Source organism: Nicotiana tabacum, chromosome 12 (assembly GCF_000715075.1).
Source record: "Nicotiana tabacum cultivar K326 chromosome 12, ASM71507v2, whole genome shotgun sequence".
Lineage (NCBI taxonomy): Eukaryota > Viridiplantae > Streptophyta > Magnoliopsida > Solanales > Solanaceae > Nicotiana > Nicotiana tabacum.
Genome location: NC_134091.1, coordinates 14,480,629 through 14,552,717, shown reverse-complemented (window position 1 = coordinate 14,552,717; position 72,089 = coordinate 14,480,629). Strand labels below are relative to the sequence as shown.

At 39.2% G+C, this 72,089-nt stretch overlaps 1 pseudogene; it reads right to left on the bottom strand.

Annotated features, from left to right (window-relative positions):
* Positions 1 to 27,877: 27,877 nt before the first annotated feature.
* Positions 27,878 to 59,536, bottom strand: LOC107777909 (serpin-ZX-like; annotated as a pseudogene).
* Between the last annotated feature and the right edge of the window lie 12,553 nt (positions 59,537 to 72,089).

The following is a 72,089-nucleotide window of genomic DNA, read 5'->3' as shown; positions in this document are numbered from 1 at the left end:
CGTGGTTGTGGACATAGAGGAGGAAGAGGAGGTGGCTACTACCAAGAAAATAATAGACAAAGGTATTACAAATCCAAAATTGAGTGTTATAATTCTCATAAATTTGATCATTGCTCTTGGGAATGTCGTAGCAATATTGAAGAAAAAGCTAACCTTGTTGACGACAAGAAAGAAGAAGTTGAGTCAACGCTGTTGATGGCACTTAAGGAAAAAGACAGGGATGATTGCAGCTCGTGGTATTTGGACAATGGAGCAAGCAGTCATATGTATGGATGCAAAGAGAAGTTTGTGGAGATCAATAAAACGGTGAGAGGTAATGTGTCCTTTGGAGATATCTCAAAGATTCAAATTGAAGGGATAGGTACGATTCTGATCTCCTGTAAAGATGGTAGTCACAAGTTAATTCAAGATGTTTATTATGTTCCAAAATTAAAAAGTAATATTTTGAGTTTGGGCCAACTTCTTGAAAAGGAATATGACATCCATATGAAAAATATGCATTTTTGGCTTAGAGATTCAAGTGGAATTCTAATTGCTAAAGTGCATATGGCGAAGAATAGATTATTCTCTCTAAATCTGAAAACAATTGGTGCAATGTGTTTAAAGGCTAATGTGCAAGATGAATCATGGTGTTGGCACATGCGATTTGGGCACTTGAATTTTGAAGCGCTCAAATCAATGGGAGAAAAGAACAAGGTGCATGGGATACCATCAATAAGCCATCCCAATCAATTGTATGAAGCTTGTCTTCTTGAAAAACATGCAAGGAGGAGTTTTCCAAAGGAGGCCATGTCAAGATCAACCAAACCGCTTCAGCTTGTTCACACTGATGTGTGTGGACCAATCAATCCACCTTCCTTTGGTAAAAGTAAATACTTTCTACTCTTCATTGATGACTTTAGTAGAAAAACTTGGGTTTATTTCTTGAACCAAATATCTGAAGCTTTTGCTGCTTTTATAATTTTCAAAGTACTTGTAGAAAAAGAAAGTGGCTATGAAATAAAAGCTTTAAGGTCCGATAGAGGAGGTGAATTCACTTCAAAAGAATTTAATGACTTTTGTTATCATCGCCCTTTAACAGTACCTTATTGACCCCAACAAAATGGAGTTGCAGAGAGAAAGAATCGAACGATTCTTAATATGGCTAGATGTATGTTAAAAGCTAAACATATGCCCAAGGAATGTTGGGCAAAAGTTGTATCTTGTGCAGTTTATTTGAACAACAGGTTTCCAACAAAGAATGTTAGAGATCAAACCCCTCAAGAAGCATGGAGTGAAAGAAAGCCAAGTGTCAAGCACTTGAGAATCTTTGGGAGCATAGCATATGCTAATGTGCCACATCAAGGGAGAGCGAAGCTTGACAATCGAAGTATCAAGCATGTGTTTGTTGGCTATGATACGAGTTCAAAAGGCTACAAGCTATACAACCCAAGTAGCGGCAAGATGGTGGTAAGTCGCGATGTTGAATTTGATGACGAATTGGCATGGAACATGGAAGCTCAGGAAGAAACTTCATATGATTTTCTTCCATACTTTGGTGATGAATAAGAACCAGAGACCATGGAACCTATGCAGGATACAACTACATGTAACGACCCGGCCAGTCGTTTCAAGAGTTATAACCTCGTTTCCTCCATTTCTGCTTCCTTTTGTGTTTTTTAGCTATGTTATGATATACCGGGTTAGTTGATTCGGGTCCGGAGTGATTTCGGAACGGATTGAGACACTTAGTCTCTAAACTAGAAGCTTAAGTTAGAAACACGTCAACCGGATGTTGACCTATATGTAAACGATCTCGGAATTTAATTCTGGTGGTTCCATTAGCTTCGTTAGATGATTTTGGACTCAGGAGTGCGTCCGGAATGTGATTTAGAGGTCCGTAGTAGAATTAGGCTTGAATTGGCAAAAGTTGAAAATTTGGCAATTTTGGTCGGCAGTGGAAAATTTGATATCGGGGTCGGAATGGAATTCCAGAAGTTGGAGTAGGTTCGTAGTATCATTTTTTACGTGTGTGCAAAATTTGAGGTCATTCGGACGTGGTTTGGTTGGTTTCGGCATCGGTTGTCAAATTTGGAAATTTAGAAGTTCTTAGGCTTGAATCTGAGGGTAATTTGGTGATTTGATGTTGTTTTGAGTGATTCAAAGATTCGACTAAGTTTGTATGTTGATATATAACTTGTTGGTATTTTTAGTTGAGGTCCCGAGTGCCTCGGGATGATTCCGGGTGGTTAACGGATTATTTGAAGTTGGAAAATGCAGCTGAAGCTGCTGCTACTGATATTTCCGCACCTGCGGAGGTGGGAGCCTCAGGTGCGAGGTCGCAGGTGCACGTGGGGAGTTCGTAGGTGCGGGCAGTGCTGGGCTAGGTAGGATGCCCAGGTGCGAGATAGTGGTCGCATCTGCGAGCCCACATGTGCGAGACCTGGGGCGCAGATGCGGAGAAGGGGATTTTGAGATGCGCAGGTGCGCATCCGCAGGCGCGAGATTTGGAGCACAGATGCGGAAGGGCGGAGTTGGTCAGTTTTCGTAGAAACGGGGTGTAAGTGCGCAGGTGCGCGATCCGCAGGTGCGAGGTTTGTCCGCAGATGCGGAACCTGGGATCCTAAGTGAGTTATGCACCTGCGATGGATTTTTCGCAGGTGCGGTGGCACAGAAGCGAGAATTGGTCCGCAGGTGTGAAAGGCCTGGGCAGAAAATATAAAAAGGAGACTTTGCGGATTTTGGTCCATTGCTCACCATTTTCAGTCGGTTTTGAAGCTTTGGGAGTGATTTTGAAGAGGGATTCAAGGGGATATTAGTGAGGTAAGTTGCTTGAGCCCTAATACTCATATATATGGTGATTTTCCATTGTTTAATCACGTAATTAGTGGAAATTAGGGGTGAAAATTAGGGGTTAGGGCTTGGGATTTTGGAGAGGTTGATTTGGGAATTAGAGGGACCAAATGAGGTTAGATTTTGATAAATTTGGTATGGTTGGACTCGTGAGTGGATGAGCTTTCTAGTTTTGTAAATTTTGTCGGATTTTGAGACGTGGGCCCGGGGCCGGGTTTGAGTGAATTTCGGGTTTTTAGTCTAAATTGGTAGTTTTTCTTGTGGAATTCATTCCTTTAGCATAAATTGATGGTATTGTACTGATTGTGAATAGATTCGTTGCATTTGGAGGCCGAGTCGAGAGACAAGAGTATCACGGGGTAGAGATTTGATTGGATTGAGGTAAGTAACAATTGTAAATCTAGTCCTGAGGGTATGAAATCCCGAATTTCGTATCATTTTTACTATTTTGAGGTGACGCACATGCTAGGTAGCGGGCGTGTGGGCGTGTACCGTTGGGGATTGTGAATTGGTCAGTCCCATAGCAACTGTAAAGTTGCATATTTTGTTGAAACTATATGATACTTATGTGTTTTAGAAAGAGTTTCTGTAAATTGGGCTGAATGCCATGTTTGGGCCTTGTGCTAGTGCTATTTGGACCCTTAGGGGCCTTTTCTTACTATTCTCTCCCTATTTTGGATTGAAAATCTATACTCAGTAATGGTTATACCTGTTTACTGCATAACTCAGTTTTGATTACTCTATATTGATGCATATAAATGTTGTTTTGGGCTGAATACTCTGTTTTACTGAGAACCCGAGTGGCTTGAGAGGTTTATGACTGAGTGAGGCCGAGAGCTTGATTTGTGAGGATATTTATGGAATCGGGCTGCACGCCGCAACATATTTGATATAGGCCGAGGGCCTGAGTGATTTATGCCATGATTTGGCTTAATATAGCGCTTGGGTTGAAGGAGCCCCTCCGGAGTCTGTACACACCCCTAGTGAGCGCAGGTACGTGCTGAGTGCGAGTGCCAAGTGCTTTGTGACTAGGAGGCATGAGTGATGGTGAGGTATTCCCGAGGGGCCATTTACGATTGACTGTGAGGTTTGCCCGATGGGCTGTTCATGAGTGATGTTTTGCCCGAGGGGCTGTTTATGATTTCATCATTTTGCTCACCTTTGCATTGAGCCTCTATTTGAAACTCTTGAAAAATATCTTTAAATGATTTTTACTGGAACTGGGTTTAAACGAGATGATTTGATTCATACATTGATTTTTAAAGCATGTTGTATTTTACCGAGATTTCATGATATGAACTTTATATGCTTTATTGCTCATCACTATTGCTCAGTCTTTATTTACTGTTGTTACTTACTGAGTTAGCTGTCACGACCCAAAATCAACCGTCGTGATGGCGCCTATCGTGGAACTAGGCCAGTCTCAACTCAACAACCCACCACCAACAACAATAAGTTTGAAACGCTAACGGAAGCATTTAACATTTAAGAAAAAAAACTGTTTAAAACATATAAAAATCCCAAAGTGATACAATCCGGCCCAAATCCAGGGTGTCACTGAGTACATGAGCGTCTAGATCAGAAATACAGTCTACTACAGTGTCTAGAGATATAACTGAAAGTACGACAAAGATAAAGAAGGAGAGTCAAGGCCTGCGAATGCCGTGCAGCTACCTTGATAGTCTCCCAAAATTCTAGGATCCTCAATCAGCAACCGCCGCTACGACCGGTATCGCCTGGATCTGCACACGAGGTGCAGGGGGTAACGTGAGTACACCAACTCAGTAAGTAACAAGTCCAAACTTTGGACTGAAAGGTAGTGACAAACTCAACCGATACAGATAAAATAGAAATAACTGAACAGAAACGTAGGCATGCTTTCAAATTAAATGGGCAATTCAAACAGTAAAGTGAAGCAGAAACCAACAATGTAAAGAATATAACTCTGCTATCTCTACATGCCAATTCATATATTGTATGTGATGCACCATGTTGTCAGCCTCATGTGCCCACACTCTCAAATGCTAAACCACTTGGTACTTTATATGGCCCATACGGCCCAGGGAAGATCCATCCCAGAACATACACATCACTGACTATAAGTCACCCAGTACCGAAGAAGGACAATCCAGCCCTGTGGAGAAGATCCATCTCCAGGTATCAAGTAATTCAGACAAGATCCATGTCTAGGGAAGATCCATCCCTCAATAATATCAACCGCGCTCACTGGGGGTATGTTACAGACTCCGGAGGGGCTCCTACAGCCCAAACACTATCATAATCATCAATATAACCACTGCGGCATGCAGCCCGATCCCATAACTGTGACTCATAACCAGGCACTCGGCCTCACTCAGTCATCAACCTCTCCAGTCTTACCACGGGCTCACAATGTCATGGAAACAACCCGGAACAATGATATGATGAATCAATAATTAACCGAGACCGAGGCATGATATAAAAATGCATGATCATGACTGAGTATGAAATAGTAAATGGAAACTAGTGAGATGACAGTAAGAAACGACCGCTACGGGTCTAAACAATACTGGCACAAAGCCTAAACATGATATCTAGCATGATTTACAGTTCAACAACTTTATCAAATGATGCAAACATGGATATCAACAGGATAGAGTCACCAAACGGTGCCATGGAATCACCCAGGTCACAATTCTCACGGTGCACGCCCGCACGCTCACCACTTGGCATGTGCGTCACCTCAATACCAATCACATAACACATAACTTGGGGTTTCGAACCCTTAGAACCACGTTTGAAAGCATTACTTACCTCAATTCAAGCATAGTCCTACTCCGGAATGCCCTTGCCTCTCAATTCGGCCTCCAAATGCTACGAATCTATTCACGATCAGTACAATACAATCAATATACGCTAATGGAATAAATTCCACAAGAAAAACTACCAATTTAGACTAAAAACCCAAAATTGGCTCAACCCTCCCCCCTCCCCCCCGAGCCCACAACTCGGAATCGGGTAAAAGTCATAAATTACGAATACTCATTCACTTACGAGTCCAACCATACTAGTTTCACTCAAATCCAATCCCAAAAATTCATTTTATAAAGTTTCTACAATTTTTCCCAAATTTCCACCTCAAAGTACTAATCAGATGATGAAATCATTGATATATTTATGTATATTAACCAAATTCGAGTTAGAATCACTTATTCCGATGAATTTCTTGAAACACCCACGAAAATTGCCACAAATCAAACTCCCTAGGTCAAAAATGTGAAATAATACCCTAAACCCCATTTATATAGTGCACCCTCTAAACTCCCATTTCGCGGTCCGCGAAATTCCAAGCGCGGCCGCGAAATTCTGCTGCGGTCCTCCAAATGCACTGCCAGTTTTAGTATTTTGGTTATAACTTTCTCTACAGATATCCAAATGATGACTGCTTTACCTTTATGGAAACTAGACACAAAGGGCTACAACTTTTGTTTTTAAATCATCTCAAAATTCCCTGTAGAGCAAAAGATATAGGCTTCCGAAGTCGGACCGGCGAATCTGCAGAACTCCCTGGAGCGCGGCCGCGGATAGAATTATGCGGTCCACGAAATTCCAAGCGCGACCACGAAATTCTGCTGCGGTCCGCACTCTTATGTGCGGTACGCGCCCCTTCCTTTGCCTCAACACCCAAAAATGTGCGGTCTGCACCCCCAAAAGTGCCAGAACAATATTAGAGTGCCGAAATACCCGGACTCGCTCAAAACTCACCCCGAAACTCATCCGGAACCTCCCGGACACAAACCATATATGAATTTCAATCATAAAATACGCAACAGACCTTCTCGCGCACTAAAAACACTGAAAAGAGGTTGTATTGACCAGATATTGACCATGGCCATACTCCCAAATTACTTAACTTTATTAATCTCTCAACCAATGATCCAAAAATACACCCAAGCCCCTCGGGGCCTCAATCAAATATACCAACACGTTCTATAACATAACACGGACCTACTCGAGGCCTCAAATCATATCAAACAACATCCAAACGGTGAATCGTGCCTCAAATTAAAATCTATGAACCTTGAATTTTCAAATTCTATATCTTGTGCCGAAACATATCAAATCAATCCGGAATGACTTCAAATTTTGCACACAAGTCATAAATGACATAACGAAACTATTCAAATTTCCAGAATCAGATTTTGAGCCCGATATCAAAAAGTCAACTCCCCGGTCAAACTTCCAAACTTAACTTTCTATTTTAGCCATTTCAGTCCAAATTCTACTACAGACTTCCAAATAATTTTTCGGGTATTCTCCTAAGTCCAAAAATACCATACGGAGCTATTGGAATCATCAAAACTCTATTCCGGGGACTTTTACACATAAATCAACATCCGGTCAACTATTTCAACTTAAGCTTCCAATATGAAATTCATTCTTCTAAGCTAAATCTGAAATACCTTAAAACCAAAACCGACAATTCACACAAGTCATAATACCTCGTAGGAAGTTATTCAAGACATAAAATAGTTTAAAGGGGCGTAAATTCTCAAAACGACCGGTCGTGTCGTTACATTGGCGTACTCACGTTACTCCATGCACCTTGTGTGCAGATCCAAGTGTAGCTGAACATGATAGTGGTTGTTGACTATTCCGGTTGTAGATTTTCTCAGGGATAGCATGGCCTAGCAATCGCAGCCCTGCTCTTCTCCCTCTTATCTCCCTTTAGTTATATTTAGCTATTTTCCAGACTATGTTAGTCTCGATATTGTCAGACAAATGGTAGTAGATGCTCATGACTAGTGACATCCCGATATCAGGTTTTTCTTTTCCGCACTTTTGTTTTGATTTGAACTCCTTTAAAAAGGTTTTATGTAAATAGCCTTGAAATTTTCTTTGAAATAAAAAATATCAGTTTGTTTTGGAAATGAGTCGGCTTGCCTAGTTCCACGATACGCGCCATCACGACAGGGTTAGTTTGGGTCGTGACAAGTTGGTATCAGAGCATAGGTTACATAGGTATTAGGAGTCATGAGCGGGTTTAATAGAGTCTTGCGGATCGGTACGGAGATGTCTGTGCTTATCTTCGAGAGGCTACAGAACCCTTAGGAAACTCTACATTCTTGAATTCTTGTCGTGTAAATTTGTTGATTCTAGTAACTAAACATTTGTTGTTTCATTCTCTCACAGATGGTGAGGACTCGTGCTACCGGTCAGGAGGGCCAGTCACCAGTACCACCAGTCAGGGCCGCGAGAGGCAGAGGCGGCGGTAGAGGCCATGGTAGGGGCAGAGGTCCAGCCCGTACAACAGCTGGGCAGTACCTGCAGATCCACCAGTTGTCCTAGATCATAATCAGATTTCAGTTGTTGATGCACCAGCTCAGGCACCACCTGTGCCTATTGTGATTCCAGGCCTTCAGGAGGCCCTAGCTCAGATTCTGACAGCGTGTACAAACCTTGCCCAGGCGATCACTATCTCGATGGCTGCAGCCACTTCTCAGGCTGGGGGAGGCACAGGCACTTAGACTCTCGTCGCTCGCACACCCGAGCAGGTTGTTCAGGTACTCCAGACACCGAGGACACCACCATTCTAACCGGTTGTAGCTGCACAGGATTATGTGGTTCCTACTATGCCTGAGAATGATCTACGTAGGTTGGAGAGGTTTGGAAGACTCCAGCCGCCACCTTTTAGTGGCACAGAGAGGGAGGATGCTCAGGACTTCTTGGACAAGTGTCAGAGGATACTCCGTACTGCTGGTATTTTGGAGACTTTTGGGGTCTCATTCACTACTTTTCAGTTTTCTGGGACTGTACTCAGATGGTGGAAGACTTATGAGAGGCGTAGGCCTGTTGGCGCAGCACCCCTTACTTGGCAGCAATTCTCAGTGGTCGTTTTGGAGAAGTTCGTGCCTCAGTCCCACAGAGAGGAGCTGCACAGACAGTTTGATCAGCTTCGTCAGGGTGATATATCTTTGACACAGTATGAGATGCGGTTCTCCGAGTTGACCCGTCATGCGATCTAGGGAGTTTGGGCATATGTGGAGGTAGTGTCCTCATCATGATGGAGGTCTATCTCAGTAGAGGAGTCAGCCTTCGACTTCAGCACCAGTTACTTCACCACCCGCCCAATCAGCTTGGGGTGGAGGTCAGTCAGCTAAGGGTCTCCCTGGAGAGGGAGGCAGATCAGGGGGTGGCTAGGCCCGTTTCTATTCCCTCCCTGCCAGACCAGATGCTATTGCTTTAGATATTGTGATTACAGGTAGTTTCTCAGTTTGTCATAGAGATGCCTCTGTATTATTTGACCCTGGTTCCACCTATTCATATGTTTCCTCGTATTTTGCTTATTTTCTAGATATGCCCTATGAGTCTTTAGTTTCATCTGTTCATGTATCTACTCTTGTGGGTGATACTATTATTGTGGACCGCGTATATCGATCATGTGTGGTGACTATTGGGGGTCTGGAGCCCCGAGTACACCTTTTGCTGCTCAACATGATTGACTTTGATGTGATATTGGGTATGGATTGGTTATCTTCATGTCATGCTGTTCTAGATTGTCATGCTAAGACCGTGACGTTGGCGATGCCGAGATTTCCGAGGGTTGAGTGGAGCGGTTCTGTAGACAATGTACCTAGTAGGGTGATCTCATATTTGAAGGCTCAGTGGATGGTTGAGAAGGGTTGTCTATCCTATTTGGCTTTTTTGAGGGATGTTAGTGCAGAGACTCCTGCCATTGATTCTGTGTCGGTGGTATGTGATTTTCGGGATGTGGTTTCCTGCAGACCTGCCGGGAATGCCGCCTGACAGGGATATTGACTTTGGTATTGATTTGTTGTCGGGCACTCAGCCCATTTCTATTCCACCGTATCGTATGGCACCGACGGAGTTGAAGGAATTGAAAGAACAACTTTAGGAACTCCTTGATAAGGGGTTTATTCGGCCTAGTGTGTCACCTTGGGGTGCACCAGTTCTATTTGTGAAGAAGAAGGATGGTTCCATGAGAATATGTATTGATTACAAGCAGTTGAACAAGGTCACAGTCAATAACAAGTATCCTTTGCCTCGTATTGATGATTTATTTTACCAGCTTCAGGGAGCGAGGGTGTTCTCCAAGATAGATTTGAGGTCCGGGTATCACCAGTTGAAGATTCGGGATTCGAATATTCTTAAGACCACTTTCAGGACATGTTATGCCATTATGAGTTCTTGGTAATGTCTTTTGGGCTAACCAATGGCCTAGCAGCATTCATGCATTTGATGAACAATGTATTCTAGCCCTATTTGGACCCGTTCATTGTTGTATTCATTGATGACATCCTGGTGTACTCTCGTAGCCAGGAGGAGCATGCTTAGCATTTAAGGATTATATTACAGAGATTGAGGGAGGAGGAGCTTTATGTAAAGTTCTCCAAGTGTGAGTTTTGGCTCAGTTCAGTAGAATTCTTGGGACACGTGGGGTCCAGTGAGGGTATTCAGGTGGATCCGAAGAAGATAGAGGTGGTTCAGAGTTGGCCCAGACCGTCCTCAACTACGGAGATTTAGAGCTTTCTCAGTTTGGCTAGTTATTACCGTCGCTTTGTAGAGGGATTTTCATCTATTGTATTGCCCTTGACCAAATTGACCCAAAAGGGTGCTCCATTCAGGTGGTCGGATGAGTGTGAGGAGAGCTTTCAGAAGCTCAAGACTACCTTAACCACAGCTCTAGTGTTAGTTCTTCCATCAGCTTCAGGTTCTTACACCATGTATTGTGATGCCTCGAGGATAGGTATTGAATGTGTTCTGATGCAGGAGGGTAGGGTGATTGCCTATGCCTCGCGCCAGTTGAAGACCCATGAGAAGAACTATCCTGTCCATGATCTCGAGTTAGCAGCCATTGTTCACGCTTTGAAGATTTGGCGTCATTATTTGTATGGGGTTTATTGTGAGATCTATACTGATCACCAGAGTCTGCAGCATCTGTTTAAGCACAAGGATCCTAATTTGCGTCAGCGGAGATGGTTGGAGCTTCTTAAGAACTATGATATCACTATTCTATACCATCCGGGGAAGGCCAATGTGGTGGCCGATGCTTTGAGTCGCCGAGCAGAGAGTTTGGGGAGTTTAGCATATCTTCCAGCAGTAGAGAGACCTTTGGCATTGGATGTTCAGGCCTTAGCGGGCCAGCTTGTGAGATTGGATATTTCGGAGCCTAGTTGGGTATTGGCTTGCGTGGTCTCCGGATCTTCTCCTTATGACTGTATTAGGGAGCGTCAGTATGATGACCCTCACTTGCTCGTTATTCAGGACAGGGTCCGGTAAGGTGATGCTAGAGATGTGACTATTGGTAGTGACGGTGTGTTGAGGATGTAGGACCGGATATGTGTGCCTAATGTAGATGGGCTTCGGGATTTGATTCTTGAGGAGGCCCACAGCTCGCGGTATTCCATCCATCCGGGTGCCGCAAAGATGTACAAGGATTTGAGGCAGCACTATTGGTGGAGGCGGATGAAAAAGGATATAGTGGGGTTTGTAGCTCGGTGTCTCAACTGTCAGCAGGTTAAGTATGAACATCAGAGACCGGGTGGCTTGCTTCAGAAGTTATAGATCCCAGAGTGGAAGTGGGAGCAGATCACCATGGACTTCGTAGTTGGGCTCCCACAAACTTAGAGGAAGTTCGATGCTATTTGGGTTATTGTGGATCGGCTAACCAAGTCTGCGTACTTCATTCTAGTGGGCACTAATTACTCTTCAGAGCGGTTGGATGAGATTTACATCCGAGAGATTGTTCGCCTACATGGTGTCCCAGTTTCCATCATTTCAGATAGGGGGACTCAGTCTACTTTGCAGTTTTGGAGGGCCGTGCAGCGAGAGTTGGGTACCCAGGTGGAGTTAAGCACAACATTTCACCCTCAGACGGACGGGCAGTCCGAGCGCACTATTCAGATATTGAAGGACATGTTGCACGCTTGTTTCATTGACTTTGGGGTTCATGAGACCAGTTCTTGCCGCTCCCGGAGTTTTCATAGAACAACAATTATCAGTCGAGTATTCAGATGGCTCCGTACAAGGTTTTATATAGGAGGAGGTGTAGATCTTTGGTTGGATGGTTTGAGCCCGGTGAGGCTAGGCTCTTAGGTACAGACTTGGTCGAGGATGCATTAGATAAGGTGAAATTGATTCAGGAGCGGCTTCGCACGGCGTAGTCTAGGCAGAAGAGCTACGCGGATAGGAAGGTCTGTGATGTATCTTTTATGGTTGGGGAGAAAGTTTTGCTTAAGGTATCACCCATGAAGGGTGTTATGAAAGTTGAGCTCCCGGTTCATTGGGCCTTTTGAGGTGCTTTAGAGGATAGGGGAGGTGGCTTATAAGCTTGCCTTGCCACCCAGTTTGTCGAGTGTGCATCCAATATTTCATGTTTCCATGCTTCGGAAGTATGTTGGCGATCCATCCCATGTTTTGGACTTCAGCATGGTTCAGTTGGAGGGTGATATGACTTATGATGTGGAGCCGGTGGCCATTTTTGGATCGGCAGATTCAGAAGTTGAGGTCAAAGGATATAGCTTCAGTGAAGGTGCAGTGGAGAGGTTAGCCTATGGAGGAGGCAACTTGGGAGACCGAGCAGGAGATACAGAGCAAATATCCACGCTATTCGAGACTTCAGGTATATTTCTAGACCTGTTCGAGGATGAACGGCTATTTAAGAGGGGGAGGATGTAACGACCCGGGCAGTTGTTTCGAGAGTTATAGCCCCATTTCCCCCATTTCAGCTTCCTTTTGTGTTTTTCAGCTATGTTATGATATACCGGGTTAGTTGGTTCGGGTCCAGAGTAATTTCAGAGTGGATTGAGACACTTACTCTCTAAACTAGAAGCTTAAGTTGGAAAAACGTCAACCGGATGTTGACATATATGTAAACGATCTCGGAATTTAATTCTGATGGTTCCATTAGCTTCGTTAAGTGATTTTGGACTCATGAGTGCGTCTGGAATGTGATTTGAAGGTCCGTAGTAGAATTATGCTTGAATTGACGAAAGTTGGAAATTTGGCAATTTTGGTCGGCAGTGGAAAATTTGATATCGGGGTCGGAATGGAATTTCGGAAGTTGGAGTAGTTTCGTAGTGTCATTTGTGACGTGTCTGCAAAATTTGAGGTCATTCAGACGTGGTTTTGTTGGTTTCGACATCGGTTGTCGAATTTGGGAGTTTAGAGGTTCTTAGACTTGAATCCGAGTGTAATTTGGTAATTTGATATTGTTTTGAGTGATTCAAAGGTTCGACTAAGTTTGTATGTTGATATATAACTTGTTAGTATTTTTGGTTGAGGTCCCGAGGGCCTCGGGGTGATTCCGGGTGGTTAACAGATTGTTTGAAGTTGGAAAATGCAGCTGAAGCTGCTGCTACTGATATTTCCGCACCTGCGGATAGGGGAGCTGCAGGTGCGAGGTCGCAGGTGTGCGTGGGGAGTTTGCAGGTGCAGGAAGTGCTTGGCTAGGCGGGATGCGCAGGTGCGAGATAGTGGTCGCATCTGCGAGCCCGCAGGTGCGAGACCTGGGGCACCGATGCAGAGAAGGGGATTTTGGTAGGCTTTGCATAAGCGGAGGGAGATGTGCATTCGCAGGCGCGAGATTTGGAGCGCAGATGCGGAGGGGCGGAGTTGGTCAGTTTCAGCAGAAGCGGGGTGTGAGTGTGCAGGTGCGTGATCCGCAGGTGCGAGGTTTGTCCGCAGATGCGGAACCTGGGATCTTAAGTGAGTTCCGCACTTGCGATGGATTTTCCGCAGGTGCGGTGGCGCAGAAGCGAGAATTGGTCCGTAAGTGCGAAAGCCCTGGGCAGAAAATATAAAAAGGGGACTTTGCGGATTTTGGTCCATTTCTCACCATTTTCAGTCGGTTTTGAAGCTTTTGGGAGTGATTTTGAAGAGGAATTCAAGGGGATATCAGTGAGGTAAGTTGCTTGAGCCCTAATCCTCGTATATATGGTGATTTCCCGTTGTTTAATCAGGTAATTAGTGGAAATTATGGGTGAAAGTGAGGGGTTAGGGCTTGGGATTTTGGAGAGTTTGATTTGGGAATTAGATAGACCAAATGAGGTCGGATTTTGATTAATTTGGTATGGTTGGACTCGTGAGTGGATGAGCTTTCTAGTTTTGTAAATTTTGTCGGATTTTGAGACGTGGGCCCGGGGTCGGGTTTGAGTGAATTTTAGGTTTTTGGTCTAAATTGGTAGTTTTTCTTGTGGAATTCATTCCTTTAGCATAAATTGATAGTATTGTACTGATTGTGAATAGATTCGGAGCATTTGGACGATGAGTCGAGAGGAAAGAGCATAACAAGGTAGAGATTTGACCGGATTGAGGTAAGTAATGATTGTAAATCTAGTCCTGAGGGTATGAAACCCCAGATTTTGTATCATTTTTGCTATTTTAAAGTGACACACATGCTAGGTAACGGGCGTGTGGGCATGTACCGTTGGGGATTGTGACTTGGTTCGTCCCGTAGCAACTGTAAAGTTGCATATTTTGTTGAAACTTAATGATACTTATGTGTTTTAGAAAGAGTTTCTGTAAATTAGGCTGAATGCCATGTTTGGGCCTTGTGCCAGTGCTATTTGGACCCTTAGGGGCCTTTTCTTACTATTCTCTCCTTGTTTTCAATTGAAAATCTATACTCAGTAATGGTTATACCTGTTTACTGCATAACTCAGTTTTGATTACTCTATATTGATGCATATAAATGTTGTTTTGGGTTGAATACCCTGTTTTACTGAGAGCCCGAGTGGCTTGAGAGGTTTATGACTAAGTGAGGCTGAGAGCCTGATTTGTGAGGATATTTATGAGATCGGGCTGCACGCCGCAGCATTTTTGATATAGGCCGAGGGCCTGATTGATTTATGCCATGATTTAGCTTGATATAGCGCTTGGGCTGAAGGAGCCCCTCCGAAGACTGTAGACACCCCCAGTGAGCGTAGGTACCTACTGAGTGCGAGTGCCGAGTGCTGAGTGACTGGGAGGCATGAGTGATGGTGATGTATGCCCGAGGGGCTGTTTACGAGTGACTGTGAGGTTTGCCCGAGGGGCTGTTCATGAGTGATGTTTTTTCCCGATGGGCTATTCATGAGTGATATTTTGCCCGAGGGGCTGTTTATGATTTCATCATTTTTTCTCACCTTTGCATTGAGCCTCTGTTTGAAACTGTTGCAAAAATATCTTTAAATGCTTTTTACTGGAACTGGGTTTAAACGAGATGATTTGATTCAAACACTGATTTTTAAAGCATGTTGTATTTTACCGAGATTTCATGATATAAACTTTATATGCTTTATTGCTCGTCACTACTACTCAGTCTTTATTTACTGTTGTTACTTATTGAGTTGGCGTACTCACGTTACTCCTTGCACCTTGTGTGCAGATCCAGGTGTAGCTGGACATGGTAGTGGTTGTTGACTATTCCAGTTGCAGATTTTCTCGGGGATAGCATGGTAGCTGCCTGGCGATCGCAACCCTGATCTTCTCCCTCTTATCTCCCTTTAGTTATATTTAGCTATTTTCCAGACTATGTTAATCTCGATATTGTCAGACAAATGGTAGTAGATGCTCATGATTAGTGACATCCCGATATCAGGTTTTTCTTTTCCGCACTTTTGTTTTGATTTGAACTCCTTTACAAAGGTTTTATGTAAATAGCCTTAAAATTTTCTTTGAAATGAAAAATATCAGTTTGTTTTGGAAATGAGTCGGCTTGCCTAGTTCCACGATAGGTGCCATCACGACAGGGCTAGTTTGGGTCGTGACACTCCACCTCCTTCTCCAACAAATATCGCATCTCCCTCTTCTAATGAACTTTAATGCAGTTGTTGAAGACAAAAGGTAGAGACAAGCCATGCAAGAGGAGATCGAGTCAATAGAGAAGAACAACACTTGAGAGTTAATGACACTTCCCAAGGGTCATCGAGCAATTAGAGTTAAATGGGTATGCAAGGCAAAGAAGAATGCTGATGGAGATTTGGAGAGATACAAGGCACGACTTGTGGCTAAAGGCTACAAGCAAAGGCAAGGCATTGACTATGAAGAAGTCTATACACCTGTTGCCCGCATGGAGACGATTCGTTTGCTTATCTTTTTGGCGGTGCAAATGAAGTGGAAGATCTATCAACTAGATGTCAAGTCAGCCTTTTTGAATGGCTATCTTGAAGAAGAAGTCTATGTTGAACAACCATTGGGGCTTTGTGGTCAAAAACCATAAAGATAAAGTGTTGCGGTTGAAGAAAGCTTTATATGAGTTAAAGCAAGCCCCACGAGCATGGAATAGTTGCATCGACAAGTATTTTTAAGACAATGGGTTTACTCATTGTCTCCATGAATATGATCTTTACCTTAAAGTTCATACTAATGGAGATATCTTACTTGTAAGTCTTTATGTTGATGATCTTATTTTCACGGGTAATAACCCAAGTTTGTTTGAAGCTTTTAAGAAAGATATGTTTCGTGAGTTCGAGATGACGGATGTAGGGCTCATGTCATACTACTTGGGCCTAGAAGTGAAGCAGATTATCACGACCCAAAAATCCCACCACAGGCGTCGTGATGGCACCTAGTCTCTAAGGCTAGGTAAGACGATTTCAATTACATTTTTGAAGTAATTTTTCTTTAATTAAATAAGTAATCAAAACTAACAGCGGAACAAATATAAAAAAATACAACCTCCCAAGACTGGTAGTACTGAGTCACGAACTCTAACTAAATACATGGAATGATCACGAGGACCGAATATGCAATACTGTTTGATTACAAATTAACAGTACAATGAAATAAAAAGACCCCAAGGGACTGCGACGACCAAGCAGCTCTACTTTGAATCCTTACGATCCCGCTTTAACTCTGCTCAAGTCCGATATCTCCAATACTTGGCTCTGCCCAAAACAAAATGTGCAGAAGTGTAGCATGAGTACACCATAGTTGGTACCCAGTAAGTATCAAGACTAGCCTCAATGGAGTAGAGACGAGGTACAGTCAAGACCTCACTAGTCTAATAACATGTGCAATATAATATACAAAATAATATGAAACAAGTAACATCAAGGCAACATAAAACAACCAATGATATGCACAGTAAGACAATAAAATCACCATTAAATATCGCTCAACAATTAATAAATACAATTACACCCAGTTAAATCACGTTCTTCAATTAAATATCTTTCACATATAATTCTTACTAATAAAACTCTTTTTCAAATATAATTTCGTCGAATAAATATCTTTCAAATACAATTCTTTCATATAATTCTTATTCAATTAAAATCCTTTCAAATAAATATTTTGAATATAATTCTTTCGATTAAAGAGTCACCATGTGACACCTCGTTTCAAAATCATAAAAATACGGGTCTCAGCCCATTTTTATATTTTTCGTAAACAAGGGTCTCAGCCCATTTTCATATTTTTCGTAAATACGGGTCTCAACCCATTTTTCATATTTCCACGGCACCTCGTGCTCATAATTAAATCATCATATTTTCCCGCCACCTCGTGCCCTCATTTCATATCACAACTACACGGACAATTCACGTGCCAAATATCATTATCATTTCATCACAGCACCTCGTGCCACATTTCATATCACAACTGCACGGATAATTCACGTGCCAAATATCCTCATCATTTACTCACGGCACCTCGTGCCCACATTTCATTTTATAATCCGCCTGGCAATAACCACAGGCTCTCAATTTCAATACAAATCATATTGTTATCAATTTACCAACAACAAGACAAATTGCACAAGGTATAAAAATAAACACAAGAAAATCACAATATCATTTGAAAATCATCAACACCACAACCCCACGTCATCACATATCGTCCCTGACAATAGCCACCCTTATCGCTCCTATTGCCACCCTTATCACTCCTATATCCACCCTTATCGCTCCGCCCAGACAATATTAATAGCCACCCTTATCGCACTTATTGCCACCCTAATCTCACCTATAGCCACCCTTATCGCTCCGCACAGACAATATTCCAACAAACACAACAACAGTGAAATGCCACCCTTATACCCACATAATATTAACGATGAAATGTCACCCTTATCTCCCCAAAATAACAACTCACACAACACAATAATATACACGGAAAATTATCACGGCAACATAATAAAATCAATTCATATCACAATTTGCCCAATGGCCACAACTAAATTCCAAAGATATAACAAAATCAATTAATTTCATAACAAATAGCCCAAGGCTCGATACAATGTATATAACACCCAAAAACAATCAATAGAGATAGAAAATTACTCAGCATAAAGCAAAGCTTTCATTAATGTAAATTTAGATAATTATATTAACATTTCTTCCTAACCTTGCTTAATTAATTATTTGCAGAGAAACAATCCATAATGAAATTAAATTCCTAGAAATATTAACCATCAAACTCACGGAATTCACATAAATATACAAGTAATAATTTCATCAAATTGTCATATAAAAACAAATTCAATAACAAGAATTTAGGCATGTCAAACAGATGATTTAATAATTATCCACGATTACCCAATTACCTACACAATAATGCCTAAGACTTTAATCCAATAAAAGTTTGCACATATAATCACGAGTACGTACCCGTCACCTCGCGTACACGGCTTTTCACATTTCACAAATGGCACATAAGGCTCGATGCCTAAGGGGTAATTTCCCCCGCTCGAGGTTAAGCAAGACACTTACCTTTTTGAAGTTATGTTGATATTCCAAAATCGTCTTATTGCTTGAATTGACTTCCGGACCGCTCAAATCTAACCAAATTAATTGTATAACTTCATTAAAATTCATCGGAAACAATTCCGGATAATAATACGCCGACTTAAAAATTTATTCCAAAAAAGTCAACAAACGTCAACGCGGGGCCCGCCCCTCGGAACCCGACAAAATTTTCATGAAATCCGAATACTCATTCCGATACGAGTTCAACCATACCAATTTTATCGAATTGCAATAACAACTCGACCTCCAAATCTTAAATTTTCGTTTTCAAATCCCTAAGTTCAAACCCCAGATTTACACCTCAAAAACATGTAATCTAATCGGATTATTCGATGATAATTCAATATTATGGAGTAGAAATGCTCACAAGGGACTTACCTCAAGTTTTCCCGTGAAAACCTTGCTCAAATATCGCCCAACCCGAGCTTGAAATGCCCAAAAATGGCAAAAGCTCGGAACCCCTCTGTTTTTGTATTGCCCAGGGGTTTTCGCACCCGCGGTGATTTCTTCGCATCTGCGGCTTCGCACTCGCTGAAAATTTTTTTGCACCAGCGGTGCCTGGCCAGCCCATGCATTTTCCTCTTCCGCGACTAATTCCTCGCATCCGCGAGTTCGCACCTGCAGCCCCTTTTCGGCAGGTGCGATCATACCAGATGCCCAGCTGCTTCAGCTCCTCCTCCAAATCCAAATTCGATATGTTAGGCATTCGAACTCACCCGAGGCCCCCCGGGACCTCAACCAAATATAGCATCAAGTCCTAAAACATCATACAAACTTAGTTAAATTCTTAAATCATATCAGACAACATCAAAACGACGAATCGCACCTCAAATCAAAATCTATAAGCTTTGAACTTTCAAATTATATATCTTGTGCCGAAACATATCAAATCAATTCAGAATGACTTCAAATTTTGCACACAAGTCATAAATTACATAACAGACCTATTCAAATTTCCAGAATCGTATTCTGACCTCGATATCAAAAAGTCAACCCCCCGGTCAAACTTCCCAAAAATTCAACTTTCAGCATTTCAAGCTTAATTCCACTACGAACCTCCAAAAGATTTTCCGGACACGTACCTAAGTCCAAAATCACCATACGGAGCTATTGACATCATCAAAATTCCATTCCGGGGTCGTTTGCTCAAAAGTCAACTCTTCGGTCAACTCTTTCCATTAAGCTTCAAATTAAGGATTGTTCTTCTAATTTAATTCCGAATCTTCAGTAAATCAAACTCGACCACACCCGCGGGTCATAATACATATTGCGAAGCTGCTCGAGACCTTAAGTCATTGAACGGGGCGTAAATTCTTAAAACGATAAGTCGGGTCATTACATTCTCCACCTCTTAAACAAACATTTGTCCTTGAACTTTCTAAGAATTATTCTGCGGTTACCAAATTGATGATTTTACTTTTACACATATACTCACGGTTGATTCGAGGCTACGACATTTGAGATAAGAGTGACAACATCATCTTATTTGAGTTTATTTCTTTTATCCATATTTGTAAACTTTAAGATCAATTTCTTACACTCCAAATATTTCAAAAGGTCTGATTTTCACAATAACGCATGGTATTAGTCTCAAGTATCAACTGGCTATAGCAACTCGTGCCTACGCACACATCAATTTTCTCGATAGTGTTGAAGTACTTCAAAACTTTCTCTGGGGGGTTACATTCTTCCCCGCTTAGGATTATTCGCCCTCAAACACATAACATACTTATCTCTTCCTTTGCAAATACCAATCCTCCAAATTTTACTAACTCCCAAATTTTTCAGAAATTTCGGAAGAGTCTCCCCTGTAATTGGGATTATCCACCTGCCAGAGTAACACTAAAACAACTCCTAACAATACATCTACAACCCAACAAAATACAACAAGGTATATATTAATAACACTAATCTCGGCATCACAAGCACTGCATTATCATAATGATATCAGGACATGAAGCACATCATATGTATGTTCATCACCACATCTCTGGTCTTAAAAACTGTTCATAATTAATTCCAGCATCATCAATTAATCTCATATTAACTACCACCTCATTTCGAATATTCGTAATACTGACCACAGAATGTGAGGCATGAAGACCTCATGATTACTTACCCGGATTAATGAGTCACATTTAACGCCACCTGGGCACTCACCTCATAGGCTAAAACTCAATGTTTACAGCACGAATATGGCTGAAATGAACAGAAAATATACAAGAATTATCAAATACGCCTAACAGGCATGACTCCCTCTTAATAATATTGTACGAATTAAATTTCACAAAGGGAAAATTTTAAACTCATAAATATTTCACCACAAGGACCTCGTCCTTACATAACTTTCACCGCGGCTTGCAGCCCAATTTAAATATTTCACATCATGTAAAAATGCGAGGATCTCGTCCTCAACTCCGAATCACAAGTATGTTGCACATTGTGCCTACTAAAATTTTCAATTTCCTTTCTTTCTTCTTTTCAATATATTTTATTAACAATTTTTCACAACATATAATGAACCCTCATACCGGTAGGGCATATAATTCATAAAAGTTGGAATCAATTATTCTGAAACACATTAAACCCACTGTGATAAATAATAAAAAATTACTTTTGGACTTATAGCCCTCAATGGTGCACAAAATAAAAAAATAACAGACACGGGCTCGCATCCTCAATTCTCCCAATAGGGATAACATATAAGTGGGTCACAAAATTATGAAGCTTACCCATAAGCAGAGCATAATAGGAGGACTCACCTCAATATTCAGAACCGAATCAAATTAAGAAAAAATATCCTTTTATAACAAAATCAAGACTGTACCTGTAACGACACTATCTGCTGTATTGGCCTCAGCCAAATCATAGCGATTATATCAACGGGTCGGGTCTCCACCTCTTAGGCATCCACTACCCGCCCGTCCTCCACATTTAGCTGACTGTGCACATGGAGTATCAATTGGAATAAATCTTGTAGTTGGAGTGTTCTGATAAAATCCACCCCTCCCAAGTCTGGGACAATCTCTCATGATGTGCCTAGTATCACCACACTCAGAACAACCCCTCTGAGGTCGTGGCTTCTCGTACTGAGTTTGTACCAGATAACTAGAATAACTACTATAAGAATCTCGTGTCGGTGGTGCACTGTAAACTGGAGCACCCCGAGTAATCTGATGTGTGGACTGAGCTGACCCACTGCTCGAGCCTCCGCTATAATGGGTCCTAACTGAAGAGTAAAATCCACTGAACCCTCCAGATCTTCGAGACCTTTTGGCCTCCTTAGACTCCATTTCCTCGCCTAAAACACCCTCAATCTTCCTTGCAATATCCCCTACTTGTTGAAATGGAGTATCAGTTTGAAACTCTAGAGCCATGCATATTTTAATATCATAATCGAGACCCTAAATGAATCTGCAGACCCGTTCTCTGATTGTAGGAACTAGGATAGGTGCATGACGGGCTAACTCACTAAACCTAATAGCATATTCTGACACTGTCATAGTGTCCTGACACAACCGTTCAAACTCTATGCGCCACGCACCTCTAAAGGTCTGGGGAACAAACTCATTCAAGAACATTTCCGAAAATTGAGCCCAAGTTGGTGGTGTGGCATCGGCTGGTCTACCTTCTTCATAGATTTGCCACCACCGGTACACTGCGCCTGACAGTTGAAATGTAGTAAAGGAAACTCCGCTCACTAGTATGTGCGGATGCCTGCTCAGCTAACCCAGTAGCACGTGTCCTCACCATCTGTGAGAGAATGGAGATACAAAGGTTCAAATTCCAAATTCAACAAATTCTGCACGAGAGGAAAGAAAGAAATGGAAATTTCCTAACAGTTTTGTAGCCTATCGAAAAGACTCTACTAGACTCGTTGGTGACTCATAGAACCTGTGAACCTAGAGCTCTGATATCAACTTTTCACGACCCAAAAATCCTACCACAGGCGTCGTGTTGGCACCTAGTCTCTAAGGCTAGGTAAGCCGATTTCAGTTACGTTTTTGAAGCCATGTTTTTTTGAATTAAATAAGTAATCAAAACTAACAGCGGAACAAATATAAAAAAATAACCTCCCAAGACTGGTAGTACTGAGTCACGAACTCTAACTGAATACATGGAATGATCACAAGGACCGAATATGCAATACTGTTTGATTACAAATTAACAGTACAATGAAATGAAAAGACCCCAAGGGACTGCGACGACCAAGCACCTCTACCTTGAATCCTTACGATCTCGCTTTAACTCTGCTCAAGTCCGATATCTCCAATACCTAGCTCTGCACAAAAATATGCAGAAGTATAGTACGAGTACTCCGCGGTCGGTACCCAGTAAGTATCAAGACTAACCTCAATGGAGTAGAGACAAGGTACAGTCAAGACACTCACTAGTCTAATAACATGCGCAATATAATATACAAAATAATATGAAACAAATAACATCAAGGCAACATAAAACAACCAATGATATGTACAGTAAGACAATAAAATTACCATTTAATATCGCCCAACAATTAATAAATACAATGAAACCCAGTTAAATCAAGTTCTTCAATTAAATATCTTTCACATATAATTCTTACTAATAAAACTCTTTTTCAAATATAATTTCGTCGAATAAATATCTTTCAAATACAATTCTTTCATATAATTCTTCTTGAATAAAAATCCTTTCAAATAAATATTTTGAATATAATTCTTTCGATTAAAGAGTCACCATGTGACACCTCGTTTCAAAATCATAAAAATACGGGTCTCAGCCCATTTTTATATTTTTTGTAAACAAGGGTCTCAGCCCATTTTTTATATTTTTACGGCACCTCGTGCCCATAATTAAATCATCATATTACCCCTGCACCTCGTGCCCTCATTTTATATCATAACTGCACGGACAATTCACGTGCCAAATATCATTATCATTTCATCACAGCACCTCATGCCCACATTTCATATTACAACTATACGTACAATTCACGTGCCAAATATCCTCATCATTTACTCACGGCACCTCATGCCCACATTTCATTTTATAATCCGCCTGGCAATAACCACAGGCTCTCAATTTTAACATAAATCAGATTGTTATCAATTTACCAACAACAAGACAAATTGCATAAGGTATAAAAATAAACACAAGAAAATCACAACATCACATGAAAATCATCAACACCACAACCCCACGTCATCACATATCGTCCCTGACAATAGCCACCCTTATCACTCATATAGCCCTTATCGCTCCGCCCAGACAATATCAATAGCCAACCTTATCGCTCCTATTTCCACCCTTATCGCTCCTATAGCCACCCTTATCGCTCCGCCCAGACAATATTCTAACAAACACAACAACAGTGAAATGCCACCCTTATACCCACATAATATCAACGGTGAAATTCCACTCTTATCTCCCCAAAATAATAACTCACACAACACAATAATTTACATAGAAAATTATCACTGCAACATAATAAAATCAATTCATATCACAATTTACCCAATGGCCACAACCAACTTCCAAAGATATAACAAAATCAATTAATTTCACAACAAATAGCCCAAGGCTCCACAAAATGTATATAACACCCAAAAACAATCAATAAAGATAGAAAATTACTCAGCATAAAGCAAAGCCTTCATTAATGTAAATTTAGATAATTATATTAACATTTCTTCTTAACCTTGCTTAATTAGTTATTTGCAGAGAAACAATCCATAATGAAATTAAATTCCTAGAAATATTAACCATCAAACTCACGAAATTCACATAAATATACAAGTAATAATTTCATCAAATTGTCATATAAAAACAAATTCAATAACAAGGATTTAGGCATGGCAAACAGATGATATAATAATTATCCACGATTACCCAATTTACTACACAATAATACCTAAGACTTTAATTCAATAAAATTTTGCACTTATAAGCCCGAGTAGGTACTCGTCACCTCGCGTACACGGCTTTTCACATTTCACAAATGGCACGTAAGACTCGATGCCTAAGGTGTAATTCCCCCACTCGAGGTTAAGCAAGACACCTACCTTTTTGAAGTTATGCTGATATTTCAAAATCGTCTTCTTGCTTGAATTGACCTCCGGACCGCTCAAATCTAACCAAATTAATTGTATAACTTCATTAAAATTCATCGAAAATAATTCCGGATAATAATATGTCGACTTAAAAAATTATTCCAAAAAGTCAACAAAAGTCAACGCGGGACCCGCCCCTCGGAACCCGGCAAAATTTTCATGAAATCCGAACACCCATTCCGATACGAGTTCAACCATACCAATTTTATCGAATTCCAATAACAACTTGACTTCCAAATCTTAAATTTTCGTTTTTGGAAATCCCTAAGTTCAAACCTCTGATTTACACCTCAAAAACATGTAATCTAATCGGATTATTCGATGATAATTCAATATTATGGAGTTGAAATGATCACAAGGGACTTAACTCAAGTTTTCCCGTGAAAACCTTGCTCAAATATCGCCCAACCCGAGCTTGAAATGCCCAAAAAGGGCAAAAGCTCGGAACCCCTCTGTTTTTATATTGCCTAGGGGTTTTCGTACCCGCGATGATTTCTTCGCACTTGCAGCTTCGCACCCGCGGAAAAAGTTTTCGCACCCACGGTGCCTGGCCAGCCCATGCATTTTCCGCTTCCGATACTAATTCCTCGCATCCGCGAGCTCGCACCTGCGGCCCTTTTTCGCGCAGGTGCGATCATACCAGAAGCCCAGCTGCTTCAGCTCCTCCTCCAAATTCAAATTTGATCCGTTAGGCATCCGAACTCACCCGAGGCCTCCCGGGACCTAAACCAAATATACCATTAATTCCTAAAACATCATACGAACTTAGTCAAATTCTTAAATCACATCAGACAACATCAAAACGACGAATCGCACCTCAAATAAAAATCTACGAACTTTGAACTTTCAAATTCTATATCTTGTGCCGAAACACATCAAATCAATTCGGAATGACTTCAAATTTTGCACACAAGTCATAAATGACATAACAGACCTATTCAAATTTCCAAAATCGGATTCCGACCTCGGTATCAAAAAGTCAACCCCCCAGTCAAACTTCCCAAAAATTCAACTTTCGGCATTTCGAGCTTAATTCCACTACGGACCTCCAAATAATTTTTCAGACGCGCACCTAAGTCCAAAATCATCATACGGGGCTATTGACATCATCAAAATTTCATTTCTGAGTCGTTTGCTCAAAGGTCAACTCTCTGATCAACTCTTTTTATTTAAGCTTCAAATTAAGGATTGTTCTTTTAATTTAATTCTGAATCTTCAGTAAATCAAACTTGACCACAACCAGCGAGTCATAATATATATTGCAAAGCTGCTCGAGACTTTAAGTCACTAAACGAGACATAAATTCTTAAAACGACAAGTCGGGTCGTTATACAGATGGAGGATGAAATTTTCATCTCTCAAGAAAGCTATACGAAGGAGATCTTGAAGAAGTTCAACATGCTCGATTGCAATCCCGTGAACACACCGATGGAGAGTGGGACAAAATTGTCCAAGTTTGATGAAGGAGAAAATGTGAATCCCACATTTTTCAAAAGTCTTGTGGGAAGTTTGAGGTACTTGACTTGTACCAGGCCAGATATACTCTTTGCAGTTGGAGTAGTAAGCCGCTTCATGAAAGCTCCTACCTCCACTCACTTGAAGGTCACTATAAGAATTCTTCGTTGCCTAAAAGGTACGATCGACTTTGAGTTATTTTATTCTTCTTCTAATGATTTCCACCTTATGGGATTTTGTGATATTGGTTATACGGAAGATATTGATGATAGAAAAAGCATAACTGGCTTTGTGTTTTTCTTGGGTGATTCTGTTATTTTTTGGAGTTCAAAGAAACGATCCATAGTTACTCTCTCAACTTGTGAAGCCTAATATATAACAGCAACAGTATGTACCTGTCATGCTATTTGCCTAAGAAGATTATTGAAGGAGATCAATTTGGCACAAATTAAAGCTACAGAGATTTGTATTGATAACAAATCTGCACAGGCACTCGCCAAGAATCCGGTATATCATGATCGAAGCAAGCATATAGATACAAGATATCACTTCATCAGAGAGTGCATCGCCAAGAAGGAAGTCAAGCTCAAATATGTGAAGTCTCATGATCAGGCAGCAGAAATCTTTACAAAGCCTCTTAAGTTTAATGATTTTCAGAGATTGAGATCAAGTCTCGGAATATAACAACAACCCAGTATAATCCCACTAGTGGGGTCTGGGGAGGGTAGTGTGTACGCAGACCTTACCCCTACCCTGAGTAGAGAGGCTGTTTCCGATAGACTCTCGGCTCCCTTCCTCCAAGAACTCCCCACCTTGCTCTTGGGGTGACTTGAACTTACAACCTCTTGGTTAGAAGTGGGGGGTGCTCACCACTAGAACAACCCACTCTTGGAATAAAAAAGAAAAATCAAAATTGAGGGAGAGATTTGTGGGGCTCATATTAAAGAACAACAAAAAAGAAATGAAGAAAAATGGGATGAGAGATGCCTAACTTTGTTGAAGAAAATGGGAGGTGCCTAACTTTGTTGAAGAAAATGGAAGGTGTCTAACTTTGTTAAAAAGTTTTATGACTAAATCAATATTAAGTCATCTTCTTTGTAGTAGTTGGATGTCATCTCTTACCATAAATAGAGGCATCCATTCTTCATTTCAATTACACCAAAATAAGAGAGAAGCAATAGAAGTTAGAGAGAATTTCAATTACACCAAAATAAGAGAGAAGCAATAGAAGTTAGAGAGAGTAATCCACAGATTGTAGTTTGTGAGATAAATAGTGAGTGTGAGTAACATTGTAGTGAGGTGTTTTAAATAAATAGTGTTATTTCTTTCAAGATTGTAGTAGTCTCTTGACACTACTACATTGTAATATTATAGTGATTATATTGCTTTGTTCGGGTATTGTATTTTACCCATTAAAAGAGTTGGTGTCGTTATTATTCTCTTGTGTTATTATTATTTGTCGTGGATATTATTCCTGGGTAGATTATTATTTTTCCCAACAATAACAGCATCATAAAGACGAGAAAGTAATTAAATGAAAAGCAAAAGCAATAACCATGAAAAATCATAGGAATAATAATCACTAGCAGTCTAAGATAAAAATACTATCAGACTAGCCTCACATAGGTACGAAGTAGAATGATTATAACTGAGAACGAAACAGCATCTCTAATTAGAATAGTTTCAATCATACAAAAATAATTTACATTTAATGTAACTAAGAAAAATTGATGTGCTGAAATAGGAGAAAAAAAATTAATAATAGACGCAATGAAACTAAACCAAAATGTGCTAAACAGCGAGAGGATTCAACACAGTCCCTATGAACAAAATGACACCACTAACATCATCTTTCACAAGAAATAAGAAGGGATGATCAGCAATAAAGTCTATCTCCTCTTTAATCATCATACGTGAGCACCCACAAATCATTGTAGCGGCAGTAATTGCCGCAGTTTCTGTACCTTCCTCATTGACTTCAATAAACGACTTGTGAAAAACTTTTGTTACTATCAGAGGGTAAATATCGTCCAGTATCTCAGTGAGACCACGACCAGAGTATGGCGATATGAGACCATCGCCATCGCCAGTGAAAGGCAATGTGAGGCCAAGTTCTTTTAGAACCTTGGAAGCTTCAAAATTAAAAGTTATTACGAATTTGGGAATAAGAAGCCTGCGCACATCAGCTGTCTTAGATGGTAGATGACGATTTAAGAATTCAGGTTCTGAAATCATTTTCTCCCATATAGTTGATAAGCCGTCATTGGAATCAGGGAGAATAAAATACATGCAAAAGCTAGTATTGTGATAGCCATATTTATAAGGAAGTCCCAACACTTTAAAGCCATCATAGGCTGCTGCTACCGTGGAAAATGGGGGTGTAATATGGCCAAATTTTCAGGACATATGCCATGACATAATATTCATTATAATAAAATTTGTGGATCGTGACATTTGCCATGACATAATATCCATTATTAGGCCAAGAATTTTTTGTTATAAATAGAGGAGTTTCTCCTCATTTGCAAACACACAAATTCAAGAGTTTTTCACTCTTGTCTTTCTTTTTCCTCCTTTATTTCATTATAGAGTATTTTGTAAGAGAGTGAGTGTTGGGAAACACTTGTGTGAACCCTTTCTTTGGAGTGATCTTGTGAGGTTATTCTCTTTGGATATTTGGGATTAATTAGACTATTTACTCTAATTTTGTACTCTTGTTGGTATAGTGAAATTGCTCCTCTCCGCTTGTGGACGTAGGTCACCTTGACCGAACCACGTCAAATTTGTGTCTTCTTTATATTCTTTAATTGTCGTTATTATCAACTTCCATTGTCTTTGTTATTGTCATTATACCATTGTTTGGCTAAGTTCCGCACTATCCGGGTTCCCGATCCTAATAAATTGGTATCAGAGCCAGATCTAACCGGGTTAGTTTAAATAGTCAAAATGACTCTAACAAAGTCTTATGTTGAGAAATTTGACCGAAGTGCAAACTTCAGAATGTGGCAATTAAAGATGGAAGTTATCCTAATTCAGGATGGCTTAGATTTGGGACTGCAAGGAAAGGAGAAGATGCCGGATAAAATGACGGACGAGGAGTTTGCCGTCATAGACAAAAAGACAAAAGCAGGTATTATTTCAAATCTTTCAAATGAGGTTTTGCGTGAAGTTGCAGCAGAAAGCTCAGTCAAAGGCATATAAAAAAGCTTAAAACCCTATATATGAAAAGAACAGTAGAAAATAGGCTTTACCTAAAGCAAAAACTCTACACTTTCGTATGGCTGAAGGTACCTCTATACTTACTCATCTTGATATTTTTGATTCTCTTCTTATGGATTTAAGTAACATAGATGCTGAAATCAAAGACGAGGATCAAGTTGTGTTATTGCTTGTTTCCTTACCTCAGTCGTTTAAACATATAAGAGATACTATGCTTTATGGAAAGGATAATATCTCTTATAAAGATATCAAATCTATTTTGAAATCAAAAGAACAAATAGATAGAGATATTACTAGGGAAACTAGTGGGAACCAAGGGGAAGGCTTATTCATAAGAGGTAGATCCAATAAGAAAGATTCAAGTAGTGAGAAACCTAAATCAAGGTCAAAATCCAGATACAGAAATGTCATGTGCAAATATTGTCATAAGAAAGGTCACATTATTTCTGAATGCTTTAAATTGAAAAACAAAGAAAGGCATACAGAAAAGAAAAATGAGCACAAAAATACTAACACTGCCGAAGTAAGTGTAGCTGCTGATGAGACTGAGGGAACTATTTTTTTAGCAACTAATAATAGTTTCAAATCTAACAATGAGTGGATTTTAGATTCAGGTTGTTCTTATCATATGTGTCTCAGTCGTGATTTATTTACCACATATGAATCTATTGGAGGTGGAGTTGCAAAGTTATTGGAAAAGGTACAGTCCGAATCAAAATGCACGATGATGTGGTGAGAACTCTCACCGATGTTAGACATGTTCCTGAGTTGAAGAAAAATCTCATCTCTTTGGGCACTCTAGAATCTCTTGGGTACAAGTACACAGGTGAAAGTGGAGTTCTGAAAATTTCTCATGGTACTCTTATGATCATGAAAGCACGCAGATCAGGTACATTGTATACTCTTTTGGGATCTAGTGTTACAGGTGCTGCTGCAGTTTCAATATCAGATAAATCAGATTCTGACATCACCAAATTGTGGCATATGCAATTGGGGCATATGAGTGAAAAAGGTCTTTCCATCCTCAGAAAAAGAGGTCTCTTATGTGGCCAAAGTACTAGAAATATGGAGTTCTGTGAACATTGTGTGTTCGGGAAGCAGAAAAAAGCCAGCTTCAAATCTCCAGTGATTCATTGAATAAAAGGTACTTTGGATTACATTCATTCAGATCTTTGGGGTCCTTCACGTACCCCATCAAAAGGTGGTGCCAGGTATATGTTAACTTTCATTGATGATTATTCAAGGAAAGTTTGGGTTTATTTCCTGAAAAATAAAAGTGATGTTTTCTTAAATTTCAAAGAATGTAAAATTTTGATTGAGAAGCAAACATAAAAACAGGTTAGGCGGCTTAGAATAGATAATGGCTTAGAATTTTGTAATGATGAATTCAATAAATTTTGCAAAAATGAAGGAATTGCTCGATATCGTACTGTGAGAATGACACCTCAGTAAAATGGTATGGCAGAAAGGATGAATAGAACTCTTTTGTAAAGGGCTCATTGTATGATTTCAAATGCTGGGTTGACAAACGCCGGGCAGAAGCTATCTCTACAGCTTGTTATATTGTCAACCGAGCTCCTTCTGCACCTTTGAACTTTAAGACTCCAGAGGAAGTGTGGTCAGGTACTCCTGCTAATTATTCTGATTTAAAGATATTTGGTTGCCCTGCATATATGCATGTAAATGATGGAAAATTAGAGCCAAGGGCTAAAAAGTGCATTTTCCTTGGGTATGCATCTGGGGTGAAAGGATACCAACTATGGTATCCTGATCCCATGGCACCAAAATTTATAATTAGCAGAGATGTAACCTTTGATGAATCCTCTATGTTACATTCTAGAAAAGAGTCTTCCAGTTCTTGTGATACAGATAAAGGAAAGTGTATACAGAACCAAGTGGAGATTAAGATTGGCATTCCTTTTGAGCCAAACTCATTAACTTTGGAGCAAAATACAGTTGAAACTCCTGAAGTTGAGACTGAAGCTGAAATTCCTGAAGTTGAGACTCCTGAAGTTGAACCAGAAGAGGAGTATTCTATAGTCAAACATAGACCAAGAAGAGAAGGTAAACAACCATTAAGGTTTGGAGATTATGTTGCATTTGCATTTTCAGTTGCACAGGAAACTGAAGAAATTGGAGAACCATCAAAATATTCAGAAGCAGTTTCTGGTGCTGACTCAGCCGAGTGGCTGATTGCAATGAATGAAGAAATTGAGTCTCTCCACAAGAATGGTACTTGGTCTCTTGTGAAGCCGCCATCAGGAAAAAAAATTGTTGGTTGCAAATGGGTCTTCAAGAAAAAGGATGGCATTCCAGGGGTTGAGGATGCGAGGTATAAGGCACGATTAGTTGCAAAGGGCTATAGTCAGGTATAAGGAGTTGATTTTAATGATATTTTCTCACATGTTGTTAAATATAGCTTTATCCGTGTCTTGCTTACCTTCGTTGCCATGTATGATTTGGAATTAGAACAACTTGATGTTAAGACAGCTTACTTACATGGCGAACTTGAGGAACAAATATACATGCATCAACCCGAAGGATTTGAAATTGAAGGAAAAGAAGATCATATTTGCTTGTTGAAGAAATCCTTGTAAGGATTAAAACAGTCTCCAAGACAATGGTATAAAAGGTTTGATTCCTTTATATTGGGTCATGGTTATTCGAGGAGCATGTATGATAGTTGTGTTTACTTCCGGAAGTTAAATGATGGTTCATTTGTGTACCTATTATTATATGTTGATAACATGCTCATTGCTGCTAAGGATTTAACAGAAATTCACAATTTGAAAAGTCACCTGAAAAGTGAATTTGAGATGAAAGATTTGGGAGCAGCTAAGAAAATCCTTGGCTTGGAGATCAAAAGAGATCGAAAAGCCAACATGTTATTTCTGACCCAGAAGAAGTACTTGGAGAAAGTCTTGGAGAGGTTTGGCATGAAAGATGCTAAACCAGTTAGTGCCCCTCTTGCTGCTCATTTTAAGTTATCATCTGCTCAGTCCCCGCAGTCAGAGGAAGAAGAGAGGTACATGGCACATGTTCCTTATTTCAGTGCAGTCGGCAGTATTATGTATGCAATAGTTTGTACACGTCCAGACATTTCACAAGCAGTGAGCGTGGTAAGCCGGTATATGGATTGCCCTGGTAAAGCACATTGGCATGCTGTGAAATGGATTCTCAGATACTTGCGAGGTACTTCAAACACATGTTTGGAGTTTGGGAGAAATACTAACACTTTGGTTGGTTTTGTAGACTCAGATTATGCAGGTGATCTTGACAAAAGAAGATCACTGACAGGCTATGTACTTTGCATCGGTGGTTGCGCTATTAGTTGGAAAGCTACATTACAACGTGTAGTAGCTTTATCTACTTCCGAAGCAGAATATATGACAGTGACCGAGGCGATCAAAGAAGCTTTATGGTTGAAGGGTCTATTTGCGGAACTCAGTTTATACCAAGGTGGTATTACAATTTTCTGTGATAGTCAAAGTATCATTCACTTGACTAAAGATCAAATGTATCATGAGAGGACGAAGCACATTGATATAAAGTATCATTTCATCCGAGAAACCATTGTTGAAGGAAAAGTCTCTGTTCAGAAGATCAACACTATAGACAATCCTGCTAACATGTTTACAAAACCTCTTCCAGTATCCAAGTTCAAGCTTTGCCTGAACTTGATTGGTATTTACGAAGAATAATTTTGCCCATTGGGGTTTTTGCGGAGAACGTGAAGCAAATTTACTATATATAAGCTGAAATTAGGCCAAGGTGGAGATTTGTAATATGACCAAATTTTTATAACATTTGCCATGACGTAATATCCATTATAAAAAAATTTGTGGATCATGACATTTTCCATGACATAATATCCATTATTAGGCCAAGGATTTCTTGTTATAAATAGAGGAGTTTCTCCTCATTTGCAAACACACCAATTCAAGAGCTTTTCACTCTTGTCTTTCTTTCTCCTCCTTTATTTCACTATAGAGTATTTTGTAAGAGAGTGATTGTTGGGAAACACTTGTGTGAACCCTTTTTTTGGAGTGATCTTGTGAGGTTATTCTCTTGGGGTATCTGAGATTAATTAGAGTATTTACTCTAATTTTGTACTCTTTTTTGTACTCTTTTTTGTACTTTTGTTGGTATAGTGAAATTGCTCCTCTCCGCTTTGGACGTAGATCACCTTGACCGAATCACGTTAAATTTGTGTCTTCTTTATATTCTTTAATTGCCGTTATTATCAACTTCCATTGTCTTTGTTATTGTCATTATACCGTTGTTTGGCTAAATTCCGCACTACCCGAGTTCCCGATCTTAACTGGGTGCTTTAATAGATGTTCCATTGAGGAGATAGAACTCATAGTCTTTTGTTTCTGAAGCATTTGAACTTCTTTACCCATTCTCCTTTGAAATATAATATGAGCCTAGTCGTGTAGCCGACAGCACCAGGAGGAAGAATCTCTTTGATGAGACCATTAGTTTTCTCTTTAGCCCACTTATTGTCTTCGTTGGCAACTTCATCAGCCTTAAATTATAAGTTAAAACAAACAGGGAACATAACATCAGACCAGGCTACTAGACGGATTAGAAAAGATGCTTTATGTTGGTTCGTATCTTAAACTCCAGCCGTTCCCGATTTGAACCTCTTTTTTTTTCGAGTTTAAAACTATGTAAATTTTGACCGATATTTTGAAATGCATTTTTTCATCTTATGTATGAGAAGATTTACAACTTTGAATATCTAACTTTTAACTTTAAAATATTGAGTTAATCTAATCCAATATAGCTTTAAAGATCTCGAAAAGTAAAAAGCTCCACAAATGGAGCAGAGTGAGTAACATTACGTTGGAAAAGCACAATAAATAAAGTCCATTACTCAAATAGTTACTCAACTATCCGAAATCATATACCAAAGTCATCTTTTTTCCGTTTATAACAACAAACGGACTTAACAATGCTAATAGCACTCAGAAGGTCACTCAACTAAATTTCTCAAAAATTTTATCGCCAAATACCTATTTTACCCTTTAAATTATCAACTTCTATCTTCTTCTTTTTTTTATTTTTTTAGATTTTTAATATAATAATTTTTCTCTTTTTAATTTATATTATGGACTTACCTTAGAAAATATAAATTTTATTTATAGATTAAAAAAATTAAAATAGTATTTAAGCATATACAATGTTGGAATAATAAAATATTGAGCATAGTAGAAAGTTAATTAGAACAATTTATTCGTAATAATAATTTTGATATTAACAAAAAAAAGTCAAAAAATTATTTACACAATTGAGAATGAAAGAAAATAAAATTTTTAAAATATATATTCCATGCACGTACTATAGAAAATAATTATTTAAATAAAGGTATTTTTGTAATAGACATTACATATTCTTGAATATTATGCTCAATAATATTATTATTTCGACATTATATATGCATTAAAAGAAGAAAAAAATCATAATATTAAAAAAGCAAAAAATAAAAAAGAAGATAAAAGTTGATAATTTAAAGGGTAAAATAGGTATTTGGCGATCAAAAGTTTGATAGATTTGGTTGAGTGACCTTCTAAGTGCTATATGCATAGTTAAATGACTTTGCTTACAAAGTAAATAAAGATGACTTTGGTAGATAATTTCGGAAAGTTGATTGATGAGGTAAGTAATTGACTCCAATAAATATATCTATGTTCTTAATAATTTGAAAAGATTCAGCATGCCTCATAAATACTTTGTTAGCATATACTATATGCAAAATGGTTTATCATCTTTAGGATTTTTATAGCCAGCCAGATTCAATATTTATTTTTTCTAGCCGGTATACATAAATTATATATTTAATACACAAAAATGATACATATATATCATATATCCATGGGCTATTTTTAGTTTGATAGATTAGGTGGGTCGACTATTTTTAGTTTAACAGATTAAGTGGATGGCTATTTTGGTACATTCTCCTTTATGCTGAAGTTTGGTGATTGATCACCTGCAGAAACCCTAGCTAGAGGGAGAAGAGAAGAAGAGAAGAAGAAGAAGAAATATCTGAGAGAAAAATGAATGTATCAGTGGAAAAATTTCTATTCCACACACTCTGTATCTCTTACATGTACACATATATATACACGTGTGACTTCCCACTACTATAACAAACTAACTAACTATCTCATTAACTCACTAACTGACTTATCATACATAAATAAACTAAACCACCTCTCATTATTAGGTTACACCTTTCTCCTCAACACTCCCCCTCAAGCTAGGTGGTATGAAGATATCAAGTATCCCTAGCTTGGACAACAAATAGTCATGTTGAACTTTGGTTAAGCCCTTGGTTAGGATATCTGCTAGTTGTTCGTGAGTTGCTATATATTCAGTCCTCACCAGCCCATTCTATATCTTTTCTCTTATAAAATGACAGTCGATTTCGATGTGTTTAGTGCGTTCATGGAATACTGGATTGGCAGCTATTTGAATTGTTGCTTTGCTGTCTGTGAGTATGTTCACAGGAAGTTCAACAGCTACTCCAATATCCTTGAATAATCCAAATATCCAAACTAACTCTGCTACTGTTGATGCAATGCTCCTATACTCTGATTCTGCTGAGCTAATGGAAATAATGCTTTCTTTCTTTGACTTATAGGACACTAATGACTCACCATACTTGATAAAGAATCTAGTTACAGATTTCCTTGTGAGAGGACATGCTGCCCAGCCAGCATCACAATATGTTGTAATAGTGTTCTCCTTTCTGCTAGACAGCAGTATGCCTTGTCCAGGATGCCCTTTCAAATACCTGACCACTCTTTGTGCAGCTTCCATATGAGACCGCTTTGGCTTCTGCATAAATTGACTCAATGTCTAAACACTATACGCTATGTCTGGTCGTGTGACTATCAAGTAGAGTAGCTTTCCTAGTAGCCTCTGGTACTTGCTGGGGTCTGTCAAGGTTTCATCTGTTGTGCCCTCAAGAACACCAATGTGTTCATCATATTCCTTAGTAGTAAGCTTGACATTAGCTTCAATAAGTGTAACTGCAGGCTTTGCAGCTCCCAGTCCAAGCTTAGAGATGAGTTCTAGTGTGTATTTCCTTTGATGCATCAGAATACCTTGTTGTGACCTGGCAAATTCAATGCCAAGGAAGTATTTCAACTCTCCTAAGTCTTTCATCTTAAAAGTCAGTTGTAGCTTAGTTTTTACCTCATTTATTAGTGTCAGATCAGGTCCAGTTAGAAGCATATTATCCACATAGACCAAGATGATGACAGTGTGGTTGCCTGTCCCTTTTACAAATAAGGAGTGATCATGTTGACTCTGCATAAAGCCTAAGTGCCCCAGTGCTTCAGACAACTTAGCATTCCACTGTCTTGGTGCCTGTTTGAGGACATACAAGGATTTCAAGAGTCTACATGTTGGTCTACTCTCCCCCTGACTCTGAAAGCCTTGATGCAGAGTCATATATATCTCATCATATAAGTCACCCTGTAGAAAGGCATTGTACACATCCATCTAATGAATGTGCCAATGCTCAGAAGCAGCAACTGCAAGAACAGATCTGACTGTAACCATTTTAACCACTAGACTAAATATTTCCTGATAATCAATTCCCTCTTGCTGGCTATACCCTTTGGCCACAAGCCTGGCCTTGAATCTTTCTACCTCACCTGAGGCCTTGTACTTTACTTTGTATATCCATTTGCACCCAATAGTAATTTTGCCATCAGGCAAGGAGACCACATCCCAAGTATGATTAGATTCTAAGGCAGCAATCTCAGCCTGCATAGCATCCACCACCTAAGATCTTTAACATCTTCTTCAAAGGAGGTAGGTTCCACTATAGTGGAAAAGGCATCTAGATAGGCATGATATGTAGGAGAGAGTCCATCATATGATACATAGTTGGAAATAGAGTAAGGCACATACTTGTGTCCTGGCAAAAACACAAAGTCTTTTATCCAAATAGGAGCTTGTCTGGTCCTTGATGATCTCCTCAGACTAGGGAAGCTGAGGTCCTGACAAGGCAAGGTTGCTGGAACTAGTTCTGATGCTGAGTGGTGTTGTATAGATAAGTCATGTTCTGATCTGCTAGCTGGATGGTCAGAATCAATAGAAGAGGGAGGTGAGGTGAGCCCAGCATCAACAATAGAAGATTCAGGGGGCAAGAACACATGTGGTATAGAATGTTGAAGAGTCCTTGAAAGGGAAAACATCTTCCCTGAAGGAAATATCTCTGTTAATGAGAAAGCAATGAGTATCCAAATCTAACAAAATATAACCCTTTTGAGTATTAGAAAACCCCATAAGGACAGTAGTTTTAGCTCTAGGAAGAAGTTTGTTTGTCTCCTAAATCTGTTTGGCATAACACAGACATCCAAGAACTCTCAGATGGTCCAAAGTGGGTGCTCTACCATACAACAACTCAAAGGGAGATAGGCCATTGAGTACAGAAGATGGCATTCTATTAATAATATATACTGCTGCAAGAACACAATGACCCCAGTACTTAATAGGAATATTGGCCTGAAACCTTAAGGCTCTAGTCACCTCCAGGATATGCCTGTGTTTCCTCTCAGCAACTCCATTCTGCTAAGGGGTGTAAGCACATGTCTTCTAATGGATAATGCCATATTTCTGGAACAAGGTGTTGCATACAGAGTTAAAAAATTCAGATCCATTAACAGATCTGACTACCTTCAAGGTTTTGTTAAATTGAGTTTGAACAAACATAATAAACTAAGCAAGTACAACACATACATCAGATTTTAACTTCAAAAGAAACAACCAAGTCATTCTAGTAAAATCATCAACAACAGTCAAGAAGTACTTATTTCCATCAAAGGTTGCATACTTGTAAGGACCCTAAACATCCACATGAATTAGATCAAATGCATCAGTGCTCTTAATACAACTAGTAGGAAATGATAACCTAGTTTGTTTAGCACATGGACATACAGTGCATTTATTGATAGTATCAGTAATACTAGCTAGTTTAGCAGGAAACAGTCTTCTGAGTACCACACTAGAGATATGACCTAGTCTTTTATGCCACAAAGTAATATCAGTAGTTCTTGACTTTATTCCAGCTGCAACTAGGGCAACTGCGGTAAGCTTCTTGGCCCTATATTTCTGCAGAAAGTATAGGCCATCTCTTTCCCTACCAATCTCCCTCACCTTGCAACTGAAGAGATCCTGAAATATACAGAAATCAGGATAAAAGGAAGCAAAGCATTTTAGATCTCTTGTCACCTTGGAGACTGACAATAAGTTGAATTTGAATTGAGGGACATAAAGCACTTCTTTAAGAGTGCTTCTATCTGAAATATGAATATCTCCAATCTGAGTAACTTGAGTAACATCTCCATTCGGTAGTAGAACTCTTCTATACTTAGAAGGTATGATTAGGGAGGTTTTGGTTAGTAAGTTAACATCTGACACCATATGATTTGTTGCACCTGTATCAATTATCCATTCTTGTTCTTGTGAGTTAGTGGATGTTAAAAGAGAGGTATCAATACCTACTGCATTTGAGTAACTTGGTGTATTGTTCAAAATTTTCATTATCTCATCATATTGTTCCTTGGTGAAGGGAAAACCACCACCTTGTGGAGCAATATTTGTTGATCCCTGAGGTTGTGAAGTACCTTCCTGATTCTGAGTGCTTGAGATCCCTTGACCCTGTAATCCTTCAGTAACTTGGCTCACATACTGATGACCTTGATACATAGGCATAGGTTGCATTGGCATAGATGTCATTGACCTGTTCTGAGAGACATGATTTGTGTGCAAAAGCACAACATGACTAGGTTCAATCATAGCATTGTATGCTCCAGCTCCCCCTTTCTTTTTAAACTTATAGTCTTGTGGATATCCTATGATTTTGTAGCAGTTTTCTTTACTGTGGCCTTTCATTTTACAGAACTCACACTGGACATTGTAATTATTCCTAAACTTTGGATTGAAATTAGGCTTAGCACTGTATAGGGCAGTAGAGTCATAGGCATTTATGTTTACATTAGGAGCAGATCCTAACACTCCAGCAGTGGCTGCTATAGTTCTCTGACTTTCATCACTCATGAGCATAGCATAAGCTTGATTTACTGTTGGTAAGGGTTTCATCATTAGAATTTGACTACGAGCTTGAGAGTAAGAGTCATTTAGGCCCATTAGAAATTGATACACCTTCTGTTTTCGTAAATGCACAATAAATTCTTTTGTCTTAACATAGTCACAGCCAGGAGTAGGTACTACAGACACAGTCACATCCCAAAGATCTTTGAGCTTCAAGTAGTAAACAGAGATAGATGTAGTATCTTGATTTAGAGTAGCAATTTCCTTGTGAAAATTATAGAAACGTGTCTCATTCACCTTGTCAAAACATTCCTGCAGATCCATCCACACTGTGAGCACCTAATTTTTTACCGTATTTTCCGCTCCCATTTTCTCAGGCGTGGCCCTACTCCACTTTTCTTTGTCCCCCATGCTTTGTCCCCCATGCTTGTCCCCGCTCACAACCCCCCACATATTCCCTATTCCCTAAAGGAGACGGACAGAACCCTCCCCCATAAAAAAAAACCAGGAGCGGCACCACCCCCAAAAAGGGGACTTTTTCTTCTTCCTCAAAAAAAACAAATCACAACATCCATAGATAAAAACTACTACCTGAAAAAATGACACGATGAAAACACAATACACATCCGCCGAACCCTAGGAGAAAGACTGATTCCAGCCGCTGCCCTCATTCCCTCTATCAACTCCAATAAACACCACCAGCATCCCAGCAAAGAGCAGGCGAAAATGACTAAAAACGACCACCATTTTTAGATCTAAAACTCTAGCTCAAACCAGCCCCAAACCCATGTAAAACTCAATTAAAGCAGCCCTTTTAACCACCTTGAATCAGCCCAAAACGTCACCCCAAGAGATCTCCCGAAACGAGCTTAAAGCAGTCCCCCTTTTCCACGTAACTCAACAACATTTTTTTTAGTTTGAGCTCTATCGAGGTCGCCGGAGTAGTTTCGCCTTCGAGGTTCCGGCTTTGCTAATTTCTTGTTTGATTTTCGTTTCGATAGTCGGGGTTTGTTTGGCTCGCACAGATGTAAGTTTTTTCAACCTCAAATTCATTTAATACAAAGTACGACTTTTGCCTTCTGTGATATTGCTAACTTTGGATATCATTTTTGCTTCTGTCCATGGAAACTGTTTGCTAAAACCTCATGGTGAAGTTCATTGGAGTGTCAATTTTAAAGTATTAACTAATCTCTTAAAACTTTATGAATAACACTGTAGATACGTTCTTAAATGCTAGTATATGCTTTATCATGCCTTCGTTTTCAGTTGTTTATATCTCTTAGTATTTAATTAATTGATCCTACTTTATCTTTAGTTTTATCTATATCTATATTTGGACACATGTTTTAATATAGGAGTAAAGGTTATTAATTTCATGCATCCATACATTTAAAGTTGGTTATAAGTTTACTGTTTTGTGGAGTTCTTGGGCCAAGTAAAGCTTTGATCTGTCACGGTGCCATATGATGTTTCTAAAATGACTGTAGCAAGTATAGTTGGAGCTAAACAGAAAAACTAATATCATTTATTCTCTTAATGAGATGAAGCATAGTTGGTAATTTTCTTTATCCATGGTGTGGCAGGTGTGCTATGGATAATTGCTATAGCTTACAGAAAGATCATGAAACTGCTCTTAAAACTGTACGACTAAATCCCAGTAAAGCTTTGATCTTGGCCTTATAATAATCTCAAATTAGCTTTAGGAAAATAATTAATGAACATCTTAGCTTGCTTTAGGCGCGATTAACAATAAAATATCGTGATTATAGATACGATTCCTGTGGCATAGTCATGATACATAATCCCCAATCCGAGTGTGCGTTTCACGTGACTCGACCATAACTTCAAATAATAATAAAAATTAACATGTTGTGAATCGTGGGTGCGTTTCACGTGACGTGATTCCCAATATGTACAAAAACAAACAAGTACGTGATATCGCGACTCGTTCATACAAATTCCATAAGCATTAAAAGTGGTTTAAAAGGTTAAAAATGCACAATAGGTTTAAAACATGTAATAAATTAGATAATTAGGTCAATTATTAATAGTTGAGCGACCGTGCTAGAACCACGGGACTCGGGGAATGCCTTACATCTTATCCCCGGTCAACAGAATTTCTTACCCTGACTTTGTTTTCACAGACCAATAATAATAGAGTCAAACCTTCCTTTGACTAGGGATTCAAATAAAAGGTGACTTGGAACACCCCAAAACTTAATTCCAAGTGGCGACTCTATAAGTAAAATAATCCCTACTCAAGTTTGTCACTTTAATTGAAAAAACTCTTTAACCCAAGCCATATGACATATATATCTTTTGGGGGTCTAAAAGGGGTACGACAGCTCTGGCGACTCTGCTGGGGATTTCAAGAATTCGAGCTTGTACATTGACTTTATTTAGCTTTATTAATTTTTGTATATATTGTGATTTATTTGGGCCAAATGTGTTATTTGTACAGCTTTTACCGTTTTGATATTATTGAACTGTACATATAAATTTTATCCTCTCTCGCATCCCTCTGAGTCTTCTGATAATTAGTTATGTTGTGTTTGCATACCAGCATCACAAAATTTCTGTCTTGAGATAAAGCCAGTTAGCCTACCAGCTTCTGGTGAAGGATTTAGTCACACGTGTTTAGGCGGGAGAGCCGTTAGCTAGCCAGTGCTGTTCTACTACTGGTGACGCTTGACGCTCCTCGGCTCGGGTTGTCCGCCCGGGTAAGCTAGGTCTAGATACCATTTCCTTTAGGATTTACAAACTTAGAAGAACAAGCCACAAGCAATGAATATCCATAGTAGGCTAACGCTTTATTTGCATCATGTGCATTTGACTTAGCAGCGCTCGACTCATGGGCCAAGTTCTGTTTTAGGACAGGTACCTTGTGGAGACCATTATGTCATGTTATGTGCTACTTGTTGCATTATTTGGGAGGCTTGCCTGTCGACCGACTTTAGCATATATCGGTTGAACGAAGAGAGAAAAAATGATGTGGTTTAGTGCATATGGTTCTTAAAGATTAATTTTCATAAAAAAAAGAAGAACATAATCGATTTTGACCGAACTACGCGGGTCTGATTCTTACCGGATGTGAGATACGTAGGCAAACCTCATCGGTTCCGGCCCCAATTTTTTTTTAAAAAAAATCAAAAATATTTTCCTTTTCTTTAATTCCCTATTTATAATTCTTTCCTTAGAAAAAAAAATACTAAATCCAAAAATATTTTTTTTATGGTCCCACAGTTTAGCTTTTCTTTATTTATTTATTTATATTCTTTTATAGAGTCAAAACCCGAGAAATCAAAATTTTTGTGTGTCAATAATATTTTTGATCAAAGCCTAACCCCGTGTCTGGGTAGATAGGTATACCATGAGTGGGGAAAGAGGTAAGTCTGAAAAGAGGCCCAGATTAGAAGGTACACCGGATTTTCTCATTGTCGATCAGATACCACAGTTGTTGTGGGATTGGTGGAGAGACTTTAAGGAATATGAGCGAAACCAGATAAAGAAATACTTGAGACATTTGGTTCACATGATTACGATAAAGCCCAGGACGGATGTGATTGAAGCTTTGATTCCGCACTGGGATCCTGAAAATAATGTGTTCCGTTTTACCGAGTGTGAAATGACTCCGACCTTGGAGGAAATCGCCCATTTCCAGGGGTGGGGCCGCAATCTTTGCCGCCAAAGGCCCATAGTACCAAAAAATATGAACGAGGGTAGGTTTCTGAAGCTTTTGAACATAAATTACGGACAATATGAAGGTCTAGGAGGCAAATGGGTTAAGTTGGGCTTTTTATTTCAGTTATATGGCCTAGAATGCAATTTTGAAAGGAATGTGGGAAAATTGAAATCAAAGGAAGATAAGGAAACATGGAAGGTACATAGAAGGTTTGCATTTATGGTCACTTTTTGGGGCGTGTAGTTTTCCCGGAAAGAGAGGGACGCATTGACATCCGCTTGGCAGGTGTAGTTGAGGCTCTGACCTCAGAAGGGGGTGATTATACTTTGGTCCCTATGATTCTTTCTTGCATTTTTCGTGCTTTAACTAGATGTAAAATGGGCGCGCGAAACATTGATGGTTGCAACATTTTGTTACAGATATGATTTTTGGAGCATTTCTATCGTTATCCTACGATCACTAATTTTAGTGAGCTATGGCCCAATCATACTTATGATCACCAGAAAAGAATTGACGAATGTGACTTGCCAGAGGGGATTGGCGCCTGGAAAGAACTACTTCTTACTCTGTGTGCCAAACGGATTACTTGGAACTACGATTGGTTCTCCTCTAAAGAGGTCATTTGTGAGTCTGCATACCATTCTTATTTGGTACTCATAGGATTGGATGGTGTTCAGTCTTATGCTCCACTGCGGGAAATGCACCAATTTGCACGACTACAGGAGGTGCCACCAACACGAGATATGAGCAAGTTCTGTTATGATTTTGGTAAAGATCAACCTCATGACGAAGAAGAAATTATGAAAATTTGGTATGCAAGTAAAGTCTCGGAGTTGAATGATATGGTAGAAGACCGAGATCATGGAGAGGTGATCCCTGAATATATTACCTGGTTTCATGACCCTTCGTCGCTTAGAGATAGGCCTGAAGGATCCAACATGAGGAGAAATGATCAAAGAGCTATAGAAAGGTTAAAAGAGGAATTAGAGCATTCTCGGATGATATCTAAACAACAAACCCAACTGCAAGCCGGAGTCGCTCAGATTCGTTTAAATATTGAGAAAGATTATCAATCGATCTTACAGGGCATGGATAAAGATCTAAAGCATGCTAAAAATGAGGCGGCCCGCTTAGAAGAAGAATTGGCGAGCACTATTGGTTTAGTTAGAAGAGTTGAGGCGAATAACAATGTTGAAATGCATAAGCTGCAAGAAGACTTGAGTATCATTGAAGAGGATGCGCACAAACAACAATTGGAGTTTGATCAGCAGAGAGAGCAGTTTGAAAGAGAAAGGGCCCATTGGATACGCTCAAAGGGTCAGTTTCTTGCACAATTGGAAGAAATAAAAAGGCATAAGGGAGGTCATCAACATGCAGATTTTGAGATAGATCGGCGCTAGTGGATGATTGAGAGAGCTATGCTAAACCGACGTATTGAAGAACACAAGGGACGTGAGATTGAGATGGGTAACGCCCTCAACACTACCCAGATATGGTTGCAGAATTGTCACATGAATATGGGGCAAGCTAGAGAGCAAGTACTTCAATTGGCAGAGAAAGTAGCATATATTCATGACGATCATCGTCATCTAAACAATGAGAAAGTTGGTCAACAGGCACGTGCCCTCGTTCCACAATTACCGGGAGTGTTTCAGAATTTGTACGAGATATTGGGGGGAGAGTGGAGGCCAAGGGATGCAGACCATTGATGATATCAATTTAAGAAAGAATTCCATTGAAGATTAAAATTTTAGTGCAGTCAATTAGTTTTTAGTTTCATTTTGCATTTGTCATATTTTTAATTTTATATTCGTCGCATTTTCAGTCATATTTATGTCTTTAAAGTCAATTTGAAAAAATAAAAAGAAAAAAAAGAAACAAAAAAAATCAAAATTATTATTATTTCCCCCTGAACTACGTAATGATCTGATTCATGCGGCGATATGATACATAGGCAACCCACAAAAGGTTCGATCAAAATATTTTTAAATGATTCTAAGATAAGGGATCAAAATAAGAGCGTTAATAAGAAGCTACCTCATAAGCCGGAATGAAACATGAAGCCTCCAAAAGCATGTTAGAAATAGTGACAATGATAGGAGCATGGCACATTGTGTGTAATTCATATCTATAAAATGCTTAACCCTAACACGTTTGTTATCTCTTATAAAGTAAGCTTAAGGTGGTTGGTTTGTGGTGAAACTGGCAACACACCATTACTTCACTAGATCTAAGGGAGCAATAGTAATGGCTAACGATGATGAGATCGAGTTGATCAGTAACGACCCCCAGGGTCAATCAGTTGAACAAGAGTCGGAGGAAATAAGAAAATTAAGACAGCAATTGTCTGATGTATAGCAAGCTTGGGTGTCTGGTCAGCCTCCACCCCGTGGTCCCTCAGAGGGAACTTCCACCGTACCCCTGGCTACTCAACCACCGCCCCATGCAACGAGCGAACAAATCTTACCACCAGGGTATGTGCCAAACTACAGCCTCCACGTTGCTCCCGGTACCTCTAATGTGCGACCCCCAGTCGCACCGGTCAGGAACACTCCTCTAGTTGTGTCTGGCGCACCGGCATACACAATCCCGCCTCCACATCATGTGACGAGGCCAATCAACGAGCCACCATCTCATGCTTATGATGGCCAATACTACTCTCCAAACATGTCTTTCGGGGTCTTGACTCCATATAATCAGACTCCTCAGTATGAGTCACCAGTGGAAAATGAAAAGCCTGCCAAGACGGTTGAGCCGGATGAGATGGCCAGGAAAATGAAAAGTCTTGAACAAAACATAAAGAACATACAGGGACTAGGGGGTCACAAAAGTGTTTCGTTCAGTGATCTATGCATATTCCCTCACATCCATTTGCCACCAGGTTTTAAGACCCCAAAATTCGAGAATTATGATGGACACGGCGACCCTATCGCCCATTTGAAAAGGTACTGCAACCAGCTGAGGGGTGCAGGTGGAAAAGAAGAATTACTGATGGCTTATTTTGGGGAAAGTCTTTTGGGGGTAGCCTCCGAATGGTTCATTGACCAAGATATCTCTCACTGGCATGTCTGGGATGACATGACCCAAGCCTTCGTCAAACAATTTCAACACAACATAGATATTGCGCCGGATCGCAATTCCATGTCCAATATGAAGAAAAAGCCGATTGAAAGCTTTACGGAGTATGCAATCAAGTGGAGGGAGCAAGCAGCTAGAGTTAAGCCACCCATGGATAACCACGAGTTGATCACTATTTTTTTGGAGGCCCAAGAGCCTGATTACTTTCAGAACATGATGTCCGCAATGGGTAGACCTTTTGCGGAAGTGATCAAAATAGGAGAAATGGTCAAAAATGGCCTCAAGACTGGCAGAATTGTAAGTCAAGCTGCTCTCAAAGCCACCACCCAAGCTATCCAAAATGTGTCGGGAAGTTTGGCAAATAGAAAGAAGAGAGATGAAGGGTCCATGATGACTTCGGGATCCAAGGAAGTTCAAAGAGGGGCATCACACCCTTATGTGCAAGTTCAGCAGGGGCAATCCAGCTACCCTCAACATTACTATCCCCCACCAATTCCTCAGTACTCCATGGGACCGCCACAATATACAGTGTTTAATGCTCAATCATATACTCATCCTCCAAATCAATAGGTACGGGCACCGGCTCCAAGATTGCCCCGACCTCAGCAGCAAAATTTTCGGGCACCCTACAATGCTCGTCCTAGGCAGGATTATGGACGAGAGCAGAGGCCGGTGGAAAAATTTACTCCATTGGCTGAATCATACTCTAGTCTATTCCAGACGTTGAAGCAGATGGGCGTGATTGGACCCATCACTCCCCACCATATGCATCCTGATTCACACGGATTTCAAGCAAATGCTAAATGTGAATACCATTCAGGTTCTCCGGGGCATAGCACTGATGACTGTTGGACCCTAAAAATAGCCATAGAAAGACTCGTTGTTGAAAAATTGATTGTAGTCACGAACGGCGAGGACCCTCCTAATGTGACCAATAACCCGTTGCCAGTACACAATGATGTTCATTTTGTGGGAATGATTGGCCGAGATCATGAATACAAGCCGGTTGGTCGAGCAGAAATGACAGTGGTAACGATTCAAGAGGGAACCAAACTGGAAGTAAGTCCAAGCTTAGATGCACCGTTGATTGTGAAAGGTGCCCAGAGCTCAGAGAGGGCAACTTTATTTGTTCCAAAAATCTCGAGGTTGGAAGTTCGCTCCAATGTTCCAAACCCAAAGTTATACGTCCTTGGAGGTCACCCCATCACAAAGAAGAATCAGGGTGATACGATGGGTATAATAGAACCGATCGTGATCAAGCCTGCCACACAACCCCATGTAACAAATACGAAAACCATCCCTTGGAACTACAACAAAACTGTAGTAACCTACAAAAGCAAGGAAATCATAGAAGAAGTGGGGGAAACTAGAGGTTTGACTCGATCAGGGAGGTGTTACTCTCCAGAAGAGTTGAGGAAGGCTAAGCAAATCAGAGAAGGACAAATGCCAATAAAGAAACCGGTCACTGAAGAAGAGGCGGAGGAGTTTTTGAAAAAGATGAAAGTTCAGGATTACTCAATCATTGACCAGCTGAGAAAGACTCCTGTCCAAATCTCTCTGTTATCTCTGCCCATACACTCAGGAGAGCATGCTTGTGTACTAATCAAAATCCTGAACGAGGCACATGTCTTAGAGAATACCACCGTGAATCAGTTAGAGAAGATGGCCAATAGATTTTTTGAGGTGAACAAAATTTCCTTTACTGATGATGAACTTCCTGAGGAGGGGTCCGGTCACAATAGGGCTTTGCACTTGATTGTCAAATGTGAGGGGCATTATGTGAAGCGAGTCATGGTTGATGGAGGCTCGAGCGTAGATGTATGCCTCCTCTCTACCTTGCAAAGTATGAAAATCAATACAAACAGGATCCGACCCAGCAATGTTCACATCCGGGCTTTTGATGGCTCGGCGAGAGATACCATTGGGGAGATCAACCTCACCATGACGATTGGGCCTGTTGATTTTGAAATTGTCTTCCAAGTAGTGGACATAGAAACTTCTTATAACTTTCTTCTTGGAAGGCCATGGATCCATACGGCCCGAGCTGTGCCATCCACCTTGCATCAGATGCTCAAATTCGAGCACGACATATAAGAAATTATTGTTCACGGAGAAGACGAGACATCCATTTATAAAGACCCGTTAATCCCATGTATTGAGGCCAAGGAAGGATATGAGTCTATTGTCTAACAGGCTTTCGAAGTGGTTGTTGTGAACCATGTTGAGGAAGGAAAACCCATTCTACATCCGCGTCTCTCTGCCACATCTGGAATGGTGGCTGCACTTATGATGAGACAAGGTTATGAGCCAGGAAAAGGTTTGGGTGCATCATTGCAAGGAATTTCATAACACATTTCTCCGTTCAGTAACAAGATAACTTTTGATTTAGGATTCAGGCCAACACAAGTAGACGAAGACAAAGCCAAGCACAGCAAAAAGCACGGTTGGGTCTTGCAGCAACCTATCCCTCACATTTTCTACACTTTTGTCGAGCCACGATTCAAACATGGTCAAAATTCCTCGGCGCATGCAAACATTGATGAAATTTGCCATGGCCTCAGCCAGATGTTTTCTAAAGTGAATATGATCCAGGCTGGTGAAGGCACTAGTCGTGCCGATATGCAACTAATTGGCCCAAAAACCATGCTCAATAACTGGGAAGCAACTCCTCTCCCCACAAGGAAGGATTCTTGGTAGTTGACTTTTGCAGCTTCTTTATTTTGTACTTTGGGTTACTTTCAGGGTTGTAATCCAAATATCTTAGTATGATTGTTTTATTTTGACGTTAATCCTTCTATCCTTTCAAATTCAATGAAATGCAGTTCAGTTTCGTATTTTGTATCTTTTCCTTTTCCTAATTCCTGCCATTTTATTTCCATTTCAGTTTTGTTAATGTCGGCTTTAATAACATGACATGTATGCAGAATTCATGCCCAGATCTCAAAAAGCTGTCTAATTTCAAAATAATGCATCAAGAGGTCGAATATGATGAAGATAAGGTTTTTGATGAAATAAAAAGAGAGTTGGAATAATTTGAAAACAAGCCTAGGCCCAACCTCAATGAAACTGAGCCAATTAATATCGGAGGTCATGAAGAAGTCAGAGAAATAAAGATAAGCATTCGCACTGAACAAAAAACTAGAGATGCCTTGATTCAACTTTTATTTGAGTATAGAGATGTGTTTGCCTGGTCTTATGATGATATGCCTGGTTTAAGCGTCGATTTAGTGGTTCATAAGCTTCCCACGTATCCTGATTTTCCACCAGTCTAACAAAAGCAGCGAAAATTTAAAACGGGCATGAGTGATAAAATCAAAGAGGAAATAATAAAGCAATTGAGCGCCAATGTTGTCAGAGCCGTACGATACACTAACTGGGTGGCAAATGTTGTGCCCGTGCCAAAGAAAGATGGAAAAACTAGAGTCTGTGTTGACTACAGAGACCTGAACAAAGCAAGTCCGAAGGATAATTTTCCTTTGCCGAACATCCATATTCTTGTAGATAATTGCACAAAGCATGAGATACAGTCGTTCGTGGATTGCTATGCTGGGTACCACCAGATTCTAATGGATGAGGGTGATGCAGAAAAGACCGCTTTCACCACTCCGTGGGGTACCTATTGTTACAGGGTCATGCCATTCGGTTTAAAGAATGCAGGGGAAACTTACATGAGGGCCATGACCACCATTTTTCACGACATGATGCACAAAGAGATTGAAGTATATGTCGATGATGTCATCATAAAATCAAAGACACAGGCTGACCACGTGAATGATTTGAAAAGGTTCTTCGAACGGCTTCGAAGGTATGACCTTAAGCTCAATCCAGCCAAATGTGCGTTTGGAGTTCCATCTGGGAAACTCCTCGGTTTTATAGTCAGTCAGAGAGGCATCGAATTGGATCCATCTAAGATAAAGTCCATTCGAGATCTGCCACCCCCGAAGAACAAAAAGGAGGTCATGAGTTTGCTCGGAAGGTTGAACTACATCAGTAGGTTCATTGCTCAGCTCACAACCACGTGCGAGCCCATCTTTAAGTTGCTGAAAAAGGATGCTGCAATCAAGTGGACAGACGATTGTCAAAATGCTTTTGACATGATCAAAGATTATCTATCAAAACCCCATGTACTGGTCCCACCTGAACCTGGTAGGCCTTTGTTTTTATATCTATCAGTGATGGATAATTCCTTTGGATACGTTCTAGGACAACATGATGCGACAGGCAAAAAGGAACAAGCAATATATTATTTGAGCAAGAAGTTCACCAATTATGAGGTTAAGTACACCCTTTTAGAAAGGACATGTTGTGCCTTGACTTGGGTCGCTCAGAAGTTGAGACATTATCTTTTGGCCTATACTACTTACCTCATATCCAGAATGGATCCTCTGAAGTATATCTTCCAAAAGCTAATGCCCACCAGCAGGCTCGCAAAATGGCAAATCCTGCTCACAGAGTTCGACATCGTCTATGTCACTAGCACCGCGATGAAAGCATAGGTTCTGGCCGATCATTTGGCAGAGAATCCAGTTGATGATGAGTACAAGCCACTTACCACATACTTCCCAGATGAATAGGTCAACTCAATAGAGGAAGTAGTTCCATACGACAACCCTTTATGGAAAATGTATTTTGATGGAGCTGTCAATATCAAAGGAGTTGGGATCGGGGCAATCCTCATCTCACCTATTGGATAGTATTACCCTGTAATAGCCCGGCTTCAGTTCTTCTGTACCAATAATATGGCAGAATACGAAGCATGTATAATGGGTTTGAAAATGGCCCTCGATCTGGATGTGCATGAACTATTGGTTATGGGAGATTCTAACTTGCTTATCCGGTAAGCCGAAGGTGAATGGGAGACTCGAGACATCAAGCTTATTCCATACAGACAATGTGTACAAGATTTGAGCAAAAGATTCAAATCCATCGAGTTCAGGTACATTCCCAGGTTTCACAACGAGCTAGCCGATGCTTTGGCTACTTTAGCCTCGATGCTCCCTTATCCGGGAAACACCCATATCGATCCACTAGAAATTCAAGTTCGGAATCAACTCGGTTACTGCAATACAATTGAGACAGAACCAGATGGTGAACCATGATATCATGACATAAAACGATTCCTGAAAATGAGAGAATACCCAGAGCACGCCAAGGGAGATCAAAAAGGAACTATAAGGAGGCTCGCTAGCGGTTTCTTCCTGAATGGGGAAATTTTGTACAAAAGGACCCCAGATTTGAACTTGTGGAGATGCGTAGATGCCACAGAAGCTGAGTGGATCATGAGTGAAGTGCATTCGGGGGTATGCGGACCTCACATAAATGGATATGTTTTGGCGAAGAAGATTTTGCGGGCAGGGTATTATTGGCTTACAATGGAGCGAGATTGCTTCAGTTTTGTTCGCAAGTGTCACCAATGCCAGATTCATGGTGACCTGATTCACTCGCCACCTTCGGAGTTGCATCCCATGTCCTCTCCTTGGCCTTTCGTTGCTTGGGGAATGGATGTTATTGGGCCAATTGAGCCAAAGGCTTCAAATGGGCATAGATTCATTTTGGTTGCAATTGATTACTTCACCAAGTGGGTGGAGGCCGTCACTTTCAAAGCAGTCACCAAGAAAGCAGTGGTAGACTTTGTTCATTCCAACATCATCTGCCGCTTTGGTATCCCAAATACCATTATCACTGACAATGCAGCCAATCTCAATAGTCATTTGATGAAGGAGGTATGCGAGCAATTTAAAATTATGCATCGCCATTCTACCCCTTACCGGCCAAAAGCCAATGGAGCCGTTGAAGCAGCGAACAAGAACATCAAGAAGATTCTTAGGAAAATGATCCAAGGTTCGAGACAATGGCATGAAAAGTTACCTTTTGCTCTTTTGGGATACCGCACAACTGCTCGCACATCTGTTGGTGCAACTCCTTATCTGTTGGTATATGGGACGGAAGCTGTAATACCGGCTGAAGTCGAAATTCCCTCTCTTCGGATCATTGTGGAGTCGGAGATTGAAGATACAGAATAGGTAAAGACCCGATTAGAACAACCAATGCTGATTGATGAAAAACGGCTAGCAGCAGTGTGCTTTGGCCAGTTATACCAGCAAAGAATGGCGCGCGCTTACAACAAGAAAGTGCGTCCAAGGCATTTCGAGGTAGGCCAACTCGTTCTGAAACGCGTTCTTCCACACCAAGTAGAAGCTAAAGGAAAGTTCGCCCCAAACTGGAAAGGACCCTACATCATCAAGAAAGTGTTACCAAAAGGGGCCTTGCACTTGGTAGATGAAGAAGGACGAGTACCAGACATGACTATTAATGCAGATGCAGTCAAAAGATATTATGTCTGATATATACCCACTGTGGAACTTTCACGATGACGAAGGCTACCATTGCTCGCTATTCCAAGCAAGTGTCACCCTTTTGTTACCCCTTTTAAGCTGTATTTTTCTTCCTTGTTTTCTATTTTTCGGAACTTGTGAACTCAAAAAAAAATAATAATAAATAAAGAAGAATAAGTCAAACAATAAATTTTTTGAGTCATTGAACTACGTCTGACCTGATTCCGAAAGGATACGTAGGCAACCTTACCCTGGGTTCGGTCCCATCGCAACAAAAATCCATATTCCCAATACTTCAAAACTATGGCAGAAGTTTGTTTTTATCTTACGGTTTTCCCGTAGAAACAGTTCCAAAAGTTGTAATTTAGTTCAAGGTTCTTTTCGCCTTTTCCTGTTAAGAATTTCTTATGGATCTTTGAGAATTCTTGAAGTCCCCATGCTAGGGGCATTGGCCAACATTTCGCATAAAGAAAAAAAAGAAGAAATGAGAGAGTCTTATCGGTGAAAACCCGTATGAGCACTGTAAGGCGACAGTGAGCAGAGAAATGCAAGAGTCTTATTGGTGAAAACCAGATGGGGACCATAAAGCAACAGTGATTAGAGAAATGAGAGAGGTCAGTTAGCGAAAACCCGCAAAGGGCGCTACTAGCCGAATGAGGGTCTTCGATGCTCCGGCATGAGCACAACCAAGACAATTTCAAGATGAACATTTGCGACGTATTTTGAGAATTAGATAGCTCAGACAGATCAGGCGTCCAGTCCAAAATGCATGTCATGATTCATTGAAGTCGGCACATATCTCCAGATAAGTCTCCTTATTTCTCTCCCCGAAAGGGACACCTTTTATTTAGACACAATTCCTTTTTCACTTCCAATTGCTCTTCTATTCTTTTCCATAATTTTTCTTAGATTCCCTTTCGGTCTAATCTTGCATCAAAAGCAAAGCAAAAATGGCTGCAAAACTGTCTACAGTTTTCCCGTAATACCGAGCACAATTTGGAGCATATACGGCATTGATGAAGGCAGGAATCCATCTGTGATCTCTTTTGATAAGGCGGACAAAGTATCTCAAAGAAACTGAAAAGGTCGCCTAAGCAAGACTTGCTTCACAGGAAAAGTTGATAAGCACTACAGACACAAACTGGTTCTGAGTGCAAGATAGCTATGTTTGATTTTAAAGAAAAATTGCTTTGCCTTAGATACAAGGGTTAACGGTACCGTGGACATCCGGGTATGAAACAGCCAGGGGAGACGTCAGAAAGACAAAGTCTCCAGAAAATGATACAAAGTATCCGAGTATCTCAGTACCACTTTGATAAAATCAGTTCTTCGACAACGGGGTGTCCGTGAACTCAAACTCCTCAGTGCATCAAGGCCACAAACCGACCACCACTTTAAAAACTCACAAATTTTCTTTGTTTGAAGTAGGAAGAAAGCAGTGCAGAATGGCAGTTCTCAAAGGACGAATGTCACCAAATGTAAGCTCCTTAAAATCTTCACGGTACTCTTCGCTCAGGTTGTTTTGCGTAGCTTAACCCAGGTAGAACATTTTCACTTAGGGGGATCCAGCTCAAAGTTCCAGGTAGAAGTACTCTTCCCCCAGGCTGTTTTACGTAGTTTAACCCAGGTAGAACCTTTTTCTCCTAGAGGGATCCAGCTCATAGTTTTGGGTAGAAGTACTCTTCGCTCAGGTTGTTTTACGTAGCTTAACCCAGGTAGAACCTTTTTCTCCTAGAGGGATCCAGCTCATAGTTCCGGGTAGAAGTACTCTTCGCTCAGGTTGTTTTACGTAGCTTAACCCAGGTAGAACATTTTCACCTAGGGGGATCCAGCTCATAGTTTACGGGTAGAAGTACTTTTCGCTCAGGTTGTTTTGCGTAGCTTAACCCAGGTAGAACCTTTTTGCCTAGGGGGATCCAGCTCACAGTTCCGGGTAAAAGTACTCTTCGCTTAGAATGTTTTACGTAGCTTAATCCAGGTAGAACCTTTTTGCCTAGGGGGATCTAGCTCACAGTTCCGTGTAGAAGTACTCTTCGCCCAGGTTGTTTTTCGTAGCTTAACCTAGGTAGAGCCTTTTCGCCTAGGGGGATCGAGCTCATATTTCCTGGTAGAAGTACTCTTCGCTCAGGATGTTTTACATAGCTTAACCCAGGTAGAACCTTTTCGACTAGGGGGATCTAGCTCATAGTTCCGGGTAGAAGTACTCTTCGCTCAGGTTGGTTTTCGTAGCTTAACCCAGGTAGAGCCTTTTCGCCTAGGGGGATCCAGCTCATATTTCCGAGTAGAAGTACTCTTCGCTCACGATGTTTTACATAGCTTAACCTAGGTAGAACCTGTTCGACTAGGGGGATCTAGCTCATAGTTCCGGGTAGAAGTATTCTTCGCTCAAGTTGTTTTACGTAGCTTAACCCCGGTAGAACCTTTTTCTCCTAGGGGGATCCAACTCATAGTTTCCGGGTAGAAGTATTTTTCGCTCAGGATGTTTTATGTAGCTTAACTCAGGCAGAACCTTTTCTCTTAGGGGGATCCAACTCATATTTCCGGGTAGAAGTACTCTTCGCTCAGGCTATTTTTCGTAGCTTAACCCAGGTAGAACCTTTTTGCCTAGGGGGATCCAGCTCATATTTTCAGGTAGAAGTACTCTTCACCCAGGTTTCCTTAATTTGGCTTAATCTGGGTAGAAGTACTCTTTGTCCACTTTTGTTTTTCATAGTTTAACCCAGGTAGAACTTTTTTGCCAAGGGGATTCAACATTCTTTTTTTCAGTAATATAGGGCGTCAACCCTTGGTTAAATTTCCTTTTCAGTAATACAGGGCACCAACCCCTGGTTACATTTTCTTTTTAGTAATACATGGCACCAACCCCTGGTTACATTTTTTTTTAGTAATACAGGGCACCAACCCCTGGTTACATTTCCTTTTCAATAATACATGGCACCAACCCCTGGTTACATTTCCTTTTCAGTATAGGGTATCCTATTCCCTTGCCACATTTTCCCGACATAAGGTACACCAATACTTAGTTGAGACATTCTTTTGGGATCATGACCTTTTCAGGATACACCATTCCTGTTCTTTTATATCTTTCAATAAAGAAGTAGTTTAGAATTTTTGTTACAATAACTCACGAAATTTTTCTACTGAAAACTGGGGCAGAAAAAGTTCGTTCGTTTGTTTGTTGTGATGTCTGAGCAGGTTTTACCGCGAGGCACAGTATTCGAGATGAACAAAAGAAAAAGTCTCAATCCAGAATAAAGAAAAGAAAAGGAAAAGAAGTGAATCCAAATGCAGAAGCAGATGGAAAGGATATGGACTACTCAAGACATGACTGAAGTTACGAGCTTCACATTTCCCGTTTTGCTCAGAAGAAGCCGTAGAAGAATGAACTAGCACTTACAGCTAGCAAGCATCAAGGTTCAGATCAGAGCTTGCATGAACAACCAGTCAAGATTCAAGATCAAGCTTCAAAAGACTTATAGATAGGAATCTTGTAACTCATAGTTGATAGGCTTGTTTAGTTTCTTTCAATTTTGATGTAATAGCAAGACTACGGACCGGAGCCTCGACGGAACCTCACTCGACTCTCCAACTCATCATTCCATCACTTTCCTTGAACTACACGCGACCTGATTCCCTTATAACCCAGGATATGTAGGCTGTCCCAAATTAGGACTCGGTTGTACTTTTTTCTTTTATTTTCTTCCTCTTTTGAATAACGATATGGTAAAAACTTAGTCACACGGCTCACTTTATCTTTGCCTAAAAATTTTTAATGTTTTCAAGCAAAGAGGGGTATGCTGTGAGCACCTAATTTTTTACCGTGCTTGAATATTTTCCGCTCCCATCTTCTCAGGCGTGGCCCCACTCAACTTTTCTTTGTCCCCCATGCCTTGTCCCCCATGCTTTGTCCCCCATGCTTGTCCCCACTCACAACCCCCCACATCTTCCCTATTCCCTTAAGGAGACGGACATAACCCTCCCCCATAAAAAAAACCAGGAGCGGCACCCCCAAAAAGGGGACTTTTTCTTCTTCCTAAAAAAAAAAAAAAAAATATCACAGCATCCATAGATAAAAACTACTACTTCAAAAAATGACACGATGAAAACACAATACACAGCCTCCGAACCCTAGGAGAAAGACTGATTCCATCCGCTGCCCTCATTCCCTCTATCAACTCCAATAAACACCACCAGCATCCCAGCAAAGAGCAGGCGAAAATGACTGAAAATGACCACCATTTTCAGATCTAAAACTCTAGCTCAAACCAGACACAAACCCATGTAAAACTCAATTAAAGCAGCCCTTTTAACCACCTTGAATCAGCCCAAAACGTCACCCAAGAGCTCTCCCGAAACGAGCTTAAAGCAGTCCCCCTTTTCCACGTAACTCAACAATATTTTTTTTTAGTTTGAGCTCTATCGAGGTCGCCGGAGTAGTTTCGCCTTCGAGGTTCCGGCTTTGCTAATTTCTTGTTTGATTTTCGTTCCGATAGTCGGGGTTTGTTTGGCTCGCACAGATGTATGTTTTCTCAACCTCAAATTCATTTAATACAAAGTACGACTTTTGCCTTCTGTGATATTGCTAACTTTGGATATCATTTTTGCTTCTGTCCATGAAAACTGTTTGCTAAAACCTCATGGTGAAGTTCATTGGAGTGTCAATTTTAAAGTATTAACTAATCTCTTTAAACTTTATGAATAACACTGTAGATACGTTCTTAAATGCTAGTATATGCTTTATCATGCCTTTGTTTTCAGTTGTTTATATCTCTTAGTATTTAATTAATTGATCCTACTTTATCTTTAGTTTTATCTATATCTATATTTGGACACATGTTTTAATATAGGAGTAAAGGTTATTAATTTCATGCATCCATACATTTAAAGTTGGTTATAAGTTTACTGTTTTGTGGAGTTCTTGGGCCAAGTAAAGCTTTGATCTGTCACGGTGCCATATGATGTTTCTAAAATGACTGTAGCAAGTATAGTTGGAGCTAAACAGAAAAACTAATATCATTTATTCTCTTAATGAGATGAAGCATAGTTGGTAATTTTCTTTATCCATGGTGTGGCAGGTGTGCTATGGGTAATTGCTATAGCTTACAGAAAGATCATGAAACTGCTCTTAAATTGTTTTTCAGCGAACTGTACGACTAAATCCCAGTAAAGCTTTGATCTTGGCCTTATAATAATCTCAAATTAGCTTTAGGAAAATAATTAATGAACATCCGAGTGTGCGTTTCACGTGACTCGATCATAACTTCAAATAATAATAAAAATTAACATGTTGTGAATCGTGGGTGCGTTTCACGTTACGTGATTCCCAATATGTACAAAAACAAACAAGTACGTGATATCGCGACTCGTTCATACAAATTCCATAAGTATTAAAAGCGGTTTAAAAGGTTAAAAATGCACAATAGGTTTAAAATATGTAATAAATCAGATAATTAGGCCAATTATTAATAGTTGAGCGACCGTGCTAGAACCACGGGACTCGGGGAATGCGTTACACCTTCTCCCCAGTCAACAGAATTCCTTACCCTGACTTTGTTTTCACAGACCAATAATAATAGAGTCAAACCTTCCTTTGACTAGGGATTCAAATAAAAGGTGATTTGGAACACCCCAAAACTTAATTCCAAGTGGCGACCTGTAAGTAAAATAATCCCTACTCAAGTTTGTCACTTTAATTGGAAAAACTCTTTAACCCAATCCATATGACATATATATCTTTTGGGGGTCTAAAAGGGGTGTGACACACACTACCTGTGCACTAGTAGCGTATGCAATGCCACTGATTAATGCCGGAGCCACTGAATTCATCAACCATGACAACACAATTGTATTACACCTCTCCTATTGATACCAGTACTTCTCACGAAACCGCTCCTTAGGCCACCTGCCATCAACAATCCCAAGCTTATTTCGACCAAGTAATGCAATTTGCATAGATCGATGCCATAGAGAGTAATTGTCAGTGCCGGTTAGCTGAAATGAGATCAAGGAGATTCCACTTGTATCGCCGGGAGCTAGGTACAGAGGATGAGTGACTGCTACTGTCACTCCTTCCTCAAATTCATCCTCTAATGATGCATGCGAAGCATTTTCAACAGTAGTATTTGGACTTTCATTCAACAAATCATCACCCGCCATTGTTGAGCAATTTCGAGTTGAAAAAACAGAAAAATTGAGATATTAGATCTGAACCAGAAATTCGATTGAGAAGAAATTGACGATCGATATCTGAGCTTCAATTCCGAGCTCGGAGCTCTGATACCATGCTGAAGTTTGGTGATTGATCACCTACAGAAACCCTAGCTAGATGGAGAAGAGAAAGAGAGGAAGAAGAAGAATAAGAAATATCTTAGTGAAAAAATTTCTATTCCACACACTTTGTATCTCTTATATGTACACATATATATACACGTGTGACTTCCCACTACTATAACAAACTAACTATCTCATTAACTCCCTAACTGACTTATCATACATAAATAAACTAAACCACCTCTCATTATCAGGTTACACCTTTCTCCTCAACACTTTATCGGTTATCTGTAAACTAAAATATTTATTAACGAGTGAAGGTTTTAAGACTAACTTTTTTCTGAAAATCAACATAAGCCGAAGCAGCCTTGTAAACATTGTCCATAATCTGTTTGAAAGAATGCTTGAAAGACAGAGTTCAATCAACCCAAGCCCCATTAGCAATGGACAAACGAGGACCTCCCCTTGGGCTGCCATCGGCTAAAACATTAGCGACGAGCCAAGAAGAAAGAGAATTGACTTCTTCAATGGAGTTGAGGTTGAAAAAAGACAACAGCTGGTCCAACGTCTGGCCTTTGGAGCCAGTAGCAATGAGACCAAGAACTATTTGAATTGAGAGTGGTGGAAATACCATGTTAGAATCATGGCCTTTAAATTCGCTGCTGAATACATGCTTCGCGAGCATCAAAGGAATATCGCTCTGCTTTTTAGCCGATTCCCGGAGATTCATATTGCTAAAATATGAACAGAAATCCATATTGCAGATTGGAGATGATTAAAATTCTGATGAGTGAAATTAAACTAGAGAGGAGAGTTGAGACTCCTTATATAGAGGTTAAGTTGTTAGCCTACCGCCTAGTCTAATTAGGGTTTGTGTTACTCATTCGAAGGAAAAGTAACAGTACGCTAATTACAGTACCATAATTACTTTCTTCCTACTCTAATTAAAAAGGTTAGGACTTAATTGCGTTTACCATACACAGGCTCGATTACGCCTCTGATTTTCCGATTTGCTTAGTCATTCTCATCTTTATTTATTGTTTATTCATGAAAATATACTTTCCATGATTCTAATTGTTAGGGTAAATTTCACAAATGATCATATAATTATGTTTTTTTTTCAATAAAATCATATAAATTAGTTTTCTTACATCAAAATCATAAAGCTCTCACTAACTCATACAAAAATAATACAATTTTCCAGTATTTTTTATTTTCAGTATAATAGATAATAACCCAATTAAAATAGGAGAAATATAATGCGGTCATTAGTTGCTTTCTAAATATGAAACTAGGGGCAGCTCGACATAATATGGGCCTAAGGCGAAAATAAAAAGTGAGACCTTAAATTTTTGTAATTATTATTATGTACTCTTAAAATTTATACTAAAGAAGTTATAATTAGTTTTAATTATTGCCAATGTATAACCAATTTGTTTAATATTTCTTGTATTTTATCATATTGAACTTTATTAATTTAGTTTTTAAAAAAATTCAACTGAGGCAACTGATATAGAAATTATTAACGGTAATTGAACTAATACTTTTTACCTGATTGAGTTTGACAATTAGAGTTTCTTCTACTTATACATTTTCTTTTAATACTTTTAATTCTAAATATAAGTTGAAACAAATAATACTGTAATTATAACTACTATATTTCAAGAGTCATTCAATATTAAGGACGAATTTTAATAGTTACTTATTAAAGTAACCTGAAAAATGTCTACAAAGGCACTCAAAGTGTTACGACCCAAAATCCGACTAGTCGTGATGTCACCTAACCCACCCGCTAGGTAAACCACTTAACCACTAACCAATTTCAATAACAATTAATAAAGCAATTTAAGTAAATAATTATCTTAATCTTATACATTCCCCAAGAACTGGTAGTACAAATCATGAGCTTCTAAGAATAGAGTTTACAAAGCTCGTATGAAGTAAATACATCATTTATTTGAAAAGTACATAAACAGAATTTTATGAATCTAAGGCTACCATGAACAAGAGGCAACTACAAGCGGAACGCAGGTACATCTTCAGATCCAGCTCTCAACCAACACAGCAACATCAACAGCCAACATCTGCACGCAAGGTGCAGAAGTGTAGTATGAGTACAACCGACCTCATGTACTCAATAAATAACAAACCTAACCTTAGGTTGAAAGTAGTGACGAGCTTTTACCCAGGTCGGGTCCAAAACCAATAGTCCACAATAGTCCATAACAACGTAAAGCAATAATACAAGAAGTAACTCAGAGATAAAATGCTCAGCTAAATCATGATTTCTAAAAATAGTTCTTTCTTTCAAGTACATCAGTGAAAACCCAAATCATTTACCGAAGTTGCCAAAAATATGAATAAGTTTGAAAACAATAATTTTCCCGAAAATCCTTTCAATAATAAATGAGATGTTTCATTTTCTTTCCAGATAACCCGTATAAAACAAATGCATCAATATGCCCATCTGTCAATATGTGTGATAAATTATGAATGATGTGATGTTGTACAACATGAGAAAAATACATCTCTATGCCTGTATGTCATGTGTGTATGTCAATGCGATGCAACTCATTGATAAAATCATATGCATACTCTCAGAGTATCATTTCACTCAGTCCTCACAGTCACTCAGTCCTCCTAGTCACTCAGTCCTCCCAGTCACTCAGTCCTCACAGACGCTTGGCACTCGCACTCAATAGGTACCTGCGCTCACTGGGGGTGTGTACAGACTCTGGAGGGGCTCCTTCAACCCAAGCGCTATAATCTGCACGGACAACTCACGTGTTGCACGGACAACTCACGTGCTATAGTATCGATATCTGTATCCGCACGGACAACTCACATGCTATAATAAGTCAATCTGGCCTGCTGCGACGTGCAGCCCGATCCCATAATAATAAAGTATATAAAGCCAATATGGCCTACTGCGGCGTGCAGCCCGATCCCATAATTATCTTCACAATCAGGCCATCAGCCTCACTCAGTCATTAATCACTCTAGTTTCTCTCTCATGGGCTCACAGTGTCATGAAAATAGCCTGAAAATGATGATATGATGTATCAATAAATAACAACAGAGAATAAAGATATGATATGGAATGCCATGAATATGACTGAGTATGAATTTTCAATTTAAAATAAATAATTCACAGCAATATGACATCTGTGGGTCCCAATAATACTGGCACATAGCCTCAACATGATTTTTAATATGATTCTCAGCTCAATTTCTTTAGCACATAAAACTGCATAGAAAATGCCAAGATTATTTGACTATAAAATTCCACGAAAATAATTATGTCATAATTTTCATGGTGCACGCCCACACGCCCGTCACCTAGTATGTGCGTCACCTCCCAACATTTCACATAATATATATATTCAGGGTTCATACCCTCAGTTCCAAGATTAGAAGAGCTACTTACCTCGAACAAGCCGAATCCAATGTCGAGCAAGCTAAACAATGCTCTAGAAATTCCATTATGCGCGTATCAACTTCCAAACGGCTCGAATCTAGTCACAATTAATTTGGTTCAGTCAACACAAATTATAAGAATTAATGCCATATCAAAATACTAATTTTTTTATAAAATCCGAAATTACACTCAAAAATCGCCTGTGGGGCCCACGTCTCGGAACCCGACAAAAGTTACAAAATATGAACGCTCGTACAACCACGAGTCCAACCATATAAATTTTATCAAATTCCGATATCAACTCAACCTCCAAATCCTCAGTTAAAATCTATGAAAATTTCTACCATTTTCAACCCAATTCCCTAATTTCGGGATAAAAACAGTAATGGATGCAGGTATTTTAACCAAAATTGAGTTAAGAACACTTACCCCATAATTTTTCTTGAAAATCTCCCAAAAATCGCCTCTTCCCGAGCTCCAAATCGGTAAAAATGGAAAATGGGACGAACAGATCTTAAACATTCTTACGAGGTTCGCATTTGCGGACAAAAACTTCTCATTTGCGAATGAACAGTATTTTCGCAATTGCCATAAATGGTTCGCAATTACGAATGAACAGTGTTTTCGCAAGCCATAAATTATTCGCAATTGCGAATGAACAGTACCTCACCAGAAACCAGCAAACTCAAACTTCTCTGAAATGATCCGAAACAATCCTGAAACTCATCCGGAACCTCCCGGACACAAACCATATATGAATTTCAATCATAAAACATGCTACGCACCTGCTCGCGTACTCAAAAAAATGAAAAGAGATCGTCTTAACCCGATATTGACCATGGTCAAACTCCCAAATTTCTTAACGTTACTAGTCTCTCAACCAATGATCCAAAAATACAACCAAGCCCCTCGGGACCCGTCAAATCATATCAATAAGTCCTAAAATATCATACGGACTTAGTCGAAACCTCAAATCACATCAAATAATGCTAAAATAAAAAATCACACCCCAATTTAAGCTTGATGAAACTTAAGAATTTTCAACTTCTACATTCGATGCCGAAACCTATCAAATCAAGTCTGATTGACCTCAAATTTTGCACACAAGTCATAAATGATATAACAGAGCTATAAAAAATTTCTGAATCGGATTCCGACCCCGATATCAAAAAGTCAACCCCCTGGTCAAACTTTCCAAAAATTCAACTTTTGTCATTTCAAGCCTAATTTCTCTACCGACCTCCAAATAATTTTCTGGACACGCTCCTAAGTCCAACATCACCATACAGAGCTATTGGAATCATCAAAATTTAAATCCGAGGTCGTTTACACATATGTCCACCTTCGGTCAACTTTTCTAACTTAAGTTTTCAATTATGAGACTAAGTGTCTCATTTCACTCTGAATTCTCTCCGGACCCGAACTAACTAACCTGATAAGTCATACAACAGCTATAAAATATAAATTGAGCAGTGAACGGAAGAACGGGGCAGTAATACTCAAAATGACCGGTCGGGTCGTTACACAAAGAATTAAGAAAGATTATTCTAAACTAACATTTGTAAGAAGATCGATTTAAGTTGGGACGAATTAAAGACAAAAAATAACTAGTAACTATAATTTAAGAGTTGTAAAACTTTTAGATATAACTATTTGAACCAAATGATTTAAAAATTCTATCGATAGTGCATAATTATTAAATATTATATATAATTTATAGATTTTAGGGCCCCGAGTATTTTGGGCTCCTAAGGCCATTGCGTTAGTGGCCTTAGGCTCTAGCCGGCCCCGTATGAAACAAAGATAACAGTGGTATATATTCGCACAGTAAGATTTGATGATTATTCCGTACAATAAACTTTGCTATTTTCACCAAAAACAGGCTTTTTACTCCAAATTTTATCACCAGTTCCAATATTGAAGCCTTTACAGGCTTCTGAAATGATAATCTATATTATAGGAGTGGCAATGGGCGGGTTAGGTTGAATTTGGGTGTAAATGGGTTAGATCAATAAATGGGTCATTGCCCAACCCAACCCAAAGTGTACTTGGGCTAAGATGAGCTGGGTCAAGATGAGCTAAACAATGGGTCATAACCCAACCTGCCCAACTTGACCCATGTGTTTAGAACCATGCTCATCTTGCATAAACAAAATTTTTTACCTTTTATACACCTATGTATAAAAGGTAAATAAATACTATTAGTATTTTGAGAATCAAAATATAATTTCTTAAATAACAAATTGGTATTTTAAAATGTGTAAGTTGAAAAACAAATTGCGGGTGGGTGATGGGTGGTGTAGAAAAATGAAAAATTTGAAAATTGAAAATACAAAAAAAAAAGGTAAAAAAAATATGTGGCGGGGGTGAGGGTGGGGTGGATGACTCGATGGTACAGAAAAACTAAAAATAGAAAACAGAAAATTGAAAATACAAAAAAAAAAAAAAAAAAAGGTAAAAAAAAAAATTGCGGAGGGGGTTGGGTTGGGTGGGTAGTGCAGAAAAACGAAAAACAGAGAGTGGGGCAACTTAAATACTTTGATTCTCATTTTAAAACTTAGATACAAAAACTAATGATGGGGCAACTAAGTAAATTTCTAGATAAGTTGGGTTGAGATCTCTTTGTTTTGGGTGAGCTTCATGGGTTGTATTTGGGCTACTTCATGAGTCAGAATGGGCTATAAAAAATAATGGGTTAACTTGGACTCAGCCCAAATAGATCCATTAGCAGAGGCGGAGCCAGGATTTGAAACTTATAGGTTCGGTATTCTAGTTCTTTTAAGTTACTGGATTCTATAATAATAATTTATACATATTCCATGAATTTTTCAAGACAAATACAGAGTGTGCACAAAAGCTACTAGGTTCGGCCGAACCCGTAAACAGAAAGCTAGCTCCGCCCCTGCCCATGAGCTAAATTGTTTGTAGCCCAACCCATTAATCTCTGGGCGGGTTGGGCGGGCTGGATAGGTTTGGGCTCAAATTGCCACCCCTAATTATAGAGAAAACTACCCTCTATAGCCCCTCAAAATTTTAATAGTCTATGTTTTTGCCCATTGACACAAAATGGCCCTCTGACCCAAACATATTACATCTAATAACCCGAAATATTTATTTTGTATATTTTTTGTATATTGACAGTCTATTTTGTATAGTGACAGTCTATTTAGTATTATTTTTTGTATAGTGACAGTCTATTTTGTATATATTTTGTGTAGTGACAGTCTATTGTATATAAATTGTACAGTGACTATATCTTTAGTATATTTTTATATATTGACAGTCTATTTTGTATAGTAATAGTCTATTTAGTATAATTTTTTTGTATAATGACTGTCGAGATAGTAATATTATTATGTGACTATGTAGATTATGCTCATTGCATCTCATTCTTTTAGCACATCCAACTCTAATGTTTTTAAGAAACATCAAATTTAAACACACGAGAGAGCCATCATCATCAACATCGGGGTTCTATTGCAGATCATTTTATCTCTATGGCTTGACTCATGGGCATATCTATTTTTTGGAAAAAATATATATATTCCAATAAACAAAATACAGAGCTTACTGATGTTCAATCTGCAAACGCAAACCAATTTGAAGCAAAGAAGGCACATTGATTTGGCATAGTGAATCAGTAACAGAGAACAAAAATATTGAAGCTGAGATGGAACGAAAAAGTTTAGAGCAATGAATTTGGGGCTGGTTGACCACCTCGAAGAAACGATTCCACAAAATGGCCCCAGAAGATACAGAAGCCACGTATGAAGAAGAAGAAGATAATGCCACATCCGGTGGCTAGCCGTTATAATTGATTTTGGGCTATAAAATACATATTTCAATTTGTGACTAACGGCTTATATTAATTTCTAGCAGATGACCATATTATAGAGAAAATAACATTGTATGGCCACTCAAAGATTTTATTAGCCTATTTTTCATTACTTACCCGAAATATCCTCCCGGTCCAATTTATTTGCAACTTATAGCCATTGTCTATTTTCAATGCATTTATCTTCCCGAGACCATATTTATTCCCAACCTTTTTGTCTTTCTTTCATTCTATCCAATTCACATATCTTTCTTCTTATTACCACTTTCAGTCCTATCCTCCTTCTTTCTCACCCTCTTTCTTACCTTTCTCTTTCTCTGTGTCTCCTTCGTCTTCCTTTTTTCTTTATTTTGTTCTTTATTTTTTCATTTTTCTCCCCTTCTCTATATCCCATTTCAGATCTATATTTTTTTCTCTTTATTTTTTACATCACACTGAAAAAACTTGTTTAAGTACCTAGAAAGATCACAAAATTTTTAATTCAATTATTAAAAAGATTTACTTAATTACGATGCAAGATACAAGAGTGGCAGCAAAAGTCATGGGGTTTTCTAGCTAGCTTCTTCTTCTTCTTATTCGGATCATAATAGTGTTTTGTGAGTGGAGATCTTTTACAGTGAGTATTCGATGGGAAAAAATGACAATGTATAGTCATTGTAAAAATAATAGCCGAAAAACTATATAAAACTGTATATATTTTTTTTATATATATACATTATTTATGTTATATACAGAAATTATACAGTTTTATATAATTTTTCGACTACCAGATGTAATTAATTTTTGGCGCGGGATAAAAGTGATAACACCCCGATAGTGGGTCTGGAATTAATGGGGTAGTACAAAGATACTATATATATATATATATATATATATATATATATATATATATATATATATATATATATATATATATATATATACACACACACACACACACACACACACACACACACACATAGAGTTGTACATATATACGATAATTTGTATTATACTTTTATATAAAAGTTATATGTATATTATTGTGCTATGTATAAAAGTTGTATATACATGGTACTTAAATATTAATTTTATATAGAAGTTGACACTATTATACAATGTTAAAACTATATATGCAATGTATACTAAGTTTGGCAGTGTATCATTTGTGTATATTGAGTGTATCCGAGTGTGTTTGTGTATCTAAAGTATATCTTGTATATATTGTGAAATGTACATCTCTCTCTCACACACACACATATAATCTCATTATCTGTGTGTATTTTTTCTTCTTGAGTTGAGTTTTTAAGTAAGTTTTTCTCTTTCGAAAAGTATTTTATTTTTTTGAATTCACCAGCTTTTTGGACTTTTGATCGAATTATTCTGTTTGTGTAATTAAAAACTTATTTGACTGAAATAGTTTTATACTTTATATTGCTTTGGACTGAAGATATATTTTTTTATTACTGTAAATGAGATTTCTAAGATAAAAAATCACTTGAAATACTTGACATGGGTTTAGAATGCGAATACTGGGATTTTTATTTCACTGGCTAGCTGTTATAATTAGTTTTTGGCTTCAAATTGCATAATAGATTTGTGGGCTAGAACTTGTCAAAAGTTTCGGCCGAGTGGCTAAAAGTTAAAGTGGCCCATTATTATAAAAGAGGGAAGTCCAAAACTAAAAAGTTGAATTACTGTAATACCCCTCTAAAATATAATATACCCTACTTCTGTTATTAAAAAAACCGTTGTTACATAATTCTTCACCAACATACACAACCATTCCATAATTCTCATAAACATTATTTTTACACTATTTTCTTACCCAACAACTAGCACTTCAGATGTAACCAAAAAAATTTAAAAAAAAAAAGCAAATAACATTAAAATCTTCCATGTGTCATGTTCCCAAATGAACCTTCACGATATAGATGTATGGAAGAGTTCTGATATGATATAGAACATGAAAAGCATTGTTGTACAAAAAGTCCAAGAGAAAAGTAGCTCTCCTATTCTTATTTTGACTTTGCAATAGATTTGGTGCAGGAAAACAAAAACGCCATTTCATGATTTGCATGAAGAACATGTCTTTGGATTACCAAGAAGGAGATTTGGAGTTTTTTCATGATCTGCTTTCTATTTGATTTTAAAATTCATGAGATATGGATCAATACTTCAATTATCATGCAGCGTTGGAAAGCTTTTAAACATTTCCTGAAAATTGAATAAAAATTACCAAACGTTGCAAGTGATATAAACAATTACCAGGAAAAGGTTGTATATTCAAATTTACCCGGGGCTATAATAATCATTATGCACACAGTAGGCGTCAATGTTCTTTTCTTAGTGGAGAAAATAATGGACAAACCATCCTTTTATGCAAATCATCCTACTACATAAGCAATTTTGATATTGAAAATCTGTGTAAAATTATCTCGGCTCACAACCCATGTCATGATGTCAATGCAATGGATCGAGAAGAAAGTAACAAAATAAGGTTCTATTTTTACTACTTATTTTAATTATACTTACCAATATATATATATATATATATATATATATATATATATATATATATATATATATATATATGTGTGTGTGTGTGTGTGTGTGTGTGTGTGTGTGTGTGTGTGTGTGTGTGTGTGTGTGTGTGTGTTATATTTATTAAAAGAATAATGGGTGTTTGATAGAAACTGAGGGTCCACCAAATTGTATAGAGAACCAGATTTTCTATCGGTTCCCACAGAACACACACAAAGAGATAAGTAAATCACACAGCAGAGTTTTACGTGGAAAACTCTCAACTCACGGGATTAAAAACCACGACCTACACTTGTATGATTTCAACTTTACTAACCGAGCAAGTTCAGATTACAACCTATTGTAACCTAGGAATTAAAACCTTAATCCCTTACTCGTTTGTAATAACTCTATTACAAGCCTCTTTGTAATAACTCTATTATAGTCTACCACTTTGTTGTTTTCTCTAAATATATAGACGATTTTGAAATGGCCATCCGAGAAACACAGGGTTTATGATTTTACAATTTGTTTTCTACACAATGCTTCTAGCTAAACTAAGTATGAATTACAATTAAATTACACTAACAAAGGTACAACACAACTAGGGACATGTGATGATACAATACTAGAAATTGGTCCTTCGTTATGTTGTTCTTTATTTGTGAAGCCTGGAATCACTTGCCAGTCCGCGACACACTTTTTGAGAGAGCTTAATCAAATTTGGAATGTGCAAGAATTATTTTTCCTTTGCTTCATGTTAATATTGCAGAAGTGACATCACTTGAGTGATACAAGCATATTTGGTACAAGGGCATTCTCTATAAAGTGACTGCTTCACTGTTTGCACTGTTGCGTGTGTGCGGAGGAACCGTTGCAATCACTTTATAGTTGTGGAGAGTTGACTGGTACTGTCAGGAAGAGAACTTATGTTGGTCTGTTCCCTCTGTTGTTTCTTGGACTCTAAATGTTGGAACATGTCCCAAACTTGAGACTTGTTGATGTTGAGCATTTTGAGGATGTGGAACAGATTTCCTATCTGGTTCTTAACATTAAGTTTGTTAGATCATCAAAACATAACAAAACCCATAACCTATAGTCTTGAACACTACATGAACAATTTGTTGCTGCTCTTCTTATATTTGTTTCCTTTCTAGATGGGTTGTGTACTTAAATATTAGATATGCCTAGGAAAAGTGTGTTTTATTAGCAATGTCATGCTTGGAGAAGACTTGTGAAACTTAGAAATTATTTTATGCACGTTTATTATATTGTAGCCCAATAGTAAATTCATACCGGTCACTAATTCATAGTTATCGACACAAATCTTGATTTATTTTGCTAACTTTATGTAACACAGCAAAATACTTTACTGGAACATATTTTTTCAATTGACCCTAAGTTGAAACGGTGACCAATTCTTACTCTCAAACTTCAAAATTAAAGGCAAACATGGACTGTTTGGAAGATATGGTAGCCTATTTAAATAAAATGATGAGTTAGAATTTAAAATATTATGATAATTGTTAATGCCCTTTGACAACATTTATGTTTCAGAAGAATACTCTTAGCGCATGATCTATTTATTACTAGAGAACAATATAGATGTTTGTCCATAAAACGGTACAGTTGAATTTGTTCGCGGTTTCTAGACAGATGAATCAATTTGATTCCAAATATTATGAATTAATCGATTAGATGTAAGATACTTAACTCAAAAATGGAGATGAAATGACGGATTCGAAGAGCCCGGGAACCAGATTTCCGGGTACAACGATGATAAGATTAACAAGCGAGAAAGAGAGAAAAAAGGTATCAGATTTCTCTACAGAATTTTGTCCATGTATTCCAGAAAAAAGCCTCCTTACAATGATAGTTGAGCCTATTCTTTATAGCTTAGTGGGCGCAATGATCGGCCCCACCACTAATGACAATTATTGTAGCGTGATAATGGAAACCTAACGGTAAACATAAATGCTCAGATTTCTTTAATGAGCCGTTACGCTTTAATTTTGTGGAATATTCTTCATTAAATGTCATCGGGCGCAACATGCTTAATACCCTTACGAACTTGCCTTTCTTGGTGACGCACGAGGTAGTTGTGCCCGATTTTCCGTCCACCCGATTTTGATTTCACGTATCCCCTTCTTAGGTGACCACATAGCATAACGTATTTTACCCAATAAAAATAATTCCCTTACTTTCCGGTGACATAACTTTGTGTTACCGGAAAGTTGGTGGGAATCCTCTTTTGGCGAGAATTACTATAATCCCTTTTGTAGGTTACTGACGGTTGATTAGTTACCTGTCGCCCAGCATTTAATGCCTAGAACACGCGTCCTCCTATGATTTAGCACGCCTTCTGCCAGTTATCGAGGTAATTAGAGCCAAGTATTTTAGCCGCCCAAAAATTTACCTATACGTATCAACTCCCTTTTCCTTTGGGTCTTACCAGTTGCTTGAACTTCCAACCTGTATTCTTGCTCTTCATCTCTTCTCTAATTCTTTCCAAACATATAGTTTCTTCTTCCCCTCTTATAATGGCTTCTTCATCTAAACGTTCTGGTTCTTCAAAAAATAAGAACAAAAATGAAGATTCTGCTCCCCTAACAGTAAGTTCTATAATCCCCAAAAAGCTCAGTACTTTGAAGGATTTGGAGGAGAAATTTTCCACTGATAACCCCCGTACATGGGCAGTTAGCAGGTACCCATCTTCCATTCATCCTTCCAATATCCCTACTGTGAAAGAAGACTGTTGCTGCCCGAATTTGGACATCATCGCTCCCGACCTATCGGAGCGAGTGACCCTTCCCAGAGAGGGTTTCACATATTTTTACACGTACCCTTTTACCCTGGGTATGTTTTCTCTGAGCGGGGAGCTTGATTCCGTGATAGCGGAATTCTGTGTCCGCTACCAGGTATGTTTGGCATAGGTAAGACCCACTGTGTGGAGGACGGTTGCCTTCCTTCTGCACCTGTGCTTTGAAACCAGAGAAAAGCTGACCCTGGTACTCCCCCAACATATTCCGTGGGGGGTGATAAATCTTTGCAAGCGTGGTCACCATACTTTGATTTCCAGCATGGATGATGATAATGACTGAGGGTGGATGGAACGGTTTGTTGATGATATTGAGTTTCTTGCAATACGTTCTCCCCTCCTAATGCTTTTTTATGCATGTATTGATCTTTCAACTTTTGTATGTTATAGCGACCCGATGGGCCCCACCGGTGGTAGAATGCTTGGACCGGTGGGTTCAAAAGATCTTGGACATCACCAAGCCCGAAATCCGCTCGTGAAAAAAAATGTCCATTAAATACGGGTGGAAGGCCAAATTTTATGGTAACTATAATTTGCTTTGTTTCAGTTTTTGCATATGTGGATTTTGGCTGAATCTTCTGACTTGTTTGTCAAATTAGGTTTACCCCAGGGCTTAGCCGAGATCCCCGAAGAGGATGTTTTATCTGACCCTGCTTATGCGGCGAGGCTGCTCCAGGAGGCACTTGCTCGAACGGGTACCTCCGGTCTACTCCTGGCACAAATATTTCTTCACGGAGTCCCCAGCTAGAGAACA